General features: G+C 44.3%; 1 protein-coding gene and 1 long non-coding RNA gene across 2 annotated transcripts; one reads left to right on the top strand and one right to left on the bottom strand.

Moving 5' to 3' along the window:
* Positions 1 to 13336: 13336 nt before the first annotated feature.
* Positions 13337 to 35902, bottom strand: KLHL31 (kelch like family member 31). The gene is made up of 3 exons (XM_065912896.1): positions 35742 to 35902; positions 19642 to 20846; positions 13337 to 17940 (listed from the first exon to the last, which is right to left on the bottom strand). Exons 2-3 carry the CDS (start codon positions 20811 to 20813, stop codon positions 17208 to 17210), a joined length of 1905 nt encoding a protein of 634 aa, XP_065768968.1. The 5' UTR covers positions 20814 to 20846; positions 35742 to 35902; the 3' UTR covers positions 13337 to 17207.
* A 129-nt stretch (positions 35903 to 36031) lies between these two features.
* LOC136151045 (uncharacterized) lies at positions 36032 to 39233 on the top strand. The gene is made up of 3 exons (XR_010659998.1): positions 36032 to 36168; positions 36562 to 36716; positions 38831 to 39233. It is a non-coding gene; the product is annotated as an uncharacterized lncRNA (long non-coding RNA).
* The last annotated feature ends 32856 nt before the right edge of the window (positions 39234 to 72089 follow it).

Raw genomic sequence — 72089 nt, 5'->3', positions numbered from 1 at the left:
AATACTGTCTGAGGAACACAGTGATATCAGAACCTTAACTCTTTAACACAGTTTTCATATAGACGCTTAAGCACCAAACAATGACTAAAATATATTAGTTCAAAAACTTACTACCGGCACTATGCCAGGTGCTTCGATACACGTTATTGGCTTTGATGTCCGTGTTAACCCCATTTTGCAGATGAGGACTAAGACTTTAGGAAATTAAATGGTAGACCAAGCTTACAGATCTCATAAATGACAGAATTGGAATGTATGCTCATGTACCAGGTAAAGGGGCGCCAGAGAACCAATTTCCCTCCTCAGAGAGCTGAAGAGAACCTGACTGCTAGTATTTACTGGTTGGGCTTCCCAGGTGGCGCTAGTGGAAAAGAACCCACCTGCCATTGCAGGAGACATAAGAGAAGTGGGTTCGATCCCTGGGTTGAGACGACTCTCTGGAGGAGGGCATGGCAACCCACTCTAATATTCTTGCCTGAAGACCCCCATGGACATAGAAGCTTGGCAGCCTACAGTCCTTAGGGTCACAAAGAGCTGGATGTGACTGAAGCAGCTCAGCACATACCCATGCGTTCATTGGGTATTACATGTGTCATCAAGTGTGTGCCACTTGCATTATCCTATCATCATCATCATCCCCTTAACAACCCTGTAATGGCCAGGCCTTTGTTAGCATGGTCACCACAGCCTCCCCCTTACAGATACGGGGCCAGAGGCAGGAAGGTTAAGTAGCAAGGCGGAGGTTCAGACTCAGGCTGACTTCCTGGGGGCCTGGGTTCTTTCCCACTAGTCTAAGCTGATGAACCTGTTCCCGACATCTGGGATCAGGGACGAGAGGTATTTGGGCTGAACTTAGGGAGGAGAAGGGCCTCCCTGGTGGTTTAGATGGTAAAGAATCTGCCTGCAGTGCAGTAGATCTGATTCCATCCCTGGGTCAGGAAGATCTCCCTGGAGATGGGAATGGCAACCCACTCCAGTATTCTTGTCTGGAGAATTCCACGGACAGAGGAGCCTGGTGGGCTATAGTCCAAGGAGTCGCAAAGCGTTGGACACGACTGAGCGACTGACACTTAGGGAGGAGAGGAGTTTCCAGAGGTGGGAAAAGGGGGCGCTGTACCCAGATGGCTGGAGGGGCACAGAGCAGGGAGGGCCCCACAGCTGTGCAGGCCCCGGGGAAGAGGGCGGGAGCCGGGAGGGCAGGCAGCCTGTGCTTTCTCCTTTATGTTTTAAAGGCATGGGGCTTTTTATTGTTCCTTTTTTTCTCCAGCTAAATATTGAAGGGAATGAACTTTACTGTTGAGCATTTGTAATTGGAGTAAATATATCCCTGTCTGTCCTGAGTGGCTATTAAAATGGAGTGTTAGGAGGCATTGCTGTCTTTCCTCCTTGGTGTTCTGGGTACCCCGTGTACACAGGGGATGGTCTGATAGCAGGAGCTGGAGTCCAAGTCTGGATCCCACCCTGTGACTTCATCCTCCTCATTCTTCTGCGAGTCTGGGGCAGTCATATGTGTCCCAGCTTATCCTAGAAAGACATTAGGAGAGTCCAAGAGAGAACAGATGTGCAAGGCTTCAGAAGAAAGGTGCTGTGGCACTCAAAGGAAAGAAATCGTGTGTTACTCTGATGAGTCTGTTCTTTTAGAACATGGCAATCATTCACAGCAGCGACAGGAACTCCGTGTAGAAACGTCGTGACCTGAAGTGATCCGTCGGGTGCCCTAGTGTTTTCATATACATGATCTAATTTAATCTTTGCAACTGTCCTACGAGATACGCAGAATGGTTAATGTTAACTACCATTTTTACAGAAACCAAACCATTTGTTTAGCAGATGCTGGAGTTAGATATAAAACACCAGTTTTCCAACTCTCGATTTAGGCTTCTTTCCAGAGACGATAGATGAGGTCACAAGGGGATAACCCTTGTTAAATTTTTGGCTCATCGTTTTGGGGCCTTTTCTCTAGTTGGAGTGGGGGGGGGCTACTCTTCGCTGCGGGCTCCGAGCCTCTCGCTGTGGTGGCTTCTCCCGTTGCAGAGCACTGACTCTCGGGCACACGGAGTTCAGTAGCTGCGGCTCCCGGGCGCTAGAGCAGTTGGGGCACACGGACTCTGTTGCTCCGCAGCAGGTGGGAGCTTCCCAGAGCTGGATCAAACCCACGTCTCCTGCATTGGCAGGTGGATTCTTCACCATCTGAGCCACCAGGGAAGCCCTACAATGCTCTTTGAATGTAGTGCACGATCCACAGAAACACTAGATTTCTAAATCTTTTTTTTAAATCCAGTTGGAAGTTTGCCTCTTTTGCGTCGACCCCTGTAGAGAAGTGGCCTCTCCCACAGGATCCCATGAGGCGCTGCACACACCCTGGGGTTCTGTGCATTGCGTCATCCGGCAATTACTTGTTTACACTTCTGTCTCCCAGCCTCACTCCCACACCCCTCCTCCCCTGGGGACATCCAAGGACTAGCCATCTTGGGTCCAGCACCTAGCAGGTTGCTAGACATAACAGTTTAAGATGTATCTTTATTTTTTCACAAAGGGAAAATTTGTTTTGACTGCATAACATTTAAAGACATTTAAACAGTAAAGGATATATCCTAAACAAAGGTTAAAAATAAATGGAAAAATTAGAAACAAAGGTGAATGTCAAATCCCCTAAACTATGAGTTAGTGATTATAAAAATATTGCAAGAATAAGTTTAGCTGGGGGTAGTGGTGTCATTTGGGGGTGTGTGTGTGTGTGTGTGTGTGTGTGTGTGTGCGCGCATGCATACTCGTGTTGTTTTAAAAAACAATAAAAAATTTTGAGATATTAACCAAATATCATAGATTTCTAATAACAGCTCATAGGGTATAGAAATGATCTTTATGCTTTTGAATGTTTCCTTCTGGCCATGTTGAAGTTTAATGATGGCTTAAATGATCATGGACCTTTTATTTTAAGCAAAATATAATATTTATATGATTTATTATCTACAGGAAGTAACGTGTGCATAAGAATTACATAACAACCACTTATATTTGCAAAACAATACCTTAGAAATTGTAATTTTACCAGCAAATGTGGTATCAATGAAAAGAATAGTGGTTAAACTAAAAGCAGATAAATCAAGATGACTTTTAAAGAGAGAAAGCACAGGCAAATTTCCTGAGGCCGTGGAATCACAGGGGCCACTGAAAACGGAAGCAACCTGCACGTGACCCCGGGTTCCAGAGTCCTTAACTCTCCTCCTCCCTCGGGGACCTGATGCACTGGTCTTTTAAGACCTGTGCGCAGGGTTGCTTGTCAACTGGAAGAACATCAGCTCTCAACTTAGTTCCTCAGAACAACACACATTTACTCTAGCTCTGGCGGTTAGAGGTGTGGTTTTGCTCTCTGGTTTCTTTGCATCAAAGTATTGATGGGCAGGACTCTAATAGCGAGGCTCAGGCTAGGCTCATTCAGGTTGTTGGCAAAACTCAGTTCCTTGCAGCTGTAGGTCTGAGGTCCTGTTTCCTCGCCAGTTGTCAACTGGAGGCTGGCAGTAGCTTCTAGAGGCCTTTCTTCAGCCTTTTCACATGGACAACTGCAGCTTGGCAGTGCAGTGAATCCTACTCCCACTTGGAAATTCCCTGACTTCCTCTCTGACTCCAGCTGGAGGAATTTCTCTGGTTTTTCGAGGTCTCAAGTGACTACACTGGGTCCATCTGGTGAGTCCAGGATAGTCATCACCTCAAGATGCATAACCTTAATTACCTCTGTGAAGCCCCTTTGGCCACATGACATAAGATATACACAAGATCCAAACAGTGGGGTGTGGCCATTAATCAGCCCACTCTAGGGCTGCTTGGGGAAATTGGAAATTTACTTCGGCTGATTTTTGCCAGGTACGGCCATTCCCTTGTCTTAGCTCACTGAAGTTTCTTCCAGTTGTTGAAGCTGCCAGCCAGCTCTCTGAGTTTTTTTCTCATGGGAGATATATCCATCTAGCTTTCCAAGAAGGAAGTTGTAATTTTTTCTCCAGACCTTCAGCCAGACCTTCTTCTGGTTGGAGTTGTGTCTCCAATTCATGCTTCTGATGCTTTTCTACATTTTTGGAAGTTTTTCTTCTAAGAGATAAATTACCTCCTCAGCTGATTTTCTGCAAAGTTTCACTGTGTGTTCTTGACACAGTTCAGGCAGGATTTGAAGTTTCAGTTGAAGTTCTTGACTCTCATCTTTAGGCTGTGAATTTTTAGACATTAAGATACTTGCTCAGTTTGGAAACTTTTCATTTGAACTGTAAATTCTTCATCCATCTGATTTTAGTCAAATTATTTAAAATAATTCCTGTTCTTCTCTTTCAAGGAAACATTTAAGTAATCAGCATTGATAAGTTTCTTCAGATTGACTTCTGACTGACAGTACAAGCAACTGTGTTTGAATGACTTTTTTCATCTAATTCAAATGTAATCTTTCCTAAACTAAGCAGGCAGATGTATCATCTTCAGTATAGTGTCAGTTAGAGATGTGAACTGGCTCCTTTCATCACTTGAAACTATTTTGTTTTGTATGGTTTGAGTATTTTCCCCCCTTTCTTTAATTCCCACACTTTCCTCCATCTCATAACTTCTTGGATAAGCAGTTTAAAGCTTTCCAGAAGATGAGTGTTTTCATCCAAACCACTCATCATTTCTCTCTGAAGTTGTTCTACAATCTTCTGAGATGCCTTTAAGATATTTTTGGTGTGAGTTACTAGGCACTGGGGGATGTTGACACCTCTTCAACTGACTGTGTGTCTGTCCTTCAACGTGAGCCAATGTCACACCAAGAAATGAGAGGTTGGGGGGTCTCAATTTTCTTTTTCAGGAAGCCCTATTGTATCCTCAAGTGAAGAGATGGACATATTTGGATTTTTGTCATGTGCTTGTAACTTCAGAGGACCGACCTCCACTAGAGGTGACTCGGGCCTTCTTGAGTCTTGTAGGCAGTCTTATCTTCCCTCTGACTTTACCGTAGTATTAATCCCTGGCACAAAACCTTTTGCTTCACTCTTTTCCCCTTATAGCTCAGTTGGTAAAGAATCCACCTGCAATGCAGGAGACCCCAGTTCAATTCCTGGGTCAGAAAGATCCATTGGAGAAGGGATAGGCTACCCACTCCAGTATTCTTGGGCTTCCCTTGTGACTCAGCTGGTAAAGAATCTGCCTGCAATGTGGGAGACCTGGGTTCGATCCCTCGGTTGGGAAGCTCCCCTGGAGAAGGGAAAGACTGCCCACTCCAGTATTCTGGCCTGGAGAATTCCATGGACTGTATAGTCCATGGGGTTGCAAAGAGTCAGACATGACTGAGCAACTTTCACTTTTCCCTCCTTAAAGTAGATGGGCTCTTTAGTACAATGAGCAGATACCACACTCAGTGAGAAACTCAGAGAGAACTGAGCACCATTCCCAGCATTCTGACAACACAGGGAGACCTCCACCCAGCTGTTCCATGGCTGCTGGGAGGATATTTCTGTGGCAGTCAGCAGGCCCTGCATGGCTCCAAAGAACACTGCAGCTCTGTCGCTGGTTGCCAGTGTCCTGTGAGCCACAATTGATACTCTGCATGGAATCCTGCAGAGTTCTGACCCAAACAAGTGCCTGATGTCCAGGGCAGACCATCAGTGGGGCTGGATTCTATAAAACAGGGCTCTTGAACTTTGCAGTGCATGAGCGAAGAGAAAATGCACAAAGAGAAAGTGGAATTTTATAATGTGGTACGTTGGGGGAAAATGGAAAAGACTGACTGCAGCCTGAGAAGCACTGGCCTCTGTGGGTTCCATCTGGCAAACCCACAGCCAAATCCCTTCCACTACATCCCAACAGCAAAGAGGAACTGAAGAGTCTCTTGATGAAAGTGAAAGAAGAGAGTGAAAAAGCTGGCTTAAAACTCAACATTCAAAAAACCAAGATCATGGCATTCAGTCCCATCACTTCATGGCAAATAGATGGGGAAACAGTGGGAACAGTGACAGACTTTATTTTCTTGGGCTCCAAAATCACTGCAGATGGTGACTGCAGACATGAAATTAAAAGATGCTTGCTCCTTGCAAGAAAAGTTACGACCAACCTAGACAGCATATTAAAAAGCAGAGACATTACTTTGCTGACAAAGTCCCTATAGTCAAAGCTATGGTTTTTCCAGTAGTCATGTACGGATGTGAGAGTTGGACTATAAAGAAAGTTGAGCACCGAAGAATTGATACTGTTGAACTCTGGTGTTGGAGAAGACTCTAAGGACTTGAGAGTCATTTTAGACTGCAAGGAGATCAAACCAGTCCATCCTAAAGGAAATCAGTCCTGAATATTCATTGGAAGGACTGATGCTGAAACTGAAACTCCAGTACTTTGGCCATCTGATGCAAAGGACTGATACATTGGAAGAGATGCTGATGGGTCTTTTCCCATCTTGCTGGGCAAGATTGAAGGCCGGAGGAGAAGGGATGAGATGGTTGGATGGCATCACTGGCTCAAAGGATGTGAGTTTGAGCAAGGTCCGGGAGATGGTGATGGACAGGGAGACCTGGCATGCTGCAGTCCATGGGATCACAAAGAGTCAGACACAACTGAGCAACTGACCTGAACATCCCAACAGCACACTCGAGAGGCATCAAAGCAGGGCTGGGTCATCATTCGTTCCCTGCTCAGGAGCATGGCAGAGCATATGGTGGCACGTGCTCCATCCCTGGGGAAGCCCACCCCCCCCCATGTAAAGTCTCCTCCTGCAGCTTGGAGCCCAGGGCTGCCTGTGGTCACAGGGACCTCTCACCCCTGAGAACTCCCTCCTCATCTGTGTTTGGTCAACGTAGTCAGGGTCAGAGGACTGACAGACTTCACCAAAGGCACGGACTTGTTGACCTGGATTTCTACTGGAGGATGGGCTTCCCTGGTGGATCAGTGTAAAGAATCCTCCTGCCTATGGTTTGATCCCTGGGTCAGGAAACATCCCTGGAGGAAATGGCAACTATTCTTGCCTGGAAAATTCCATGGACAGAGAAGCCTGGCAGGCTACAGTCTATGGGGTCACAAAGAATTGGACGTGACTGAGCGACCGAGCGTGACTGAAGGAATTCATCAGAAATCAAAGGGAAGTGACGGTATCTCAATATTTCACGGACTTCTGGTGGAGCCAGTTTGTCCCTGTTCCATCCAATTCTTCTTGGATGGAGAAGCTCTCCTCCAGCGACCCTGCCACCTCCAGCACGTGCCTTCCGCCCTTGCCTGGGGGTACAGAATACTGTACCACCTTCAGAAGGGTGCCTCTGGGGAGAGCCCCTGAAGAGTGGACAGGTCCTTCTTTGAGCTGAACTTACCACCTTCTATTTAATGTCACATTTTAGTGTCTCTGGAAGATGTCCTAGTATCTCAGGTCAGAGCTGTGCTGTCCATCACCCAGAGTCCTGACTGGTCCTTGGTATCTTTATCCATGACGGAAATAAGGGAAAGCCATCAGTGAAGGCCTGTCGGGAGGTCTGAGGAGTTCGAGGGTTTGGGTTGCAGGCAACCTGCTCCCAGGAGCCCCTCTGTCTGGCTCACTCCTGAACCAGAACCAGAAGCAGTCCTCTAGGGGTCCGTGGGTGGCCTCCAACCCTCTCAGGTTTCTTCATGTGGCCAGGAACATGGTGGCCCACAAGACGTATTTAAAGAAATGAATGTTTCCTGTGAACTCATTCAGCGCCCATGTAATTTAAGGCATTGGAATCAGAGTGGTTGTTAAATCTCAGAACACAAATGTGATGAGACACAGATATGTCTCTATCTCTATAATCGCCATCTCCACCCCTGTTCCTAGCTCAGTCTGCGGCAGCTGGGGCTCCTGTAACAAAGCACCGTAAACCAGGAGGCTCAACAACATACATTCATTTCTCACCGTTCTGGAGGCGGGGAAGTCCTGAGAGCTAGTCGGGTCAGTCTGGATGAAGGCCCCCTTCCTGGTCCACAGGTGGCCATCTTCTCAAGGCGACCTCACAGGGGGAACAGGAGGGCTCACTCCCCCTCTTCTTGGGACACTAATCCCATTGCGGCGCTCCACCCTCATGACTTAATGATCTCCCTAAGGCCCATTTCCAAATACCATCACATTAGGGGTTCAACATAGGAATTTTGAGGGAACACAGTCCCCTGTTACACATAACATTGTAACTATATATATAAGTACATATATATGTATAAAGCTATATATAGGACTCATTTCTACATTTAGCTGATACTTATTTAGTGATAAATATAGATAGATCTAGCTATCTACAAAATTTAATAGGACATATTTTTATATTCATATATATACACCATTTGACAGAATAAATATAAACAAATATATTCTATTAAATTATATATAACTATATACTGTATATTTATATTCTATATAGTAAACACTAAATAAACACATCAGCTAATTGCTGAAATTAGTCCTAATCTGCTTTTAAAAGTTTGGCAATTTTAGAGAAAAAGTATGCAATTAAAAAAAATTTACTGGGGAAATAAATACAGAAATACTATCAACCTTCTAAGAAATTTAAAAGTAAATAGGCAGATGTGGACTAAGGTTTGGCTGGATGACTCCTTTTGCCTGTGATGTGTTCTCAGCAGTGGAATTCATGATGTCCCCTTAGTTTGGAGAGGTTCTTGTTGCCATGGTTGTGGCAACAGCCTTCATTATACTCACCTCTTCTTGGGGCAAGGGAGAGTGCTTTGAATGTAGTAGATGTGCAGTAATTGATTATTAAATAAATGAATGGGGCTTCCCTGGTGGTGCAGTGGATAAGAATCCACCTACCAGTGGAGAGGACACGTGTTCCATCCCTGGTCCAGGGAGATTCCCACATACCATGCAGACAGTAAGCCCATGCATCACAACTACTGAACCCTCCTGCTCCAACTACTGAAGCCCACGAGCTAAGAGCCTGTGCTCCTCGATGAAGAAGCCACCACAACGAGAAGCCTGTATAGCACAAAAAAGAGTAGCCGCACTCAGTAAAACCAGAGGAAGCCAGTGCAAAGCAGCAAAGACCCAGTGCAGCCAAAATCAACCAAATAAATAAACAGAAATCAAGCTGTTTAAAAATAGTAATAATAAAGGACCTTGTATGTGTGCTAAGTCGCTTCAGTTGTGTCTGACTCTGTGTGACCCTACGGACTATAGTCCGACAGTCTCTCCGTCCATGGGATTCTCCAGACAAGAATATTAGAATGGGTTGCCATGCCCTCCTCCAGGTGATCTTCCTGACCTGGGGATTGAACCTGCATCTCTTACATGTCCTGCACTGGCGGGTGGGTTCTTCTTTACCACTAGCGCCACCTGGGAAGTTCCATAAAGGACCTTCCCATTCTTTAAGAATAATTGGAATGGGAATCTAGCAAGCAGTGAGTTACAATGGGTTTGTTATTTCATCCACGTGTTCACTCATTTATTCAGTCAACAAAACATGCTGATCCCCTGCTGTGCACCAGCACAGACGCTGGATGTTCACGTCAGTGCTGAGACAGACGAGGTCCTCTCTCTGAAGGAACATAGTCCCAGAAGGGTGGCAGGACGTCAACAAGCCAGTGAGAAGGTACCCAGCGCTGGCAGCTGTGGTGTGGAGGTGAGAGTCCAGCGAGAGCTGCAGTCCCGGCGGTGGAGGCTGCGTGGCCGGAGCTGCAGGCACAGAAGAGCCTTGGAGAGGGACACCTGCTGGAGGACAGGCCAGAAGCACCGCGGCCACTCTCTCCCACCTCCGACCTCCCTGGGTCCTCCCCCTGGAGAAATACAACCTCAGCCGAAGAGTCTGAGACCGGGTGCTGCAGTCCCTGGGGGTCAGCCCCCCAGAGCACAGAGCAGGGCAGGGACAGAGCATGATCCGGGCCCAGCAGGGTCAGCCAGGAAGCTTCTCCCCGCATCTGAGCACCCTGAGGGCAGGCTCTAAGTTGGGTTTACCTTTCTCTTTTTTGTGTTCTCAGCAAACACAAAACTTGGCAAGAAACACATGCTTGCTAATTTAATTGTGTGCTGTGGGGTTGGCCCTGCCTGATCTAAATGTTCACTTCAGGCATCAGTCACCCCATGGGGGCTCTGGTTCTTCACTGTCCTTGGGGAAACACGGCATCTTGTTCACCATGTATCACAGCAGAGTGCCTGGTACTTGTAAACATTTGGTAAATGAGGATTCTTTTTGCATGCAGAATTTTCTTTGTTACCCATATGCAGAACTGTGATAGAATAAAACATTTCTCAGCTTCAAGCCTGTACTAAATGGAAAGGTTTCATAGCCGTTAGGGAAGAAGACTTGGACAGACTAATTATTTCAGTTTCCTTCCTCCTGTCTCCCTGAGGAATCCTCTCTTGTGATGGTGATGAAGAATTGATGAATTGAGGGGAGAAGGATAAATTAGGAATCTGGGATTAACAGATACACACTACTGTATGTAAAACAGATAAACAACAAGGACCCACTGTAGAACACAGGGAACTCTACTCACATCTTGTAACACTCTATGATGGAAAAGAATCTAAAAAAGAATATATATATATATATATATTCTTTTGTACATATTCATATATGTAAGTATAATTGAATCACTTTGCTGTACATCTGACACTAATGTAAAAAGAAAACAAAAGAATTGATGCATATTATTTCCTCTCTTAGACTACATAATGTGCTCTTTCCCCCAAATCATCATGCATTAGGAAGTTTCTTCTATGGCTGGAATGAGAGGAAGTTAGTCACAGACGTGGACTGTCCACATTGTCTTAGAAGAGGTATTTTAATAAAATCAAGAAGCTTTTAGAGCACTCTAGAAGTAGAGGAACAGGGAGACCTGGGGAGGAGAGGTGAGGGGGGCAATTCTAATATTAGACCAGTTTCCTTGAGTTCATTGGCACCAGATTTATGCAAGCACCTGAGGCTTACAGAACCCATTAAATGTATGCTGGAGACCCATAAGAGCCCTGAATTGAAAAAAGGCTGCAAGAGTTGTCTTGCGCTGGCTGCAAGATCTAAGGAGCGGGCTGAGTGCGAGACCTGTGAGCCCGGAAGCGGGTGGATGGAGCGCAAGCTGCAGTGTGAACACAGACAGAGTGGGGCTGGGAAGGCGGGCAGGGCTCTGGGAAGCTCCTTGCTCCCTGGACAGCTGGGGCGGGAGATGAGAGCTACGGCTTCCAAAGGGTAATCCTTCATCGTGTAGAGACAACGCTCTGGGAAAGCTTTTCTTTTTCCCTCCCGGGCTCACCTGAAGCCTTCTTTCCCCAGCTCCTATGCATCCAGGAGGGCCACATGCCTACTTCTGGCCGAAGTGATGTAGATGCAATTGACATAAATCACTTCCATCCCTGGCCCACCAAATATTCATTCTGCTCAGTGTCCCCCCCCATCTTGTTGAGGAGGAAAGATATCCCCAAGATGGAAAGAGAATTTCCGAATGTGGAGCCTCTGATGATAACCTAAATGTGAACGCAAAGCAAAGACGGTCAGAAAGGGGGAGTAAGTTCTCCGTTCGTATCACTGGACTCTTCTCTCCTCTGGGTACATGTTGCTGACTGGGATGGGGAGACAGTGGGAGAAATGTTTGTTACTATGATCAGAGCCGTGCTTCTTCCTTTTTGGCACATCATCCCTTCTGGGCTAAATGAATAACGGTAATTTACAAGGGTCTTCTTTTTGAAGACTGCGATCACTTCGAATACCAAGGCAAAGTCTGGATGGAAGATCAGTTATGAGTCAGCTTGACTTGCTTTATAAGGCTTTGCTCTGAAAGGGATAAGGAAAGAAACTGCATAGGATCTTTAGGCTAATCTGAGGGCACTGTTTCTTTCCAAAGGTTCAGGAAAAGTGTTTTCTCCTCTGCACCATTCCCTAAAGAGCAGATTTGGTCTGAAACTGGGTGGAAGGTTGGTGCCGGCATGAGGAATAATGCATGTTCCACCCAGGTCCATAAGCCGGCAAAAGGGCTGGGCAGGGAGTTCCCAGGGGCCACTGCTTGGATCTCTCTCTCTAAAGGCCTGTCCCCTTTCGTGAAATGGCCCTCCTACTGCTCTTCTCTGTACCGCTTTGAGGGGAGGGAAGCAGAGAGGAAGATCTGAGTATCTTTTCACCGCTTGTCTTTCTACCAAGTTTGCCAAGTACACGGTGTGCGAAATGGTCATTCCTTTGACACACAAAGGAGTAATTTCATGAAATAACTTCCTGTGTATTATGATTTGGATAGATGGTATATGAATGTTGGGGGAGAGGAGTCAGTGGTGGTGCTAACCTGCAGAAGAACTTGGAGTTCTGTGGGGGTTTAAAGAAAATGCAAGGAAACTCTGGGGCCCTTGGCTGGGAGGCTCACGATTGGGAATGTCACCTCTGTTTCTGTTTGGGGCCCAATCCCTGGTGGCTAGGTAGTAAAAAAAAATTCACCTGCAATGTGGGAGACAAAGGTTCCACCCCTGGGTTGGGAAGATGCCCTGGAGGGCATGGCAACCCACTCCAGTATCCTTGCCTGGGAAATTCCAGGGACAGAGGAGGCTGGTGGGCTACAGTCCATGGGGCTGCAAGAGTCTGACATGACTTAGCGACTAAACCACCACCACTAGTCTCTGGACCTGGTCATGAGACTTGGGGAAGCTTAAGAAAAAGTTATTTCTGTCATTTAGAATTTTCTAGAAATGACTGAGATGGCCTCAACTGAGTTTTAATATTTTACTACTAGGACTTCCCTGGTGGTCCAATGGTTAAGACTTTGCCTTCCAGCATAGGTGTATGGATTCCATCCTTGGTTGGGAGCTGAGATCCCAATGCCGGAGCCAAAAACCAAAACAAAAACCAGAAGCAATATTGTAAAAAAAAAAAAAAAAAATCAAGAAGGACTTTAAATGGTCCACGTGTAAAACAAAAAAAACTTTACTGCTAACTCAGATCAAAGGTTGAACAACTCGTGTTGGTAACGTGTCATTTGTTCATTTGGATGGTGAGGTGGAAGGGAAAGGCTGTGAGGCTGGTCTCGGCAGCAACACGATTTCATTTCCTAAGCGGTGATTTCGTTGCAAATGATGATGAATCTGAGTCTGTTCCGGGTTGGCTGTGGTCAGGGGGGGAATCAAGATGAGAAACCACACTTAATCTATGACTTACGCATGGTCAGGACTGACAGACAAATCTGGGCTTCTGTCTGAGTTACAAAGCAAAGCATTAGCAATGCTTTATCCCTTTTTATTTTTCACTAGTCTTCAGGTTATTGGAACAAATTTTTAAATGATTTGTTGCTTCCTTTTTTGTTGTGTTTCGTTGAGGTGAGTCATCGTGAAAACAAAATAAAGAAGAAAAAAGAAACCAGCACCCAACTATCACAGAAAGAACACTTCAAAGCTGCCCACATCTCATCACTGACAAAGCGCTTGTTGAATGCAGCTTTATTGATGGTGAGGAGATTATAAACAGGATATACCTTTTAGTTTGTTGTTCCTTATACAGTACAAGAATGTTTTAAGCAAACAAAGAAATTTTTGGCCAAAATTTGCTGAATAAACACAAAGACTTTTAAGGAGTATTCAAGACAAGTATTTTATTTCTGGTTCCCTGAGAGGGGCATTTAAATGATCTTGGCCCTCTCAATGTGCTGAAGGGTAAATTGTTAATGTTTTAGAATCTTTAGTTCTCAAAATTACCATGGAGGAGTGTTTAGGAAACTAGTCTGCAATGTTTAAAATATGAAAATACGTATTGAAAAATAATTCCTTTGAATTATTTTTGTGCTGGAGAATATACCCATCAGTGGCTGGGCTGGGAATTCTAGTTTATTCAGAGAAGACTCATTCAGAGTAGATGGCATAAACTCATTTCTTTGTAACTCTGGAAAAAAAATATTTAAATGAAGTGATATTAGTTTCTTTTATCTAATAACTTGGATGAATTTGGAAGATATTTGGCCAGGGTAACCAGCAAAAGATGGACCTCTTAACACTTACATATTTCCAGGCAAACCTCTAACTACACGCACATTTGTAAAATACACTTACTATAATGCTGCTCTGCCTTAAATCATAGAGCCAGTCAGTACATCCTCACATCCTTCTTACCTCAATTATACCTCCTCACTCATAACACTCCACTGCCTGGTTTAGAATTATAGTCATCTGCACCATCACTGACCTCCTATTCATAACCATTCTTACAACATAGGAAGCAAAAATAAAACCCATCCAACGCCGCTGAAAGCAACTAGCACATCAGGGATAACAATCTGGCACCAAAAGTCTAACTAAAAATGGACAGACTACAGTCTGGTATCCTGGAAACCTTCACATCAGATCTCTGGCCCATTCCAAAAAAGAGAGTTTGAATTTTATTATTTCAGCTGCTGGGTGGCCTGCTATTTCTCTGATACATTGAACTAATGCTTTTATTTCATCAGAGAACTCTGGTATTACAAAAATAACACGTCCTTGGCTTTCAGAAAAATAAAAAGAGGAACAGGGTTGGATCCTAAGGCCTGGAAGTGTGATTAATTATAAGTTTAAAACATAATGAAAATGAAGTAATTTTCCAGTTGGAAAACATGGAGACGTCGTCAAGTTTTCTAGGAATACCTGCTTCAGTAGTTGGGTTAAAGAGTGTGTTTCCCTTACATGTGGATGGTGACAGGCATCATTTTGATGCTATATACTTCCATGTCTTTCAATTGTCCATGCAGGATGTTTCAAGATGTAAAACTTTCACCAACCCTTATGTTCCATGCTCCCTACTAATTTGTTATGTCAGAAATTCTGGAATTCCAAATTTCTATCAGTTTTTTGCTTATTGACCTAACTGTTGAGGCAGATGAAACAACAGCAGTATACCCAGGAATCTGGTTAGTGAGGATATTTGTATGCTCTGAGTCTTCAGGCAACCAATGTAGAAAATACATTAAATGGCCATCTCAAACGATCTGTCCATTCTAACACACGCTGAATTCCAGAAAATCACTACCGAATTTTTGCATATTTTATCAAGCTCTGATGGATGAAAAATCTTCTACTTTCAGCATCTTTTCTCATTCTTCCATGATAAAATATTATAATTGATTGATTGTATTTCATTCAAATCTTAGGTTCCCCACTTCAAATGTTTCTAAGATCTCAGTGGGAGACACATCTCTTGGTGAGCCTCAAGAAATTATGTCTACTTATTGCCCACTTATGGCCTGTAACCCACAATACGTCACTTTTCTCTCTCAAAATTAACAATGTGCTATAGGTTTCTCAATTGTATAAGAATATATCATAGCAAACTAAACAATATTACAGTCACCCTCATGTTGGCTTTGGAAGTTGTGGCCAAAATAATTTATTACAAATTAAAAGTTAATTTTACCAGTAGTGCTGCAAGGAAAAAAGTCTATCTATACGTTGCATGTTGTGACTTAAGAGCTCAGTGATACAACCGACTCCATACACTGGCTTCTCACACAGCTTTATTTTTCAGCCTGGGACAGTGAAGAACCAAGGAGCAGGTCTGTTCTGTATTGCCCTGCATGGGGAGAGGAAACAGCCCAATGTTTTTATATTAATAATGTCTTATTCTCAACCTACAGTGTTTTAGCCTTTACCCAAGTGTTACCATTAAACACGCAGAGACTGAACTTTCTATCAGGGGCAGTGATATAAAATTGTTCCACAAAATGTACTTCATGAACCACTTTTCACAGTTCGAATAAAATATTTTAAATATAAATATTGTAACTCTAGCCATAACCTATCTACACAAGGTGGGAGAGGAGGGGGTTCATGGAAACCCAGTTATACTGTCATAGATACTCATGTTTCACCATTTAAATACTTTTATTTTTTTCAAAATCCATTTGCACGTAACCCATAATTGATAGGCCCTTCCTCTCCAAAACAAATGAACTATCAAAGAATAAAAGGATAAATTATAAAAAAGGAAAATATATATCATTTACTACCATCATTCCTTTGCTCCCAAACTTGGCAAACATAATAAAATAAAAAAGGGATATGCAGTGGATATAGTTTCATTTGTAAAGCTAATTTGCAACAGATGAAATTTTAAAAATATGTAATCAAATGGGCATATATTATTTTAACATTTCAATGGGAAATGAATGTGTTAGATTTTTAATTAAGAAATCAGGATTGATATGAAATGGCAAACAATAGGATTTACCAACAGGAAAATCCATTCATCCCACTTCTGCCAAATCCAGAAATTCTAAACATTTCCTTCATTCTCACTCATCTAAGAGTAGAAGAAATCAAATTATTGTTACTGGCTCCATAACCTTTGGGCTGTGTATACTTTAAGTTAATGATCCTTAAGGACAGACTTTTATTTGATGTTCTTCTGGGGGTCCTACATGAAGGTCAAGGTTGCCTTTAACCATCTTGGGGTAGTTTTTAGATTAGCAGTTATATCAGTAACATTAGTATTTGCAATCCCTTTAACAGGGAAGCAAAGTAAAGTGCAAATACTTCCAGGAGAAACAGAAAAATGATTTAAATTCACACTAGAAATGAAATGACTCATGTCAGTTTCTTCTCTGAGAGTAGGATTTTGTGGTAGGAAATACTCTGGAGGGCCTGAGGCATGGAGGAGGGAATCAACCTTAAGCCAAAGGCATCAACCTGGCAGCCCCGGATGGAGTCCCTGTTACCTTCCAGTCGGACTTTCATCTTAAGCTTTATTATTTTCCTCCTGAGATGCCTTTCGAAATCTTTTACTCAGGCACGCATAGGAAAAGAAATTGCATTGAAACATAGAAATAAATCTTGAGTCCTTATGAATCCAGATAGATTTCCATTTTAAAATAAAGTCTATAAAGAATATTTTTAATTTCCTAAAGAAAAAATAAGAGGACAATCAACTTCTGTAGGAGAGATCTCTTACTCACATAAGCTTCATGTGTTACTAAAAGGCGGAAGCACCATCTCCAAGGTGAGTGTAACCGCTCTAGTTTAAAAAGGATGCAGCGATGAAGTGCGCACCGCGAGTCCTGCCTGCCACCCAGTGGCCGCTGAAATCAACGGTTTCTTGACTCTCTTGGCTCTGGCTCTGTCTTTAGATTAAAAAAATAAATAAAATCGACAGAGAGATGGATGATGCCCCACCAGCAACTGCAAACCCCCAAGACGGGTGCCTCGATGGATCTGAAAAGACTGCCCCGTAGTAAATGCTAGATATTTTCCTTCCCTCTCCCCCAGCTCACGCGTCGCCGCGCCGGCCTCTCGCTTTCCCCGCGGCGCCCGGGGCTCAGATGCTGACCGGCGCCGAGGACACGGAGCTGGCGCGCGACTCGCGGGTCACGGGGTTGGGCATGGCCAGCGCGCAGCACGACACGCCCACGGTGGCCTCGGGCAGCTCGTCGTCCTCCGTCCACTCGTTGAGCTCGGGGTTGAAGCACTGGATGCACTTCTTGTACTTCCTCTCGCCCTCGTTCCAGCCGCCCAGCAGGTAGGCGCGGCCGTGCAGCACCGAGGCGCCCGCCGTGCTCACGCCCACCGGCAGCGGCGCCGCGTAGCTCCACTGGCCCGAGGCCGGGCAGAAGCTCTCCACGGTCAGCACGTCCACGCGCTCGCCGCGCGGCCCCAGCTGGCTGCCGCCCATCACGAACACGCGCTCGCCCAGCGCCACCGCGCAGTGCCAGCCGCGCGGCGTGCCCAGCGCCGGCCGCTCCTGCCACGCGTCGCGCGCCGGGTCGTAGGCGCACACGGAGCGCGAATAGGCGCCGCCGATGTAGCCGCCCGTCACCAGCACGCGGCCCTCGGCCACCGCGCTGGCGTGGCAGCAGCGCGCCACCTCCAGGGGCGCCTTGGGCAGCCACTGGTTGGCCGAGGGCACGTAGCACTCGAGCGAGGCCAGGCTGCCCTCGGCGTTGCGGCCGCCCGCTGCGTACAGGAGCCCGTTGAACACGCTCAGGCTGAAGTGCGTGCGCCGCTGGGTCATGCTGGCCAGGTGGAGCCACGTGTTGAAGCGGGGGTCGTACCTGGAAGTGGCAGAGCAAGCGTGACAGGCTGGCGGGAGGTACCCGGGGGCGGGGAGGGGGTAGGTGAGGGGGAGACCACCAGCCCGTCCGTGCCAGGAGCCCGGGGACCCAGAGCAGCCCCCTGCCGGGATGGAGGCTGCTGAGCCTCTCTGATCCAGTAACAGAGTGGGGCCCTCGGGAAAGGCAGGGCCGGCGAGGGTGACTCCCGCGTGTAAAACCGGCCGCAACCGCCCCGCTGAGATGACCTCCGTCCCCCTTTCCTCTGTATTCAAATATCCATCCTCCGGCAGGACTTCGGGGATGCCGGCGTGGAGGAGGGTGGGGCCGGAATGTGTGAAATCAGAGAAGGGAAAAGGAGACGTGGCCGCAGGAAAGCCAATTCCACATATCCTCAGACACCAGCCCCCCCGGAAGCTCATCCTCGCAGCTTAATCAAGAGAGGGGTTGACTAACTGGGTTTGTTTCTCTTTTTCTCACAAATCCCTTCTTGTTCACACACCTTTTCTGGCCACTGGCACCGAAAAGCTAGTCACTATCGTCTGTTTAGAATGATAACAGTAGAACTCATGTCTCAGCGCATCAACAAAGCTAAACTTTGGATGCTTCTCTAATTTCTAGCGCTTATTATTAATAATACGTCAGATATTTTTAGCATAGGTATACACTTTTTTCGGTGTTCAACGTTACAATTATTATACCATCAGCATTGAAGTCAATACCGCAAAAGGTCGAGTTATCAGCTGGAGGAAAAGAAGCAACCATAGGAGACTAATACTTTCCTATTTCCATAGTTCCAAGTATTGTAAACATAGAACTGACTCTGTTGTTCATTCATGTTTGTCTCATTTCACCTTCAAGTCAAGACTTAACCATGGCTATCAAGGCTAAAAATCATTAATTGTTTAATTTAAATGACACGTGCATATATTGTAAAGAATATTTTTTTGATTTACTAGATGAAGTTTCAACTCCTGTTCATTAGTTATGTTTGGCTTTGAACCACTACCACAATAGAAGCACTGCTTTCTGAACATTTCATGTGTATGTGGGTTTCATTTTTTATTATAAATATACAAAAATAACATGCATGTAAATTTCACTTTCTGCAGGATTCATTATGCTTTTGCTCTCTACATGCATCAAAGATGCTGATAGTATTTAGTCTTTAAAGAAATGTTTTAAATTAATTAAAATTAATTAGCTGTCACATTTTTAATAATCTCAACCTAGTTGCCAGTTATGAATCTGACAGTCATCAGTAACAAGCCAGTTATGAATCTGACAGTCATCAGTAACAATCCACTTAAAAGAAATTTTGCATCCTTTTAATCTTTCTTACTTTGCATCCAGTTTTTTTCAAAAAGGCAGGGTATCATGAGGAGCACTCTAATCAGAAATGAGAACATGTGAATTCCACTTACTAGCAGTATCACTTCTCTGAGTGTCAGATTTCTCACATATAAAATCAGAATCATCACACTCTTCCTGGCTTGCTTCACTGGCATATTCAGAAATTTTTAGTGCAGAATATACATGAGTGCATTCTATAAAATGTGAAAATTTATATATGTGTATTGTGGCATTATTATTGATTTACTGAGCCAGTGACCTAAGCTAATAGACATGATTAGCTTCCTTCCATGTCAGGGCAGTTCTCTCATGATATTGAACCATTTCTATTTCTAATAAAAGAATCAGTACCTGCAGAAATTGCTGACTGCATGCTTGGCTTGATTTCTTGCATCATTCTGGTCTTCCCCACCAGCCACGTAAAGAAATCCATCCATCACAGCCACACACTGATTAAAACTCTTGGCTGGCATCTCTGTAAGCTTGCTCCATCCGATTTCAGGGTCTCTATACAAGACGTCTCTACTAAGGGACTTCTCTGTAAGGCCTGGGCGGCCCCCCACAGTGACAAGCACACGGCACCCCCCTCGGATTCTTGTGCGTCTAGACTGTAACGTGTTCTGATGATAGGGAAGGAGGTGGTAGTTCATAGCATCTACAAGAAGCTTGTGACAGTCAGCATCTTGCATCATTCTCGGTACTGACTGAACATAATTGACCAGATCTTGTGCAGAGATGGTACCAAAGCGAATATTGCTCAAGAGATCGGCAGCATATTTCACTCTCTTTTGGTCAAATTCTAACCATTTCATTGCAATCTGGAATGCTACTATTTCAGAAGGCAACTGTAAATCATCATCTATAAGAAGTTCATTAATTTGCTCAAAGGTAAGTTTCATAAAATGATCTGTTTCTGCAAATTCAAGGAAGTTATCCCGGATAAATTTCTGGGCGGCTGCCTTTGCGTTTCTCAGGGAGTATGTTTCGGCAATGTTAGCAATGTACATGCAATTCTCAACGTTCATCTCTTGTATAAGAAAATCACTGCACATCTTGACAAGGGTGTGGATCTGAAGATAAACAGCAGCAGAAATGATGCTTCCTATGGTATACAGGGAGAGAGTGAGCTTTCCGGTGTAGGCATATGCAATGACCGTGGCCAGGCCCAGCGGTGCGATGTCATTGAGATCCACCCTTTGGGTTGAGGGGTCTTTTTTCAGGATGTTGTAAAAGTACTCACTGCATGAAGCCATCACTGACTTGTGAACGTCAAAGGATTTGGTTTTGGTGCCAATGACTAAGTCACAAAGGAAGCCCTCCTGCCTCATTTTACTCAAACCTTCCAAGAGGTTGGGGCCATAAGAAGCATCTGTCAGTTCAGAAGAAATGCAGCTAAGGCCATTGCCTCCTTCCAGGAGCCCATTCAGAGCGTTGAGCTTGTTGAGGGGACTGTCTTCCACAATGATGGTCATCTCATTGACGTCAGCTTTGTTCTTTCTGACGGTCTTCTTTTTGGGGGCCATGTTGGCAAACACACTGTCACAGGCAAGAACTTGCTGAAAAGAAAAGAAAAGACACGGTTTTAATTGTGCTTTGGACTTTGAAATACTATCCTGAGAAACTTTTCTCTCTCTTTTTTTATAAGATAGTAGTTTTTAAAAGGCACAATGTAGATTAAGTCTCAAAAAAAGATTTAAAGACATTGGGCTAGATCAACATCTTATTGACAGTTGACTTAAGCACCAATCATTGCAGACAATGCTAGAAAGATTTGTTATCAAATGAAACCTCTCAGTAGCTATATGGACAAATTTTATACAGGAGAAATGACCAAATATTCTCTGATCTAGCTGTACAATAATTATGGAATAAGTTAAACATCATTTCAAGCACTCAGTTTGCACTCAGGAAGAAGTAAATTATAACTATGCTTAGTCGCTCAGTCATGTCTGACTCTTTGCAACCCCACGGACTGTAGCCCGCCAGGCTCCTCTGTCCATGGGGATTCTCCAGGCAAGAATACTGGAGTGGGTTGCCATGTCCTCCTCCAGGGGATCTTCCCAACCCAGGGGGCCACCAAGGAAGCCCAAATTAGAACTATTCTGAAGTTTTTCTCAGTGAAATACTATAAACCTAAAACTCAGGAATTCATGTTAAATGTAGAATATATATTAGAATACACGTGGCTTATAATCAATGGATAAGGACTTGTAATGATGTTCAAGAGCTTCCTACTCTGCATAGTCACTAAAATAATTTCCAGATGAATTAAATATCTAAATGATGCATATATACACACAAACTTACAAGAACTAGAACAAAATAGTTTAAAAAAATCTTAGCATCAAAAAGATACTTAAGCATAACATAAAATTCAGAAGCATACAGGGAAAGACTGAACTCTTTGAATGTTAAAAAGTGAAAACTTACATCTATAAAACAACACCAATGTTTAAAAGACAAGCAACAGACTGTGAAAACAAATATTTGTAACATTTTTGACAGATGAAAGGTCAAAGTAAAGTTAACATGTATCTATTTTTATTTATTTTTACTTTTTGGCCACACCTCACAGCTTGTAGGATCTTAGTTCTCTGATCAGAGATTGAACCTCATCCCCAGCACCTAGTCCTAACCATTGGACCATCAGGGAATCCCCTAACATGGTATTTAAAGACCTCCTACAATTAAGAAGTAAAAGGTTAACAAAGGAATCTTTGTAATAGAAAGTGGTTGCTAAGGAACATCAATAAAAATGTTATATAAACAACAACAACAAAAGAAGTAAAAGGTAACCCAACTAGAAAATGGATGAAGACTATGACCAGGTAACTAGGTTGTTCACAGAAAATAAAACACAGAGTTAATATTTTTTTAAAAAGCTAAACTAACAGTAATCAGGGAACTATCAACTGAAATCCAGAGAGCTTTTTATTTTTTGTGGTCAAATTTTGCTTATCAAATGGTTAAAATATCTTAAAATACGCATAATATCAGATGTTGGTGTGGTATACTCCATACATTGTTGAGGGAAGATAATTGATACAGACTTTTGAATAATAATTTAGCAGCCTATCAAAAACAAAAAAAAAAATTTATGCTTTGACACTAAAGTTCTAAGTCTACTAATGCGCCTCTTAGAAATATATTTATATGGATGCTGACATGAAGGACAGTAACCATTTCATATTATCAACATCATAAATATTTGAACCAGCTTCTAAATCTATAGGGAGTGTAGGTTTAGCTGTATATTTAGAGCTGTTAACAGCTCTAATATTAAATGTAGACTTGAAATATATTAGAAAAGTGAAAGTGAAGTCGCTCAGTCATGTCTGACTTTTGGCGACCCCATGGTCTGTAGCCTCCCAGGCTCCTCCATCTGTGGGGTTCTCCAGGCAGGAATACTGCAGTGGGTTGCCATTTTCTTCTCCAGGGGATCTTCCTGACCCAGGGATCGAACCCAGGTCTCCTGCATTCCATGTAGACGCTTTACCCTCTGAGCCACCAGGGGAGCCCAAAATATATTAAGTTTACCAAATAAATACATAGATCTTAAAGTTCAGTTCAGTTCAGTCTCTCAGTCGTTCTGACTCTTTGTGACCCCATGAACCACAGCACACCAGGCCTCCCTGTCCATCACCAACTCCCAGAGTTTACCCAAACTCATGTCCATTGAGTCAGTGATGCTATCCAACCATCTCATCCTCTGTCGCTCCTTCTCCTCCTGCCCTCAATCTTTCCCAACATCGGGGTCTTTTCAAATGAGTCAGCTCTTCACATCAGGTGGCCAAAATATTGGAGTTTCAGCTTCAACATAAGTCCTTCCAATGAACACCCAGGACTGATTTCCTTTAGGATGGACTGGTTGAATCTCCTTGCAGTCCAAGGGACTCTCAAGAGTCTTCTCCAACACCACAGTTCAAAAGCATCAATTCTTCTGTGCTCAGCTTTCTTTATAGTCCAACTCTCACATCCATATATGACCACTGAAAAAATCATAGCCTTGACTAGACAGACCTTTGTTGACAAAGTAATGTCTCTGCTTTTTAATATGCTGTCTAGGTTGGTCATAACTTTCCTTTCAAGGAGTAAGCGTCTTTTAATTTCATGGCTGCAATCACCATCTGCAGTGATTTTGGAGCCCCCCAAAATAAAGTCTCTCACTGTTTCCACTGTTTACCCATCTATTTGCCATGAAGCAATGGGACCGGAGGCCATGATCTTAGTTTTCTGAATGTTGAGATTTAAGCCAACTTTTTCACTCTCCTATTTTCATCAAGAAGCTCTTTAGTTTTTCTTCACTTTCTGCCATAAGGGTGGTGTCATCTGCATATCTGAGGTTATTGATATTTCTCCCAGCAATCTTGATTCCAATTTGTGCTACCAAGGGAACATTTTATGCAAAGATGGGCTCAATAAAGGACAGAAACGGTAGGGACCTAACAGAAACAGAAGATATTAAGAAGAGGTGGCAAGAATACACAGAAGAACTATACAAAAAAGATCTCCATGATCCAGATAATCATGATGGTGTGATCACTCATCTAGAGCCAGACATCCTAGAATGTGAAGTCAAGTGGGCCTTAGGAAGCATCACTACGAACAAAGCTAGTGGAGGTGATGGAATTCCAGTTAAGCTATTTCAAATCCTAAAACATGATGCTGTGAAAGTGCTGCACTCAATATGTCAGCAAATTTGGGAAACTCAGCAGTGGCCACAGGACTGGAAAAGGTCAGTTTTCATTCCAATCCCAAAGGAAGGCAATGCCAAAGAATGCTCAAACTACTGCACAATTGCACTCATCTCACACACACACTAGTAAAGTGATGCTTAAAAATCTCCAAACCAGGCTTCAGCAATATGTGAACAGTGAACTTCCAGATGTTCAAGCTGGTTTTAGAAAAGGCAGAGGAACCAGAGATCAAATTGCCAACATCCAGTGGATCATCGAAAAAGCAAGAGAGTTCCAGAAAAACATCTATTTCTGCTTTATTGACTATGCCAAAGCCTTTGACTGTGTGGATCACAATAAACTGTGGAAAATTCTGAAAGAGATGGGAATACCAGACCACCTGACCTGCCTCTTGAGAAACCTGTATGCAGGTCAGGAAGCAGTTAGAACTGGACATGGAACAACAGACTGGTTCCAAATAGGAAAAGGAGTCCATCAAGGCTGTATATTGTCACCCTGCTTATTTAACTTCTAGTCAGAGTACATCATGAGAAACTCTGGGCTGGAGGAGCTCTTAAAGTATCACAGATTAAATTATTTTAGCCCTTCTCAAAATATTGGGCACAGTCATCAGAACATGCTAAACCTGGCTTTTTAGATGGATTTTATCTATAGCCATGGTAGCATTCACTTTCTTGTGAAATTAATGGCGTTTAAAATTTTTTATTTTTTACTGAAGTATAATTAATTTACAATGTCATATTAGCTTCAGGTATACAGCACAGGGGTTCAGAATGTGTATACTCTTTTTCCAGTTCTTTCCCCTTAAAGGTTATTACAAAAATGCTGCGTATAGTGCCCTGTGCTATGCAGTGGGTCCTCGTCGGTTATCTGTTTTGCATACAGCAGTGTGTGTGTGTTACTCCCAAACTCCTGATTTATCCCTTCCCTGCCCCACCATTTCTCCTTTTGGTAAGGGTAGTTTGTTTTCTGTCTGTGGGTCTATTTCTGTTTTATAAATTAGTGCATTTGCATTTTTTTAGGTTTCACGTATAAGCGATATCATGATATTAGTCTTTTTCTTACTTTATGATACTCTGTAGGTCCATCCGTTTTCTTTTTCATTTTTAAAATAACAAAGTCATGTGGATGGACCTAGAGAGTATTATACAGAGTGAAGTCAGAAAGAGAAAAATATTGTATATTAATGCGTTTATGTGGAATCTAGAAAAATGGTATAGGTGATCTTATTTGCAAAGCAGAGATAGAGACACATGGCCACCAAGGGGAAAAGGGGTGGTGGGGAGGGATTGGGAGATTGGGATTGACTCATATATGCCACTGATCCTGTGTGTAAGATAGATAACAGATAACAATTGAGAGCATACTGTTCTGCCCAGGGAACTCTACTTAAAGCGCCGTGCAGACTGAATGGGAAGGAAGTCTAAAAGGGTTGGATGTCCGTGTATGCCTGACTCACTTTGCTGTACAGTAGAAACCCAACATTGTGAAGCAACTATACTCCGATAGAATTAATTTAAAAAGAAAAAGTCATGTTTCCCACCAAAAATAATAAAATCAGCATGTGTAGTTCAACAGTTAACAGTTTGTTGTATATCATTCCAGATTGTATGTGCTTATGCATTATAGATATCTATAGATCTTTCAGGGCTTCTGTGTGACTCAGTGGCAAAGAATCCACATACCAATGCAGGAGATGCAGGAGATGTAGGCTTGACCCCTGAGTCGGGAAGATCCTCTGGAGGAGGAAATGGCAACCTACTCCAGTGTTCTTGCCTGGGAATTTCAGGGACAGAGGAGCCTGGCAGGATACAGTCCATGGGGTTGCAAAAGTTGAATACAACGGAGTGACTAAGCAACAACAATTTCCTTGATATAAACACACTTGTGGTTGGTTTTACATTGTCAACAACCAGTTTGCTAAATTCCTGAAAATATAAATTGGTTCTTATAAGCTCTAGCATATCACTGTGAGACAACTTATCTCAACTCTGTGCAACTGTGTGAACTATAGCCCGCCAGGCTCCTCTGTCCATGAGATTCTCCAGGCAAGAACACTGGGTGGGTGGCCATGCCCTCATTAGGGGATCTCCCTGACCCAGGAATCAAACCCGAGTCTCTTACGTCTCCTGCATTGGCAGGTGGGTTCTTTATCACCAGTACCACCGGGGGAAGCCCAAAACAAGTTTGTGCTATATTATTCAGCAATTTGCTTTCTTCACTTGGATGTACTCATGTACATCTTTCCATATCAGCACACACATACATTTATCTTATTCTCCCTAACAGCTGCAGAGACTCCCACAACAAGGATATATAAAACTTGTTCAATTATTCTCTTATTGATGGGCATTTAGGTGTTTAGCTATTTTACCATTTTTGAAGGGTGGTGTGTGTATTTTAAGTCTCACTGAGGGGTGACACTTAGCTTTGACTTCCCCTTGAATATTTTCAACTTAATTACTACTGGAATAGATGTTTTAAGAATTCTATAACCTTTCTATTGTGTTTGTTCTTGTTCTTTTCCATGTGGAAGGAGAGAAGCAAGTAGGGAAGAAACAGAATGTCTGTCTCTTTGCCGGGCCTTTTGTCTTCCTCATTAAGCTCTACTTGTCATGTTCACATTTACATTTGCTTGCAAGACTGGAACATGTTTGTCCTTCCTCTTTCTTCCTTGTGAGCAAAGCCACATGCATCCTTACCTGTGAAGTAGATTTTCAACCCACCATCATTTAAGTCTTCAAATGCATTTGACTTATGTGGTGAGTGACCCTTTATTGGATTTTTCTGGGGAAAATTTAAAAAATCTTGTTCAGCAAGCAGTTATCAGTGTGTGGGCGGCACTGTGCTAGGGGTGAGGGAGCAATACAATATGCAATTCATGGCAAATAGACAAGCAAGGACAAGAAATGATGGCAAGAGAGTAGGGAAGCGCAGCAGAGTACCTAAAAAAATAGCAAACAGCAGTTTCTACCACTAGGAGCACACATGTGTTTTTGGAAGAAGCCCTGTCTGCTTTTCCTGGAGAAATCCCTACGGGCAGTTGTTCACTCATATAGATGTAGGGCTTATAACGACGCATCAGTCTTTGTTTTGGAGGACATCAGGGAAATCAAATAATACACTTCTAAATAATCCATGAGTCAAAGAAGAAATCGCAAGGGAAATTGGATCTTATTTCAAACTGAATGATAATGAAAATATGATGTAAATACCAGCTTGCCTACTTACCTGAAGTGTGACTTTTCATAGATTACTAACTTCTCAGAACGGAGTACAGAATGAATGAAGCAGGGCAAAGGCTTATAGAGTTTTGCCAAGAGAACGCACTGGTCATAGCAAACACCCTCTTCCAACAACACAACAGAAGACTCTACACATGGACATCACCAGATGATCAACACTGAAATCAGATTGATTATATTCTTTGCAGCCAAAGATGGAGAAGCTCTATACAGTCAGCAAAAACAAGACCGGGAGCTGACTGTGGCTCAGATCATGAACTCCTTATTGCAAAATTCAGACTTAAATTGAAGAAAGTGGGGAAAACCACTAGACCATTCATGTATGACCTAAATCAAATCCCTTATGATTATACAGTGGAAGTGAGAAATGGATTCAAGGGACTAGATCTGATAGAGTGCCTGATGAACTATGGATGGAGGTTCGTGACATTATACAGGAGGCAGGGATAAAGACCATCCTCAAGAAAAAGAAATGCGAAAAAGCAAAATAGCTGTCTGATGAGGCCTTACAAATAGCTGTGAAAAGAAGAGAAGCGAAAAGCAAAGGAGAAAAGGTAAGTTATACCCATTTGAATGCAGAGTTCCAAAGAATAGCAAGGAGAGATAAGAAAGCTTTCCTCAGCCATCAATGCAAAGAAATAGAGGAAAACAACAGAATGGGAAAGACTAGAAATCTCTTCAAGAAAACTAGAGATACCAAGGGAACATTTCATGCAAGGATGGGCTCAATAAAGGAGATGCCAAAGAATGCTCAAACTACCACACAATTGCACTCAACTCACATGCTAGTAAAGTAATGCTCAAAATTCTCCAAGCCAGGCTTCAGCCATTCGTGAACCGTGAACTTCCAGATGCCAGATGTTCAAGCTGGTTTTAGAAAAGGCAGAGGAACCAGAGATCAAATTGCCAACATGCTGGATCATCAAAAAAGCAAGAGAGTTCCAGAAAAAACATCTATTTCTGCTTTATTGACTATGCCAAAGCCTTTGACTGTGTGGATCACAATAAACTGTGGAAAATTCTGAAAGAGATGGGAATACCAGACCACCTGACCTGCCTCTTGAGAAACCTGTATGCAGGTCAGGAAGCAACAGTTAGAACTGGACATGGAACAACAAGACTGGTTCCAAATAGGAAAAGGAGTACATCAAGGCTGTATATTGTCACCCTGCTTATTTAACTTCTATTCAGAGTACAACATGAGAAACGCTGGGCTGGATGAAGCACAAGCTGGAATCAAGATTACCGGGAGAAATATCAATAACCTCAGATATGCAGATGACACCACTGGCAGAAAGTGAAGAAGAACTGAAGAGCCTCTTGACGAAAGTGAAAGAGGAGAGTGAAAACGTTGGCTTAAAGCTCAACATTCAGAAAACTAAGATCATGGCCTCCAGTCCCATCACTTCATGGCAAATAGATGGGAAACAGTGGAAACAGTGGCTGACTTCATTTTGGGGGGCTCCAAAATCACTGCATATGGTGATTGCAGGCATGAAATTAACAGATGCTTACTCTGGAAAGAAAGTTATGACCAACCTAGACAGCATATTAAAAAGCAGAGACATTACTTTGTCAACAAAGGTCTGTCTAGTCAAGGCTATGGTTTTTCCAGTGGTCATGTATGGATGTGAGAGTTGGACTATAAAGAAAGCTGAGCGCAGAAGAATTGATGCTTTTGAACTGTGGTGTTGGAGAAGACTCTTGAGAGTCCCTTGGACTGCAAGGAGATCCAACCAGTCCATCCTAAAGGAAATCAGTCCTGGGTGTTCATTGGAAAGACTGATGTTGAAGCTGAAACTCCAATATTTTGGCCACCTCATGCAAAGAGCTGACTCATTTGAAAAGACCCTGATGCTGGGAAAGATTGAAGGCAGGAGGAGAAGGGGACGACAGATAGATGGTGAGATGGCATCACTGACTCAATGGACATGAGTTTGAGTAAACTCGGGGAGTTGGTGATGGACAGGGAGGCCTAGCGTGCTGCAGTCCATGGGGTCGCAAAGAGTCAGACACGACTCAGCGACTGAGCTGAACTGAACCTCTCGGAGTCTGCACGGACTTACCTCTAAGGGAAAGATAACAACAGTGCTTGCCTGTAGGGTGTCCATGGAAGCTTAGTGAGGAAGCATCTCTCCAGCAGTTAATAGGGTATCTCGCAAAAAGTCAATGTTCAAAAAATTTGAATTGTTGTCGTTAAAACCAACAGCCCCTGTTATTTGTGTTTAGAGGAATAAAGGAAGTAACCTGTTTAAACTTTGAGGTGAAGCCCATCAGAGAAAGCAGCCTCACTATGGAGAAGTAATCAGGAGATTAGGAGAAGATTTCTGGAAAAGTAGACATTTCTAAGGGATCTTTGAAGATGCCAGGGAGAGAATTGGAATTCATGCAATGACATAGGCTGAAGGACAGGTTATTTTTACATTGCTATGAATAAGAAGGGTAACCCTGGACGTTTAGGAAACCTGGGACACAGATCATGTAAACAAAAGAACTGAGTATGTGGGTGACTTCCCTGGTGGTCCCCTGGTTAAGACTACCCACTTCTGTTGCAGGGGGCACTGCTTCCATCCCTGGTTGGGGAACTAAGATCTCATATGCTGCATGGTGTGGCCAAAAGAAAAATTAAAAAGCAAAACAAAACAAGAAACCCCAAAGCAAACAAAAACACAGATTATATGGAACAGGTTGAATCTATGACCCTGGACTTTGGAATTCAGATGAAAAGAACTGTTTTGTTGGGGTGAAGTTAGGGTGGGAAAGTTTGCTGATAACAAGAATCTTGCTGGCTCCAGTACTGAAAGGTTTTTAAGAGGATTAGGTATGGGGGTGAGTGGAGGGGAGGGGGAACAAGGGCTTTAAAGCAGAGGAAATGCCCCTGTGGAAGCAGAGAGGGATGTGCAGACCAAGACGGCTGGAGTGATGGAGACAGGTGGGAGGTAACACCAGACCGACCCAGAAAGGATGCTGCGCCCCTGGAAGGGTTTGAACTTGAGAAGCTGGTACACGACTGGGAAGGATAAAGAGGCCTCCAGGAAGGAGAGGACACACTGAGGCCCTAGTGCACTCCGTCACGTTTCTGCCACGGCTTCCTGCTCTTGCTTCCCGTTGCCACCTTCTCTTTCCTCCGTAGTCTGGCCTTCCCGCTTCCTGCTGTCCTTGGCATTCCCTTGGAGACCTCTCAACCCTCTGTCTGAACCCTCCTGCCCTTGTCCCATTTCCCCAGGACCCTACAGGGTGAGACATCAGCTGGTCTGATAGATAATCCAGGCTAATCCATCAGTGGGCAGACCTGAAGAGGTACTCTTTCTCCCAGATATGTATGGTTTCTTGGTGGTTTTTGTTTTTTTTTAAATTAGTGTCCTCCTGTCAGTCACATACAAATTTCTAACAGAGTTGCCACCATGGAACATTTATTTTTTTTAAGTATTATTATGGTATATTATTATTTAAATAATATTTTAACATCATTTATTTAATCTTAATGTTGTTAATATTTTAAATACATATATATTTTTCAAATAAGAGAGGGCTTTTAGAGTCCTCAAAATCACTTTGTAAAGTCTTCTTTAGCTCTTAGACGCAGGGGACCGTTTAAGAGTTTTGAAATCAGAGCCTGAAGACCACTTCCTGGTAGCCTATTTCCCCAGATACGCTCATACGGTCAGTCTTTCTTTATGAGAGCTGCCATTGCATTCTGTTTCTAGGTCTGCACCTCGGAGATAAAGCTCTCCAGGCACCTGCCCAGGGGTGCTCGGTCGGGGCTGTGTTTCTTCAGTAGCACTGCAGACGCCTCGGAGGAGCCTGGGGCCCAGGCTCACTCCCTGGGAGCTGGGCCAGGTCTTGATGTTGTCCTCTCGTCTGCGGAGACGGTCACCGCCTCCTACACCCTGGGCAGTGCTTTTCCTCTGGCGTCTCCCAGGGGGACAGGGCCCTGACCACGGCGCTTCTCAGTTTAGGGCGGCTGCAGGGGGCTCCGGGCCTGCTGCAGGTTCAACCAGCTCGCTCCTGATGGGGGAGCAAGACCCAGAGGCTCTGTTCTCGGCAGGCACCCTGGGAAGCCTCCGATGACCCTCTGGGCCCCTCACACCAAGGCCTTTCTGACCTGACACGCTAGGGACAAACACCATACACTCTCATATTGCCACATGACTAACACACCCAGCATTTTTCTACCATCACATTTAAATGAAAAGCAAAGGCAGTCTTAAAGGAAAGAAGTTATAAGCAGGCAGCCTGGGTCATGAATGGAAGAAAAGGGGAACAGTTTAATTCACTTCCATTCACTCATCTGGTGGTGGTGCTGGGTTGCTCGGCTGATGGTGTGGGCTTATGGAGAGAGATTAGGAAAAGAAGGAATATTCACAGCAATGTACTACTCAGCCCCAAGGTCATATGTGAACATGTAGTCAAAACAATCTACACAGGAACCCTCACTGTATTTTTCAGTTAATGTGTGTAGGAGTGTTAGTTGCTCAGTAGTGTCTACTCTTTGCGACCCCATGGACTGGAGCCTGCCAGACCCCTCTGTCCATGGGATTCTCCAGTCAAGAACACTGGAGTGGGTAGCCATTTCCTTCTCCAGGAGATCTTTCCAATCCAGGGATCAAACCCATGTCTACTGCATTGGCAGGCAGATTCTTTACCATCTGACCCACCAGGGAAGCTAATATATGTGTGTGTGTGTATGAGTTTTTACAATTATACAAATGTTCATTATGCACCCCTGGGTCATACTGTAAATGATCACAAATGATGGCCACAGATGATACCAAAATGCGGCTGCATGGGAGAAGCAGAGGTTATGCCAGGGAGTTAGTTGCCTGTACACGCCCTTATATGATCCAGACTATAATCCAGGTGTTGAGTAATCAGTTTGGAAAGCCTTCCATTCTTATTATATCAACTCGAAGTTGGATGAGGGTTCTACTTGTTTTCAAAGCGTTTTTCTTTTTTAATGAGCTAGTGCTTTGTGGCCAGTGGCTCAGGGAAACCCCAGCTTGGTAGCCGGGTCCCACACCCCGGGGCGGGGGGTCTCTGACAGGGGTCACAGTCAGTCTGCATGGGGTCTGCATGGTCAGCCTAGCTGAGCGGCCTGCAGCTGGGACACTTGCAAGACTGTGTCTCTGTTTTTTTTTTCTGAAGCACGAAGGGCTGGATTCTCCCTCCCTGCTGTGGGGTTCTAATGAGTCGTCCCCTTGAGATGGAAGAACTTTTCCAGCACCCTGAGACCGTGAGTGGCCCTGCCATAGCAGGACACCCTGGACAGAGCAGGTCCAGCCCTGGCAGCTGAGGCTGTGTCATGGGAAGAGCAGCTAATCGGAAGCACTGCCAGGCCCCTTCTGTCCCTTCCCTTTTTGAGTAAGAGAGGTGCAGCGTGCAGAAGGCTGCAGAAGGCTCCCAACCAGCCATGCTTCCATCCTGTGGAGGGAACCCGGAGAATTCTTCTCTGATATTGAACCCCACAGCCTGCTTCCCCTTCTGCTACATCCACTGTCTCCCACAGCAACCTCCCGGGTGCCCTGAAGAGCTGCCCATTAGAAAGTGGGCAAAAGGCAACATAAGGCCACACTCTCCTCCCACTCCCCACCACTTCTCTCAGCACTTCTGCCATTTCTATGACAGCAGGATCATGTATTCAACATGTGATCAATGAGTGGGCAGTTACATGAGCTGTCAAATTTGCTATGATCTTTTGTCTTTGAAAATTTTAAGTATGTGAATTATTAACTCCTAAATATAAATCATCAAGCATGAATCTAGACTCTGTATTCAATGGAAACCATTACCTTTATTTCTACCTAAAATATTGATAATATTTATAGAACTAGCAAACGATGAGGACTACTGTGTTCTGTGCCTAGGTGAATACATGATTTTATTTTTATAAATTTAAGCATCATGAAAATTCCAAAAAGGCAGGTGATATTATGTTCACTTCACAAATGAAGAAATTAATATTCTTAGAGAGTTTTAAAAACATATCCAAATACACACTGGGTACATAATATGTAGTGGAGCAAAGATACAAACCCAGATTGAATCCTGACCCCCTGTATTACTTTTACATCCAGAGCAGCTTGTAATCTTTCATAGGTTAAAAAGTTAGCTCCTTCCAACATGAGCAGATAGAGACTAAATGAGGTGGAATTCGAGTTTATAATTTCAAAGGGTATATATGGAGAACATGAAATGGTTCTTTCTGGCAGCAAACACTGAAGCTGCCCTTCGCAATGTGAGACAGATTTGTTTAGAGACAGTCAGAGCCTGTGAGTTTCTTTATCTTATTAGGGGTAGCAAAGCTATGAAACTCTAGTAGTTTGGGTAAGCCAAAGGCAAAAATAGGTTCAAGGAGATCTTGCGTGAATTTGTTGACCAGAGAATCAAACACTTCCTTTTAAGTGTTAGGTTGAATACGAAGTTATCAACTTTTGCTTAAAGACAAATATTGCCAATTTCTTATGGATCAACTTAGCTAGAGAACTGTCTATTTATAAAGTGTTCAGACTCTATACCTAAAGCTACCTTCTGTTATCCAAACCTGAATACACGATGTAAGGACACTGTGCTAAGATTTTTGGTCTTGATTTTGTTGAAAATTTTAGTAAAATAGCTCTTTCTTGTTTCTAGTCTTTGGTGTATGTATGTTAAGGTTGTGAGAAGTGAGGTTGGAAATCTGGTTTGTAAGACTAATGATCTGGTCATCACAGAACCGAGAATTGGGTTTTGGTGTTAATGTTGCTATAACCATCTGAATGATCTGTGGCAAAACACTCAATTTTTTAGGATTTCAGTTTAATCATCTGTCAAATGAGGCGGTATATACCCTTCAGTTCTAAAATTTTACAGAGTTAATAATAAACAGCTGGCTTTTGATGTTAGAATTGTCAAAGTCTGGTCTGTATCACTTCTTCTCCCTGATCTCCCTTCAATATGGCCTTTTAGACCTGTAGTATCAGCTCATGATTAACTATGGGTAAACCAACAGAGATGGGGGATTCTTCATCCTGGGATCATGCATTTGGGTCTGAGTTGCCATCTTTAGCAAAGAAAAATAGAAGATTTCTAGATAAATTTGAAATTTAGAAAAACCACTAATCATCTTTTAGAATTTAAGTATCTCCCAGGCCATATTTGGGACAAACTTATACTAAAAACTAAAAACTTATACTAAAAACTAAATTCAAGGTACCTGGCTGTCCTGAATTATATCAGGCAACGCTTTTCTGGGTTTTCAGGAATCCAGGAATTGCATGAAAAATTCTGGACTATTACGAAAACATATTCTGCAGCTGTGTTTATGTGTTTTTTCTCTAAGTGGGCCCAGAGCTTTCATGGGTTTGGAAAAGAGTCCATAACCCCAAATATTGGGTTGACCAAAAAGTTCATTCGGGTTTTTCCATAACATCTTTTTGGCCAATCCAATAGATCCGGAACCACTGGACCAAAATGAGGCTGCCAAGAAATGCTAACGTAATTCTACCTACCCTTTTTTACTAGGGGCAGGTCCATGTGGCGGGATCACACTTGTCCCTCGTGGCCTGAAACAGATTTCAGATGGAAACTCCTAGAAGCGATTGCAGACTGGAACCCTCACTCACTTTCCTTCCACCCTCCACCCTGCCCCCTGGGAGGCCTCTGCCTGGTGCGGCCTGGGCAGCCGTGTGTGCCCAAGTGTCCCCGTCAGCCTCCTGCCAGGCCGAGCTGGGATCCCAGAGGGCCTTCTCGCCAAGGGGCGGCAGCTGCACCCGCCCGGCCCTAGCACATTCCAGCGACCGCGTGTGTCCGCCCGGCAGCTCCGGGAATAGAAACAGCCGGCCTCTGCCTCTTGCCATTTTAAGCGAAGTCCAGCTTTAGGGGGGTTTTCCATTTTACTGTTCCACTTCCAAAATGATTTCTAGCATACAACACACGTCAGTATTGCCACAAGTGCACATTTGGAACAAAAATTTGTTTTAAAGTTAAATTAAAAGCTTTTCTTTTTTTTTTCTTTCTTTTTTTTTTGCAGGAGACATGTTGTCAATAGGCTCTAAACTTTCCGGAAATTCAAAGAGCTGTCTGATTTGTTGGTACTGATTTCAACACAACGGATTATATTTTATCTAAATTTATCATATACTAAATGCTCCTGATATTCCTGATAAAAATGAAGATGAACTTTATAAACAAAACCTCAGAGGTTTATTTTCCCCTCCTTCCTCTCTAACACAGAAAAAGAAAAACCTACATTAGGCATTAGAGGCTTAAAATGATTGTTAGAAATGATCAGTCACTTTGCTTTTATAAGTCATCCCTAGCATGCCTTTCTATGAGTATACTTCCTCCTCATCTGTCATATTCCTTAGATTTCAATAAAATGTTTTCTGGCTCACAGCTTAAGGACTGGAGGACCTGACCGAAGGGAGACCCTTGTCGATAAAATCGCTACCACCGCGAACACACAGACACCCCACTTCTACCCTCTGCCATTCACCCCCCAGATTTGGAGACCGGGGCCCCAGCTCCTTACCCTCTTGTGTGAGGGGCGTCCCCGACTTGTGATGCTGAAGTTTCAGCTGCAAAGTCCTTTTGAGAAGCAATCTGCGGAGGGAGGGCGGAGAAAGACCCGGTGGGGAGCCAGCAGCAGCCACCTGCCGCTCCAGCAGCAGCGCTTAGAGTGACCCTTCCCCGCCCCGCGGCGCGGCGATGAGCCTGCGCTCCCTCTGGGGCTTCAATTTCAGGCCACCCCGGGGCAGGGGGCGGAGCCTCTGGTTGGTGGAGAGGGTTTGGGTTTCTTGATCTCCCCATTTATTGAAAAACAAAAAATAGTCAAGCCCCCATAACTGGGAGTGAAGAGAGACAATTAATTAATTATTTAATTGTCCGAAGCAGATTAGAGTGTGTGTGGACTTGGTCAGTGAAAGGGAAGGTCGTGGATAAAATGAGCTTCTGGAAAGGTAAATAGCCTGGTCAGCTCAGGTCCTTTGAGAAGACTGGGCTTATAAATAGACTGTTCTTTAGACAAGGAACTTCTGGTAGCTCGCACATGGCACCGTCATCTTTAGAGTCATCTCACAGATCCACGGGGTGAGGTTCACGACCAGCCCCGAATCTCCGGTGGTCCCCAGGGAGGCCTGAGATGAACAGGCACCCCAGCACACACAGAGCTTGGGGAAATACTCTGGCAATGCTTCCTCTGGGGGGAGAAACATAGAGGGTTATAACTGACCGCAAGCTTTAAATAGGCTCCGGGAGCGTGAAATGGATGCTAAAAAAGTTACCCTGATAGTAGGCTGCAATAATAGAAAAACAGATCATGGAATATAAATGTTCTAATTATTCTTGATTAGTCAGAACGTGCGTTCAGCATTGCTTTGCTGCCGTGGCTTGCTGAGAAATTCTTCTGTATCCTGAAGAAGGGAGTTGGAAGGATGCTGGGCGTGCTGGGACCATCTGCAGAAAAGAAGAATCAAGAGAGAGCTCAGGAGAAGTGGGAATCCTGGGTGTAAGTGTCCTGGGGGCTGTTGGGCAGCAAGGGGCCTCAATTTAAAATGTTGTGGTTTTAAGATATCAAAAGTTAAACCCAGTGGGTAGAACTTCCAACAAAAGACCAAAGTACTCAACTCTATTCCTGCTGTGATAAAAAATGAGCCCTATATCAGCGTTTATGATAATGATGATATAATGGCAAGAGCCTCTAAGAGGTAGGTGTTGGAGCCAACACTGTTTTTGAGGGTTCGATACTGTTCATTTCAGTTCTACTGGAACAACACTGAGATAATACTTTCAATAGACTATTATTTTAGGTAGAGGTATGAACCCAAGTGGAAGAAATCAATGGCAGAAATGGGAAATCTAAGACACTTTGATTTAAAAACATTTACAGAGTAACTACATGTGCCAGGATTCAACTTCTGCTGTGGTTTGCATGCTAGAAATGGAAGGCATAGAAGGTGGGTGAAAAAGGAGCCTGTATGTGGCTGAAAAAGGAGTCCTAGTGTATATTAGGACATTTAATCTTTATTTTTAAAGCAATGGGAGCCTATGTATTAAAGTCTATTATGACAAAAAGATGTTCATGATGAGATTCGCATGGGAAAGAATGCCAGAGCATTTGGGGACTTTAACCTTTGTAGACTTTAGAGGTTTAGAAAGAGAGAGAAAATATTAGGTGAGTTATCAGCAAAGACTGGGATAGAGTGGATGGTGCTGGTGATGGAACATAGGTTGGGATTGCCCGGCAGGGTGGAAGGCGCCATTGAGGTCAGTGGCAGTGACTGTGGGTCTGAGACCTGTCAGTCTGCATGTATGCTTTTCTTAAACCAATTTCAACTGCAGAGAAACCAGTGAGCAGGACTTAACTGGAGAAGGGGCATTGCAAGGTGGGCAGTCTATTTGTTTCCATTGCTGGTGCCCATCTCTCCTTCACCAACCCCTCCTCCAGACCCTGTACCACAAGCCATCTCAAATGTAAGCTTCAGGAGAGCAAGGAGCTTTATCTGATGAGTCCCAAGTGCCTGAAGCAGTGCTTGGCACATAATGGATGATGAATCATTGTTTATTAATTGACTAGGCAAATAAATGAATGAATAATTAAACACTGAATGAGTACAATGAGGTTAGGGGACAAGAGAGTGGAGGGTGCATGCCAAGAAGTATTATAATAGCAGGCCTGAATGAGTACAATGAAGTTAGGGAGCAAGAGAGTGGGGGTGTATGCCAAGAAGTATTATGATAGGCCACAAAACTGAGCTGAGTAAGGATGGATAGGAAATCCTAAGGGCGGGGAATTTTTCTTGTTAATTACTGCCATCCCAGAACCAAGAAGCTACATATAGTAGATACTCAATAAACTAGAGTTTATAAAAAACAAAAATACTGGACTTATGTGGTGGTCCAGTGGTTAAGACTCTGCACTTGCCCTGCAGCTGGTATGGGTTCAATCCCTGGTCAGGAAGCTAAGATCTCACCTCCCTCACAACGTGGTCAAAAAAAATCCACTACCATAAATAAATAAATGGTTACCTTAAAAAGTAATACTGACAACACAGTAAAATGCAAAGCTGGAAAGTATTGTGATATTTTGCTTTTTACTTATCCTATTTGTCTCTTATAGAAATTCATAGGGATTCTGTAGCTAAAACAAGTGTGTCTTTTAAAAAAAGCTTTTATAGCTGAAAGAACCATTGGACAAAAATGCATGGTCCCTAACGTATATGTGTCTGCTGTAGACTACAGCTCTGATCCTTTAGTCAGTTCTCAACTCTTAGTTTTAATAAGAAGTCATTTAGAATGCTGTTTCTCAAATTTTAGTGGACACAGGAATTCTGAGAACATTTTGAAACACTGATTCTGGTTAAGGGATGTCTGAAGTGAGGCCCAAGATTATGCCTTTCTAACTAGCTCACAGGTAATGCTGATGCCGCTCCAAGAGCCATGCTTTGAATAGCAAGGATTTGGAATGCTTGGTTACTCAACGTCTGAAAGGAAAGGGTTTGTTAAAAGTCAACAGAAACCATTTCATCAGAACCCAGTATTTCAGTATCATGTCTTCAGATCTACTGGAAAAAGTTCCTGACATTTGCTTGTTAAGTTGTAACAGCCTGGACTTCCCTGCAGGCTTAGTAGTAAAGAACCTGCCTGCCAATGCAGGAGACACAAGTTCGATCCCTGGTCCAGGAAGATACCACATGCCTTGAGGCAACCAAGCCTGTATCCCACAACAACTGTAACCCCAAACTACTGAAGCCCACCCGCCCTAGACCCTGTGCTCCGCAACGAGAGAAACCCCCACAGTGAGCAGCACAACTAGAGAGGAGCAAGTGGAGAAAACCGGCACAGCGATGGCGACCCGGTGCAGCCAAAAATAAACAGACAATAAGCAACGTGGGACAGCCCTCCTCCTAAGCCCAGCTTTGGATCACTGACACAACCACCTGTTTGAGAACCTTGCTGTCTCACTCCCCCCCGGCCTGTACCCCACCCTCCGTATCTGCAGCTAATTTTCACCACCATTGAATGGTGCACGGGCTCTCTCTATTAAAAAAACAACAACAACAAACAAGACTTTCCATTTAGTCTGTTTTTCCCTGCGGTTAAAGCCATATTTCCTTCCACGTCCTCACAGGCAAATTTCTCAGGCACGTTGTCTGTCTTCACCTGCTGCCTCTCTCCTGTTGCTTTCCATTTCCCCCTCAACTGTATCTAACCAAGCTTCCCTGTTTGCCCTCTACCAAGTGATTTGCCAAGGTTGTAAATAACCCTGGGTCACTGTTTTTTTTTGGACATTTGCCAGTGCTTGACCTTTCAGAATGATTCCACACAGCTGACCAATTGCTCCTACTAAAAATGCCCTTTTCCCATTGGCTTTTGTTTTTTTCAAATTGCTCTGGCTGTTTCTTCTCATTCTCTTTTCCTCATGGAAGGTCTTCTGCTCAACTCTTGAAGATTACAGCGCTTCAGGTCTGCCCTAGACTCCCTTTCAGCCTCAAAATTGTGTCTGGAAGACGAGCTCATGCATTCTTAGATAGCCACAGACATCTAAGAATATCTTTCCAAGACTGAAGTCATCCTTTCCCTCCAAGTAGATTCCTCTCACAATATTCTCTTTGGTAGTGAACCTCGTCCGGTTCCTTAAATGGTAAGTCTGGACTCATACATGACCTCTTCCTCACCAGCCCGCGCCCCCATCTCCACGTCTGGTTGATTGCCATGTCCCTGTGCTACATATTATAATTTCTTCTCACTGCTGCCATTCTGGTCCAGGCCTTCAGCAGCTCTCACCTGGATCATCGTGAAATCCCCCCAAATGACTTTACTGTGTCCACTCTTGCTTCCCTCCAATCCATCCTCTACACAGTTCAGTCAGTGATCTTTTCACATCTGATTGTTTAACTGCCACAGCTTTCCGTTTCCTTAGGAGACAGTCTCAACTCCTTCTTGGTTTGCAGCGCCTCTCAGGCATCTGGTCCCACAGTGTCCACCTCTGTGATCGCTTCATTCAAAACCCTCTTCAAGGGCCCCAAATATTCCATACTCATCTTCTGCCTTGGCTTTCCATACTGGCTGTTCCATCTGCCTGAGTGATCTCTTCCTCACCTTTGCCTAATGATCCCTAACTCATCCTTTGCCTCGTGGATTAAATATCACTTCCTCAAATAATCCTCTCTTGAACCTTCAGCTCAACTTCTGTGTTCCCACAGCAGCTTCAGTTTCCCTCCCGGAGCACGTGGCTGGGGATGGGTGGAGCCATGACATGGACCCACGTGGTCCAGCTCCAGAGGCCATGCTGCTGACCTTGACTTCGATGGACGTAGGTCTGTCTGATGTGTCTACGCTCTAATCCTAGTCACAACACCGTGTTTAGCACATACGTTACTTGGTTAATTAATTGATTACTTAATTCAGAAAATTGCTAAATGAATAGTTTGTGCTGGGGACGTTTACAAGTGCATTCTTAAGCCATATAGTGTCTATTTGGTCTCAAAGGCATCTTCTCATTTTATAGATTGTCTAGGTGTGGGATGGGCCGTACACTAATTGACTGAAAGTTATAGATGTATTTCAGTGTATAGAGCAGCATATATACACATTGTGTGAGTCACATATATAGCTTTAAATTTTCTGGGAGTTGCATTAAAAAGAGTAAAAAGGAACAGATGAAATTAGTTTTCACAATACACTTGATTGAACTCAGTATATGTATAATATGGGTTATCAATATAAAATTAGTGAGATGCTTTAAATTGTAAGTCCTAAGACTTCAAAACATGGTCTGTCTTTTACATTTTCAGCACATTTCAAGGGCTGAAATTTGGACCTGCCCCACTGCAAGTGCACAATAGCCAGTAGCATTCACCACAGGCGTATGGGTGGTGCAGGTGTGTGGGCAGCACAGGTGTAAACAAAATTTAAATGAAGATCCAGCCCGTGAGAGTCTGCAGAGTGTGTGTTATCCTCATTGCTCCTCCTGCTATGATCTCAAGACACACTCCAAATTATTCCAAATAAAAACTGAACTTTAGGGACAGAATTTATCTTAAAGTTGCTCTTTATTTTTTCAATCATTTTTTTCTACTCTGTTTACAGCATTTTATTCTTTTATTAAAAAATTTTAATTATAAAAGTATGACAGCACATTTATAGGAGACTTGGAAAATACGGAGCAAAGTTACATATAGTTCTATTATATATTACAATTATTTTTTAGTTAGATAAATGAAGATTTTTAGTTTTAGTGTTTTAATATCAAACACTCAAAAAATTAATAGAATGAATATACTGAAAAGTAGAAGGATATAGTAGACCTGAAAAGTTATGGACCAATTCAACACAAGTAAGATTTATACAATTTTCACACAACAGTAGGATACACATTCTATCCAAGTTCCCATAGACTATAAACCAGGAGACACTGAAACATATCCAGGGACATAAAAAAGGTGCAAAAATTTCATGGTCTGAAGTTATTAATATCATATAGGATCTGTTCTCTTATGAAATTACATTAGAAATCAATATCAAAAGATATTTGAAAATAATCCACATATTTTGAAGGACAATGTGACATTTACCAAGAGAAGTCTTTGACTTAGCCATTGAAAGCCTCAATAAAGCAAAAAGACTGGACAAGCACAGAAGGTGATTGCAGCAAAGGAAACATTTAAATGGGAAATTAGTATCAAAATGAGAAATTAACATCAAAGATACTTTAAAAACCCCATGTAATTGGAAGTTAAGTGTTTACTTTTAATTGATGTGTATGTATTTAAGAAGCCATAGCAAAGAATATTAGAAAATATTTGTAACAGAATAAAAATTAAAAGAATTTATCATAATTTGTTGCACGTAGCTGAAGTTGATCAGTGTAATTAAAGTTGCTGTTTACATGGAAACTGGAAAGTAAATCCTGACCTGTGTCTTGAATGGTAGCCTGAGAATGGAATTTAAGCTTGTGCCTTCTGACACTTGGGTTCCCTGGGATGCACACTTTCATCTCAGGCTGGAGACAGGAAAAGTTGAGAACAAAGCTGCCTGGGACTTCCCTGGTGGTCCAGGAATTAAGACTTTACCTTCCAATGCAGGGGGTGGAGGTTTGATCCTTGGCTGGGGAACTAAGATCCCACATATCTCACGACCAAGAAGAAAAAGAAAGCTCAAAAAATCAAAACATAAAATGGAAGCAATATTGTAACAAATTCAGTAAATACTTTAAAAATTGTCCACATAAAAAAGAATCTTAAAAAAAGAGAGAGAAATATCCAAGCTGCCAGTTTTGGGGCTCTGAGAAGGAGAGTCTGAGAAGATAGCCCTTTGTTGAGCAAAAGTCAAAGTTTCAGTTGTATCCGACTCTTCATGATCCCATGGACTGTAGTTCAACAGGCTCCTCTGTCCATGGACTTCTCCAGGCAAGAATACTGGAGTGAGTCTCCATTTCCTTCTCCAGGGGATCTTCCCCACCCAGGGATTGAATGAATCTCCTGCATTGCAGGCAGATTCTTTTACCATCTGAGCCATCAGGGAAGCCCTTGTTGGGCAAAAGCTACAGCAAGTCTTTGGTTGTGCAGAGTCATCAAGGAGCCAGAAAGGCTGGGAGAACAACAGGCCTGAAGGGTGAAGCAGGATGTGTTCCTTCCGGCTGCCAGACCTCTAACCCACCTTCTGATGGTTGCGTGCTTTCCCAGGCCGTAAGGTTGGGTACAAGGCAGAGTCGGTCTCCCACCCTAGAAATCAGAAAGCCAGATGCTTGCTTTGCCAGCCTTCTTTGCAGGGATGACTGCCGGGGTCCAGCCTCGGCAGGATCCAGGGGGTACCCTCAGGATGAACGGCGTTGGCGAGAGAGAGAGAGAGAGAGAAGACACGTGAGACCAGCCTTGATAGGGCCAAGTCTGTGTTTTACTTTTTGATAACAGATTTTATACCCTTTCTCAGAATGTTTTCAAGGTACAAGATGCTTACTCATGATTACACAGGATTAGTATTACATCATTTTGTTTTTAGGAAAAGCAAGATGTTTTTTGCTTTCTAATTCTATAGTAATTCTTAGCACATGATCTTCTGGCCTTGAGGCTATTAACATTTTATGCAGGTCAGGTGAATGTAAACCTATTTTCCGTTTTTATGGTGACCTTAACTGAAAGGTAGCAGTCTCATAGAGCAATAGTACAAAGTAGAATTATATCTTTGTTAATACAAAAATTAGTCCTTCTGCAAAAGTTATCAGTTGCGTTTATCTAAGAAGTTTACCCCATACAGACTGTACGACTTTGGTGAGGCAGCTTCTGCCTAGCACTCCTGGCTGATAATTAACAACCATCTCATTGTTACCACACTAGGGCTAAGTTCTTATTTCTCCAGATCTTTAACTATATTAACAATGGTTTCTATAGCACAACTTTAGCACATTAAAAGCAAAAACACAGCAAGCAAAACACAGCAAGCAAATCTCAACCCAATAACCACCTATAGAATAATTTTTCTTATGTTTTCTAATAGGACTCCTTTACCCCTTAAAAGGGCTCTATGTCTATTAGGGCTTTTATATAATCAGGTTCTTTATGCTATTTTATGATTAGGATATTATAAGCAATCATGCATATTAGTACCAAGGGCATAAATGTATTTGGCTAACAAACTACCAGCAAAGGAGTTTAAATTAAAACACTCCTTTCACCTTGGATAATCTCATAAAATACCACCACCTGGGAAACTTATTGATTAAAGTTCTAAATTGATTCTTATTCGGGAAGAGATCGGGGAAGGCCTTCTGCCTGTGTCACAGAAATTAGGGAGTAGTCCATTGAGGCAGGCATCAGAAAGACAGATATCATCTTTAAGGTGAGCGCTGGGGGCAGCTTTTCGAAATCCCTGAAAACCTGATCTGCCTTGTCTGTCGGGCTTTCTCCTCGTGACCTTGTCATGGGTGGGATCTCGTGAGCTGGCCTTTTCGAAACCCCTGAAAATCTGATCCACCTTGCCGGTCAGGTTTTCTCCCTCATGGCCTTGTCATGGGTAGGGTCTCGTGTGTTGGCTCCTGGCAGATGGCATGGATGAGTTCCAGGCATGGATCTGGCTGATCAGATGCCTGCGCCTCCGACTGGAAGTTGAGAGCTGATGGTGCCCAAGCAGCAGGCCCGAGAGGAGGCCCGCCTGGCAAAGGGGGCACCCTGGCTTGCAGGAGCGGCGCGGGCAGTGGGGCCAGTGGCTTCCTCACTGTCTGGGCCTTGAGACATTCAGTTGTGGCTTCCGCGGCCCTGTGGGGGCAGCTGTGGTGTCTGGAGCTTGTCTGGGCTGTGGTTCTATCTGCAGAAGCCCCGTTTTCTCCTTTCCTTTCCCTGGTCTGTTTCTCTGGTCATCTAGCACTGATTCCCTGAGCTGCATGGAATCCTTTTTTTTAAAAAAAAATTTTTTTTCTTTTTTTTTAATTAAAGTAATCACTGTGGACGGTGACTGCAGCCATGAAATCAGAAGATGACTGCTTCTTGGCAGTAGAGTGATGACAAATCTAGACAGTGTGTTGAAAAGTAGAGACATTACTCTGCCCACAAAGGTCTGTATAGCCAAGGCTGTAGTCTCCCCAGTGGCCTATGGTTGTGAGAACTGTACTATAAAGAAGGCCGAACATCAGAGAATCAATGCCTTCCAACTGTGGTCCTGGAGAAGATGCTGAGAGTCCCTTGGACAGCAAGGAGATAGAACCAGTCAATCTTAAGGGAAATCAACCCTGAATATTCCCTGGAAGGACTGATGCTGAAGCTGAAGCTCCAGTATTTTGGTCATCTGATGCAAACAGACGACTCTTTGGAAAAGTCCCTGATGTTGGGCAAGATTGAGAGCAGGAGGAGAAGAGGGTGTCAGAGGATGAGATGGCATCACCAGTGCGATGAACATGAGCGTGGGCAAACTCCGGGAGATGGTGATGGACAGGGAGGCCTGGCGTGCTGCAGTCCATGTGGTCGCAAAGAGTTGGACACGACTGGGTGCCTGAACAACATAGTTGATTCACAATATTGTGTTAGTTTCAGGTGCACCACACAATGATTCAGTTACACACTTATATACATGTATGTACACATATATGTCACATATATGTATGTATAGATATATGCACACATATGTTAATATATATACACAGATTCTTTTTCAGATTCTTTTCCCTTACAGATTATTGCATGATATTGAGCACAGTTCCCTGTGCTATACAGTAGGTCCTTGTTGGTTATCTATTTTACTTATAGCAACATGTATCTATTAATCCCAAACTCCTAATCTCTCCCTCCCCTCCTCACTTCCAGTAGACCCCTTTTCTCCTTAGTTACTCAGTTACCTAGCTCAGGAGCTCGTGAAATGAGGGGCACTGAGGAGCTGAGAGCAGACCCCCTGGCAGGCGGGAAGGCTGGGAGCTGGGGGCTGCAGGGAAAAGGCCCGGCAGGACTTTCTGAGGCCCAGCGGCCTAAGGCCCCATGTCAGCAAAGGTGCCTGAAGAACTGTGTTCAGCGGCTTGTGTTCTGTGGAGTGAGGACCCTCCATGGCGCAGGGGTGTCAGGAAAGCCTGCTCTCCCTAAACACTGGTGGGTGTTTCAAGTGGAGATCACTGAAGGGAGCCCTTGGTGGGCAGAGCTGACAGGAGAGCTAAGCAGAAGGACGTGATGGGGAGTGACAGACGCGGGCCTGAGGCCCTGGGCCCGCCCCTGAAATGCAGGTGAGGGCAGGGAACTCCCCAAAGGCTGTGACTTTGAGAGGTCACGCCAGTTCTATTTAAATACTAAAAAGGCTCAGAGACCTCAGTTGACATCCGGGTCACACCAGAGTTAATCCACTTGTCTTCACTGAGAAGGACACACAGTGACAGATCACAGGGAACAGCGAGGCTGTTTCCATCTTTGCTGCGGGAGGTGGAAACTGCCTGCAAGAGGAGCTGTCAGTGGCTCTGGAAACAAATGCGACACGCAGAGCCAGCAGAGGCCACGTGCCAAGAATTCCAGATAATAGACTCGAAATCTTGTCTTTTCAAGGGGACACAGAGTGGGGTGCTTTATTATTCAGACAGGTAGATTGGAAGCAGGAAGCCCCAAGTTCAGCCCAGCAGCATGGATGCCTTGAGTTCCCATCAAGCTCTGACTTCTGGAAAATAAGCAGGAGGTTCATCAATGTAGTCACAACTCTCATGGAGACTGCTGCTAACTCAGTGAATTCCCACTGCCCGTTCCAACAGCCTCTAGAAATGCTGGCTGTGCCGGGCTGCTCTGAATATATTTAAGAGCTTCTTGACGTAAGTGGACACTTGCGGTTCACATGCTCTGTTGTGACATTTTAAAGGTGGCAGCACTGTTTTGGAAAGTAGAAAGCATATTCATTGCAAGCACTTCTGAAAGTATGTTTGCAAAACCCAGAGTAAAGTTTCTCTGATTCTAAGTGGACAGCCACTGTGGGCTGTTTTTCAGTGTCAAATAGTGAAAGCAGTATTCATACGAGAGCTGAGGGCCAGCCCGCCTTTGGGGTGGCACTGTTGAAGAGTCTTTCTTCTAGAATGTAATGCCTGTTAATCAGACTACTTGCTTTCCTGGCAGCATTTGGCTTAATAAAAAGTAGGTACTGACTCCCGTGATATCACTTCACCGACAAAGGTCCCTATAGTCAAAGCTATGGTTTTACCAGTAGTCACGTACGGATGTGAGAGTTGGACCATCAAAAAGGTTAAGCGTCAAAGGATTGATGTTTTTAAAGTTTGGTGCTGGAGAAGACTCTTGAGAGCCCCTTGGACTGCAAGAAGGTCAAACAAGTCAATTTTAAAGGAAATCAACCCTGAATATTCATTGGAAGGACTGCTGCTGAATTTGAAGCTCCAATACTTTGGCCACCTGATGCAAAGAGCTGACAACTGGAAAAGACCCTGATGCTGGGAAAGATTGAAGGCAGGGGGAGAAGGGGACAACAGAAGACGAGATGGTTAGACGGCATCACCGACTCAATGGACGTGAGTTTGGGTAAACTCCAGGAGTTGGTGATGGATAGGGAGGCCTGGCGTGCTGTGGTCCATGGGGTCACAAAGAGTAGGACACAACTGAGCAACTGAACTGAACTGAACTCCACTTCATATAAACAAGCTCCATTCCAAGAATGAGTTTGAAAGGGCAATTTGTTCATAAGTCCAAAGAAGTTAGCCTAGGTACTAACACAATTGACTGTATAATGCTGGGTCATAATAGGTTTATAATACTTTTCACACAAATAATATATAAAAAACAAATACAAAAAAATAAAACATTTTTAATCTTGCAGTGCAGTACCTTGAAAATTACAGGAGTATAGTGCAATAGCTGGCACATGGGGCTGGCATCGAGTGAACAGTCAAGAGCTACTGACTGGAGATGGTAGCGCTGAGGGATCGTCAGCAATAAGAGATAAAGGGCAAGCCACAATGTCACTCACGCCTGACACTGATGGCACAGCTTCTAGTCCCTGGCTGGAACCAGATGCATGTTCTCGTCTTTGAAAGTTTGCAACTTGAAGGTTCATATGTATAGTTCTCTTGAAATGTGTATTTTGCTGGGGTCGGTCTGCTGTGGGGCCTGAGATTCTGCATGGCTAACAAACTGTCAGAGGAAAGGGATGCTATTGGTCTGCAGACCATGCTTTGAAATACCTCAGTTCTATTCCTGGCATCCTGACTTCCTTGCTCTGAGGTAGAACCCAGACGTTACCATTTTCTAAAAGCTTTCCAAGGCTCTTTTGTGAACAGAGTGGAAGTGATGAGTAGCTTGGGACCCCCAGTGAGGGCAGGAATTTTGAGAAGGGGACTGCGTTAGAGATGCTTAGCTCTGAATACTTCAGCTAAGAAAGTGTTCTAAAAGATGAGTGTAATATGACTTGAAATTATGGAAGCTTATAAAATAAGAGAATCCTTCATTCTTCACACAGTATAAAGAAAATTTTTTAAAAAATTAAGCTATCTCTGCATATGCAACAATTTTCTTTTTCTTTTTAAAGTTTTTTTAGGCATGCAGGATCTTAGTTCCTGACCAGGGATTGAACCCATGCCCCCCACAGTGGAATTGCAGAGTCCTAACCACTGGACTACCAGGGAAGTTCCTACAATGATGTTCTAACTCAGGGATGAGTCACGAGTCTCTTCCACCATCAGTACTTGCAGACATACTGCGTCCTTACTGACAACGATGTTGCATTCCACAGCATGGTTAAGCCATAATTCATCTCACCAACTCCTCATAGGGGGACATCCTGTTGACTCTAATTTTTCTGTTTTGCAGATAATGCTCTGAACACATATCCATGGACACACGTACACGATGTTCTGTAGGACAGATTTCTAGATGTGGAAGTGCTGGGTTATTTAAATAACGCTTCTCAAACTGTCCTCCAAATCACATCTTCTCCAAAAAGCTCACCAAATTACATTCCCACCATCTTATATAAAGATGCTTTTTTCCCAACCACTTTGCAACTGCAGGGCATTGTCAATCATTTTGAGATTAACCAATATAACATGTGAAAAGAGGCTCCATGGATGTTGTAGTTTGCCTGTCATGATGAAGGTGTGAGGATGAATTAGATTGAAGTACCTCTTCTTGGGATGGCCTGTCTATAGCTTTTGTCCCTTTAGCTATTTGACTGTTTGTATTCTTACACTAATCTTTTGTCTACTGTGCGTTATAAGTGTTTTCAATCTGTTCAACAGTGGTACACAGACATATTCCCTTTCTATACAGTGAGATCTATTAGTTTCCATCACTTCTGAGTTTTACTTCTTGTTTAAGAAAGACTTCCTTATCCCAAGAATATAAAATATATTCCTGGTTTCTCTATCTGCTGCTTGCATAGATTTGTCATTTATTAATCTATCTGATCATTAATCCTTGTGCAAAATATTTGCTTCACTTAGGACTTGAAGTTGAGTTGTTACTTTGTTTCTTTTATTTTCAAATTTCATTCTTAGCATCAGATAGGTCTTCATTATTCCTGGATTTGAATTATCTCCTTTATCATATAGTCAACTCCACAGATACATTCTGGTCCCTCCTTTTATCTCTTCCTCTTTTTATGTGACTATCCAAGCTGTCAAAATTTCTGCAGTTTTATAAAACTTCTAGAAAGTTTAGTCTTCATTTTTCTTCTTCTCCCCTTCCTCCTCCTCTTTCTTCTTTTAACAAATTTCTTCTTCACTTTTTTTAGATGTATTTAGAATCCCTATGTCAGGTTCTAAAGCAGTCTCATTGGAATTTTTATTGAAAGTGCATTTAAATCCACGAATGTGTGAAGAATTGACTTTTTTACAGTATTGAGTGCTCCAGACAGAAACAAGTTCTCTCTCCACTTATACATGTATATTATTCATACATATTTAAAATTTTTTTCAAATATAGATCTTATACATTTTTTGTTAAGCTTATTCCTGATATTGACAGATAGACTGATCTATTAATCATCATTTTAATTGATTACTAACAGTATCAATTGATTTAAATATCTGCTGTTGATTTAAATATCTGCTGTTGCTGTTAAGTAGCTAAGTCATGTCCGACTCTTTGCAACCCCATGGACTGTTGCCCACCAGGCTCCTCCATCCATGGGATTTTCCAAGCAAGAATACTGGAGTGGGTTGCCATTTCCTTCTCCAGGAGATTTAAATATATTCATCTCCTAATCATCAATCTCACTAGGCTCTTAAGGCCTCATAGTTTAATTCATTGTCTTTGTAGTTATTAAGCTTTGATTTTATAAAACCCATGTATTAGTTTCCTTTTTCAACTATGAACTAATAAGTATGCAACTGAGAAAATTAGAAATATAGAAGAGAAACTACCCCAGCAACCAAGGACAACTATTATTACTTTATTATTTTACTTGCATCAGTTTTCATCCCTTTTTTAAACATTTTTTTAAAAATTGAAATGTTGTAGGCTTACAGAGCTTCCCTGGTGACCCAGTGGTAAAGAATCCACCTGCCAATGCAGGAGACACAGGAGATGCAAGCTTCATCCCTGGAAAATTCCATGGACAGAAGAGTCTGGCGGGCTGTAGTCCACGGGGTTGCAAAGAGTTGAGCATGCACACACAATTGAGCATGCACACATGCACAGGTTGACAGTATCATATTAATTTCAGGTATACAATATAGTGATTCAATATCTTTATATAGTACAAAGTGATCATTACTATGAGTACAGTTACCCTCTGTCATCATACAAAGTTATGACAAAAGGAACTATATTCAATATCTTATAGGTTATTATAATAATTTATAATGAAAAATAATCTGAAAAATAATATATATGTATTACTGAATCACTTAGCTGTACCCCTGAAGCATTGTAAATCAGTTGTACTTCAATAAAAAAATTTTTTTAATTTTAAGATAGGAGGACAAGATATATGTGCATAGCTTCTTCTACACGATTGTAATAACACAGCATACTTAACTGGGTGTCCTTCTTAAATGAATAACGGCCTTCTATTTGCCAAACCCTTTTGCTGGAGGCATATTTGTCTGATAAGGAACCGTGTGCTTCTCACTTAGGGGCAGGAGCGCTAGTGTGACTTGTGCGCGGAGTTGCTGAGTTCAGGTCAGCCCCTCGGCCGGGCCTGCTGGCATCTGAACCACCCGCTCTGGTTCAGCATAACCAGGCCTTCTGGCCCTCGCCCCGCACATAGCTGCTAACCTCACTGCATAGCCAGCTGCCCCGTCTCAGGCCTCTGTGCAGTCACTTTCAGGGTTCAAGTGATGTGGAGGTGGCAGAGGCCTTACGATTCTACTTAAAAGGCTGACTAGGGACTTCCTTGGCGGTCCAGTGGCCAAGGCCCTATGCTCCCAATGCGGAGAGCCAGGTTTCAGCCACTGGTCAGGGAACTAAAGACCCAGCATGCCCCCAGCCCCCCCCCCCAAAAAAAAAACAATTAAAAAAAAAAGACTGACTAGACTGTGACATGATAGAGATTTCCCAAGAACATTTTCAGAAACTGTTTCCCACATGGCTCTTCCATGGTGGGTTGGGGGTCAGAGTTGCTGGTTCTTAAATGGGTGCTTCTCCCTCAACTGACCCAGTGGGAGGTGGCTGACTCCCGCTGCTGTGTGTGATGGTGTTTCTCCCCCTTCTCTGGGCCTTAGCAAAATTCTCTGCAACAGGAGAAAGTGTTTACCTGATACCCTATTACTCTGCTAGCCTCGCATCCTCTTGGGAGTATTGGAGGGTGACACCCGGGGTATTTGCGACCCGCTCAAGCCAAGACAAGGAGATGATCTTTCAGTGTAGCTGCATCACCCATGTGACCAGCGGGAGGAATGAACCAGGGCGGTGGGCATGGGCTTCAACCCCTGCTCACATGGAAATGAGCAGAAATGTCGGCACATGGCAGCTGAAGATATTCCAAGTCTAGACGAGCCTTTTGTCGTTTGGAAGGGAGCCAAGCTCGATGAGTGACTGCACCTGTTCATCCAAAGAATCTTAAAAAGATCATCTCGAGGGAGCAGAAATAGTCCTACACTTGACTAAGTCCAGGTTTCTGGACTGAATAAAATAATCGCTTTTTTTTTTTTTTTAGGTTTTGAGCCAGGATTGTTCAGGTATTGGTGAAGATTTCGTATTTTCCCCCCTTCATATCAATTAACAGGCTTCATTTTTCTTTTGCCTCAGGGATGAAGGTCTCACTTAAATCATTAGCATAACTCCATAGATTGGAACTTCACTGAGTGGTGATCTCAGAGATAGCTTTGAATATTTAAAAACCATGTGCAGAGCAGACCCAGACCGGTACCCACAAAAACGGTGATGAGGGTGCTCGGCTCGAAGGAGCAGATCAGACGGAGCTCAGCCCCAGCTCACAGACACCATAACAGATCTCACAAGAGGCCTTTCTCTTCAGCAAATGAGATCTGCGACGGAGAGAGCTGAGACACGCCGCAGTACAGGGCTTGACAACGGCAGGTGATCCCCAAGCCTTTCCCTGGCTATCTCCTCTGAATTTCTAGATTATTACAGATTGAGAACTCAAACTACTTGCTCACAGCTGGCATGAAGCTGAGGCATCTTCATTTGTTGCAAACAGCCTGCTGATGCTAAAAAAGGAACTCACTTCATCTGGGGCTTAGGTTGCTGCTTAAGCTGGCTCCGACCAGAGCTGTTAAAAACAACTGCGCTGAAATTAACCAAATAGCCACATTACTTTAAGAGAAACACGTTGTAGGCTGTCAATAAATCTGTGCTGAAGAGAAGTGCAAAGTTTTCTGAACTGATGTTTACAGGCGAGCAGGGAGAGATAAGGATGGCATTGGAAGGGCTGTCGGATTTCATGCATGTGATTGGAGGGTGTGCATTACAACACCAACATCCGTTCCAGTCCTCAGTCCCCAAACCCAAGGGTAGTTCTGGATTCCTGCTCCCACCTCCCCCTTCACAGTCTCTCAGCAAGTCCTGCCAGGTCCAAAATGCAACCAGACTCACCTGCTTTCTCCATCGCCACTGCCCCTGACCAGCCCAGGAGTCTGCCCTGGCTTCCTTTCCATCCCACTTACAGCCACACCAAGGGCCCACAGCACTTCTCTGCTTACCACCCCGCACTGCTCCCCCTCCTTAGAGCCCACAGCTCCTTCAAGATCTGAGTCCTGCGTCCCTCTTTCCCGCATCTTCTCGCACCTCCTACCCTGAGCAAGTGCAGCACACTGCAGCCCAGATACACTAACAGCTTTCTCTGATGGGACTTCCCTGGTTGCTCAGACAGTAAAGAAACTGCCTGCAATGCAGGAGATCCAGGTTTAATCGCTGGGTCAGGAAGATCCCCTGAGACGGAAATGGCGACCCAGGGGACGACAGAGGATGAGACAGTTGGATGGCATCACCGACTTGATGGACGGGAGCTTGAGCAAACTCTGGAAGTTGGTGATGGACAGGGAAGCCTGGCGTGCTGCAGTCCATCGGGTCTCAAAGAGTCAGATAGGACTGAGCGACTGAATAACAACAAGTATTCTTGCCCGGAGAATCCTGGGGACAGAGAAGCCAGGTGGGCTACAGTCCATGGGGTCATACAGAGTCGGACACAACTGAGTAACTCACACTTTCACTTTTTTCAATGCACCTCATGGTCTTTGCATTGCTATTCCCTCTTCATGGACTGTTACTTGCATGGCTCACAGCTCAAACATCTTCTTAGAGATGCCGCCCCACTGCAACGGCCTCAGTCACTGCTCAGTCCCTCTATGGAGCGACCAGGCTTTATTCCCTTTATAGCTTGATTACAAACTGACCTCTGCTTGTTTGCTAACCAGCTCCTTAATAGAGGCAGTGACTGTATTTGTCTTACTCACTGCAGTGTGCCCAGAGCCTACTCATTCTCAGCTAATAACGGTTGAGCCAGTGAAAAGGATGCCATGTTTCCTGGCCATTTGCTTCTGTTTGGACTGTGCCCTCCTCTTCCCCGCAAATCGCAGAAGTATAATGTGTAACAGTTGACAGGAAACTGAGGCCAACAACTTCCCTCCTCCCCTGTTGGGCTGGGGAACTGGAGGCTGCGGTTCTGAGGTGAACAGCTCACCTGGGGCAGAGTCTGGAATAAAACCAGGTCTCAGGACTCTGTCTGGCACCCTCCCTACACCCCGGATGGGGCTGGGCTCCAAAACAATTGGATTTTGTGGCTGAGTGAACAGTAACAAGGAATATGCGATGAAAGGAGGAAGGAGAGCCTGCGAAGAGAAGATGATAAGACCTCTTAAAACGGCAGGGATAGGGAACAAGGTCCTGGAATAATAAGTAAAGGGAAGTTTTCCCTGGTGGCTTAGCGGTGAAGAATCCATCTGTCAATGCCAGAGACGCAGGTTTGTTCCCTGGTCCCGGAAGAGCCCACAGGCCTTGGGACAGCTAAGCCCGGGAGCCGCACCTACTGAAGCCCATGTGGCCTAGAGACCGTGCTCCGCAGCGAGAGAAGCCTCTGCGATGATGAGCCTGAGCGTGACAGATACAGGGGAGCCCCTGCTCACCAAACTATAGAAAGCCTGCGTGCAGCAGCGAAGAACCGGCACAGCCAAGACAAACAGTAAAGGGAAGCACATGTGCGCGGGGAGCATTCATTGTCAAGGGCAGTGGAGCTCGAGGTACAATCTGCCGGTTTGTATAAGGGCTTCCAGGGCAGCAACGTGTGAGAAGGAGGCTGCCCTGTGAGACAATGATGAGGACCCAAGCAGGTAGAAGGCAGACTCTCGAGCCCCGGCAGACATTCACAGGCACCATTCAAATGCTCTTGTGGACAAATGGAAACTTTTTATGTGGCTGGATGCAGCCCAGGAGAAGTCAGTCTGAATCCTTTGACACAAAACCTCTGAATCTGGTTGGGTCTTCTTCTTGTTCAGTCGCTCAGTCGTGTCCAACTCTTTGTGACCCCATGGACCGCAGCACACCAGGCCTCCCTGTCTTTTACCATCTCCTGGAGCTTGCTCAAACTCTTGTCCATCGAGTCAGTGATGCCATCCAACCATTTCATCCTCTGTTGTTCCCTTCTCCTCCTGCCTTCAATCTTTCCCAGCATCAGGGTCTTTTCCAGTGAGTCAGTTCTTAGCATCAGGTGGTCAAAGTACTGGAGTTTCAGATTCAGCATCAGTCCTTCCAGTGAGCATTCAGGACTGATTTCCTTTAGGATGGACTGGTTGGATCTCCTTGCAGTCCAAGGGACTCTCAGGAGTCTTCTCCAACACCACGGTTTGAAGCCATCCATTCTTCAACACTCAGTCTTTTTGATTGTCCAGCTCTCACATCCATACATCACTACTGGAAAAACCATAGCATTGACCAGATGGACCTTTGTAGGCAAAGTAATGTTTCTGCTTTTTAACATGCTATCTAGGTTGGTCACAGCTTTTCTTCCAAGGAGGAAGCATCTTTTAATTTCATGGCTGCAATCACCATCTGCAGTGATCTTGGGGCCCAAGAAAATAAAGTCTGTCACTCTTTCCATTGTTTCCCCATCTATCTGCCATGAAGTGATGGGACCAGATGCCATGACCTTAGTTTTCTGAATGTTGAGTTTTAAGCCAGCTTTTTCACTCTCCTCTTTCACCTTCATCAAGAGGCTCTTTAATTCCTCTTCCCTTTCTGCCATAAGGGTGGTGTCATCTGCATATCTGTGGTTATTGATATTTCTCCTTGCAATCTTGATACCAGCCTGTGCTTCTTCCAGCCCAGCGTTTCTCATGATGTAGTCTGCATATAAGTTAAATAAGCCGGGTGACAATATATAGCCTTGACGTACTCCTCTCCCAACTATGAACTGGCCTGTTGGGCCTTGTGTTGTTCCAAATATACAATGAACTTGAACTCTGGTCAGTGCTGAGCAGAAGATTGCCTCTGATGGGAGAAGTGGCAAAAAGCTATGGGGTTGCTTGTGAACCTCTGTCATCTTCTCTTTCTCCAAAGCCGTGTCAGGGTTTGCCTGCTCGGGGAGGGAGTGAGTCAGGAGCAGACAGAGCTGGCCTGTGGCTGGCACGGGGCATCTACACACACCTGTCCACACACACGTCCTTCCTCTTCTTTACATGCACTCCAGGCTACAGCGGGCTGTGTCTGGGAACTAAAGACAGTCGTGTGCTCTGGTCCCTGGGTGGGATCCCAGAATTTGCTATTGAGTTAGGAAGGAAACCCAGGATTGGGTTGGAAAGCAAGGGTGATGAGAAAAGTCAGGGCATTAATATTAACAATGGATGTAGTCAGAGGAATTGGAAGGGTGGCAAGTAATTAAAGGGAGAACTCTTTAAATGAAAGGGGGGAAGGTCACTCAAGGTTGTATCAATCAGTCTATTTTGGTGACTATTCTTTAACTTATCCTCCATACATAATAGGCTGTGTGTGTGGTGGTGGGGCATGTTCCAGATAAAAATAAATACCAACCAACAACAAATAAAACATTTTCAAGGAACCTACTGAAGTCATACCTAATTTTTTTTGTGGGTCTCTGACCCCAAAAGAAACTTTCTGAAAAAATATCAATACGAGATCCTAAGTCTTGGCTTATTTTTGCAGGAAATTGTTCCGATTACAATAGAAGTTCCTCTAACGCACTGCACTGGTTGACTATGATCACTGCTGTTCATTACATTTCAGTTCACACAGGATGAAAGTCTTCAGTAACTTGGGCAGAAAGGAAGGAAGAGTAACAATAGCTTTAAGGCAGGAGGGCCACTCCCAAGAATTCTTCCTCTTCTTCCCCAGCCCCTTAAATAAGGCACATGCTGGCTTGGTGGTCTTTATTCCTGACTTTCGCGGCTTGACCGCGTGGATAAGAGCGCAGGCTCCAGAACCCAGGGAGGAGCGTGTCCACCTGAAGGGCTGCCTGTGCAGGTCAGGAGGTCTGTCCACACGGGGCAGTGAGGTCTGGGATCAGGGCTCAAGTGGAGGGAAGAGGGGATGTGATGTAGAAGAGTGTGTCTCAGGTATGAGCATCCAAGTAGAGCGAGGCGGGGATACAGGGCAGGCTGTCAGGGCTCAGGCAGAGGAGGGAGCTCCCCGCTCCGGGGTCCTGACCCGGGGGAACAGGATGCAGGGGAGGGCACACGTGTCTGGGAGGGGGTGGTAGCAGCCATATGGGCTTGATTACAAGGAGGGAATTGATTCGATAAGTAAACATATCAGGAATGATGGGTGCCCAGTCTTTCACCATCAGCAAGAGAAACTATAAAGATGGAAAGGGGGAAAGCAGAAGCAACCCTGTGGGGTGTGATTAGAACTGGCATTGATGCTGTACATTCTGTGTGTGTGTGTTCTCTTTGCTGAGAACCTGGGAGCAGGTTCAACTCTAAATTCTAAGTACCATTTCCTACTAAAAGGAACTGGAGATCATTGAAGACTGGCTGATTTCAGAGCGAGGGCAAGGAAAACATACCCCCGAATGACTGTGTTTTTGTATTCACCTTTTTTGGAGGTCTTCCACCACTGGAGTAGTTTCGTTCTACAACAGTCTGAGTTTTATGTGTTCTCTGCACCTCCAGCCTAGCACATAGTAGGTTCTCAGCATAAATATTTGCTGAACGAATTTCACTTTCATCTTTTGAACACCTGTTTTGAAAACACAGAAAACTTCAGAAAAATTTTACCTTAAATTGTAAATGAACACTCCTCTGCTAAGTGTTTTGTTTATTTACTTATTTTATTGAAGTTCAGTTGATTTACAATGCTATGTTAGCTTCTGGTGCATAGCAAAGTGATTCTGTTACACACACGCAGACACACATATATATTCTTTTTCAGATTCTTTGCTCTTATAGGTTATCACGAGATATTGCAGATAGTTCCATGTGCTGTACTGTAGAGCCTCGTTGCTTATTTTATGTACAATAGTGTGTATGTGCCAATCCCAACTCCTAATTTATCCCTTATCCCTTCCTCCCTTTCACCTTTGGTAACCATAATTTTGCTTTCTATGTCTGGGAGTCTATTTTTGTTTTCTAAGTAAGTTCATTTGTATCATTTTTTTTAGATTTCACATGTAAGTGATATCATGTGATATCTGTTTGCCTTACTTCACTTAGTATGGTCATCTCTAGGTCCATTCATGTTGCTGCAAATGGCATTATCTCATTCATTATTTCATTATGGCTGAGTAATGTTCCACTGTATGTTTATATACCACATCTTTGTCCATTCACCTGTTGAGGGATATGTAGGTTGCTTCCATGTCTTGACGATTGTAAACAGTTATGCTAAACGGTTTAATAAGAATTTTATTTTCAACCAATTCATAACCTAGAGTATGACCCAGACATCGGATTAGAACACTTATTGAATATTCAGAGGGAAGAGGAAAATTACAAAAGTCAAGATTTTTGTTTCTTTTTAAAAGAGTGATAAAATTTTCCAAATTTTAAATTTCAGTGGAAAGTTAAAGAATACTTTAAAATATCTTTTGCTCAATTATCAGTCTGGGCCAAGAGACTTCCATGGAATTTTTCACAGGCTCAAGTCTTGCCTGCTATAGGGGAGACTTGCTTTTAAAGGCAACTGTCACCTAACATCGCAAGTCTACCAGGAGAACAAGGCTGGACGGTGACGGAGTCTCAGGTGGAAACACACCTGCTCTTTCCTACCTTCCCTTCTAGGGCTAATAGCGCCCGCGTATCTGTACCCCAGGACATAAATCAATGGACTGTGATCGGTCCCCCAACTCCTTTATGCCTCCCACAAAGACACCCAATGAACCTATCATCAAATCATTCTTAACCTGCCAAACATCTCCCCTCTCATTGGGGTCAGCTTCGCAACCCTTGCGGTGGCGCGGGGCCCGGCTCTCAGCGCGGTGTGTTCAGGGGTTTGAGAGAGGCTCTGTCAGAGGCTCTGAGGCTGCTGTCTAACGCGTCTTAACCAGGTTGATTCTGGGGTTTTGCGACGAAGTCGAAGGGGAGGAGGGAGCAGGCTCCCCGGGCTTCGGAGCACGCGTTCTCAGAGGTGCCGCCCTCCCGCCCGGAGCTTCTCCCCACCTGCACCCCGCTCTGCAGCCCTTCCCCCGCTGCCCAGGTCTCGGGGCGCGGGGCCAGATCTGTGGGCCCTGGGCCATCGGTGCCGGGCAGGGGGTGGCGCTCAGGCCGCCGACCCCTGCGAGGCTGGGGTCCGTGGGGGCTGCGAGCTCCCGCGCCTCCCGCAGGGGCAGCGCCTGGGGCCCGGCCGACGGCTCCCGGGAGGCCGGCCGGCCTCTGCGGCGCTGGACAGGGAGGCGCCGGGGGTGAGCCCCCGACCGCACCCGGCGGGGGCGGCAGCGCCTGGAGACTGAGCGTAGCCCTGCCGTCACCCCGCGCCCGCACCTGAGAGGACCCCCCTGCTCCTCCCTCCGACCTTCCCGCAGGCGCCCCCCGGGATGAGCCGCGAAATTCAAAAGAGTTGAAAACTCTGACATTTGTATTTAACACTGGCCTTGCACAATACAAGGATGAGGGGTAACATTCAACGCAGGAATGTAGAATTTAATTTTTCTTTAATGGAAAAAGCACTAAATGGCAAGTAAAAAATATCCCAAATTGAGAGGGATTTGGGCGGGGGTCGGGGTGCCGTGAAAGGAGACGCTTGTCCCTTTGAGGGCACTTCTTGGCACCCTCTCTTGAGCGAAGGGCCCCGCCTTCCCCTTTGGCACTGAGCCCCGCGCTCCCGGCCCTCTGGCCCCAACTCAGCCTCTCTGTCTCCCGTCCCAAGGGTAACGCTTGGTTCTGGCCCTAACCTATCCCAGGCATCATTTCAACAGCCTCTTCTCGCCTCTTAGAGCCCAGTCTGATGCCAGTCCACCCCAATACCTTCTCCAGTTTGCAAATGCAAGCTTTACCACCCTCCGGAGTCTCAGCTCGGGTAACCTTGCCAATAATGCCTTCTAAGTTTGCTCCAGAGTTAGACACTTGCCCCTTCTCTTTCCTGAACTGAACTTCGTATATTTCTATTGTAGCACATGTATTACATCATATTATAAAAACTGTTTTGCATTTCTTTCTGAGTCAATAGCAGCTTGAAGGCAAGTTCTATTTATTTCTTAATATTCTTTATTTAGGCAAATATTTTTGTCGGGTATCTAGCATGCCCTAGGCACTCTTAAGCTAAGACTTCAATGGTTAACAACAAAAAATACCTACGTTCAAGGAGCTGCTATTTAGGCGTAGAGATAGAGAATCGCATAGCAGATTACATTTCAACAGAGAGGGGTGCTTTCAGGGGAGCTTCAAGGGGTCTGATGTAGTTAAGGAAACAGAGATGGCATTCCTGAGAGCAGATTAAGCTGAAGCGTGAGTAGGAGTCCCCCAGGCAGAACTGGGAGAGAGGTTTCAGGAAGAGAAAGCAGGGCCTGCAGAGACTGCAGCTGGAGGTCAGGGCATGAAGATCTAGAAGGTGAAATGAGCCCAGAGGGGTAGGTGGGGCTGAGTTTTGTGCAACACAAACCCAAGAAGTGAAGAAAACTAGATTAAGCAAAATCTGGACATACTTTGCAGCGGTAAAGTTCAAAAGCATGTATAAATACCAGCCTCCAGTTTTTCCAGTAGTCATGTACAGATGTGAGAGATAAAGAAGACCCAGTGCCAGAGAATGGATGCTTTTAAATCATGGCTAGAGATTCGATACATAAAGAATTGATACATAAAGAAGACTGAGTGCCAGAGAATTGGTGCTTTTAAATCATGGTGCTAGAGACGACTATTGAGAGTCCCATGACTGCAAGGAGCTCAAGCCAGTCAATCATAAAGGAAATCAGTCCTGAATATTCATCAGAAGAACAGATGCTGAAGCTGAAACTTCAATACTTTGACTACCTGATGCGAAGAGCTTACTCATTGGAAAAGACTCTGATGCTGGAAAAGATTGAAGGCAAAAGGAGGAGGGGTTGGCAGAGGATGAGATGGTTAGACAGCATCACTGACTCAATGGGCATGAATTTGAGCAAACTCCAGGAGATAGTGGAGGACAGAGGAGTCTGGTGTGCTGCAGTCCATGGGGTCACAGAGTCGGACATGACTTAGTGACTGAACACCACCAACAACAAATACCAGCCTGGGTGGGAGTGTGGGAAATCAGGGCCTTTGTATTAGGTTGGGGATAACTTGCTGGATCCCAATTTAGTCAAGTGTATCATAAGCCCCTTAATATCCTTTGACACAACAGTTCTACTTTCAGGAACTTATCATAAATAATTAAATGAGGATACTAAGATAGTGTTATTTATACTTTGTAGAAAAGAGGATTTCATACTTGGGAGGTTGTTACTTCTTTTGGTATTCATGAAGGAATTCATGAAGTTTTCTTTTTGAGTATGTGAATCAATTTATTTATCTGAATAGATGTTTTTTTTTCTGCTTATGTCCCTAACAAAGTAAAAACTAAACATTATTAGTTTAGTCATTATCTTAGTTGATTCAGAATATGAGAAAGCCATTTGTTAAGAATGAAGAGAGTTTTTTCTTTTAAAAACAATTCGAACCACGTGTCTTCGTGGTGGATCTTGCTATTTAAGGCGCTGCTTGGGAGTCACAAATCACTGCCTGTCCATGGCAACTGTTGTAAGTAATGTGATTTTGCAACACGGCAGCTTGGACGCTGGGCTGCTGACTCCTGCAAGTGATATGGGTCGGTTTTCTTGCCTCATATAGCGTGGTGCTCCTGGCAGGTGGATTACATGCCTTCAAGTCTACAAACAATGATTTTTTAGAGTGATTTAAATGTGGTTGCACATGTTTTAGAATGTCATCAAGAACTAGAACTACCAGTGATCAACCTAGAATTGATAGGACCATGTTAATATTCAGCATCTTGGGTCTCATCAGGGCTTTAGTAAACGGTGAATAAGCGTGAAATCAACTTTGGGATCAAAGAACATGAATTCTGCTGCTTCCAGCTGTTACCTCACCGGGAAACAAGAGATAAATGAACTTCTCTGAACCACTCTCCTTGTCTACAATTGGAGCTAACAGTAGTATCACCCCATCAGGTGACGTAGGGGATTAAATGAGCTAATACAGATAAAGAACTAAGAGCCACACCTGACTCAGGGTAAACCCCAAACAACATCAACCATCTCGATCCACAATAGAGAGATGCCGTGAGAGATGACATTTTCCAAGTTAAAAGAATTTATGAATTCACTGGGAGAAAAATGCTATTATGGGAAAAAAGGGAGACACGTCTGAGTGTAGCCTTAAAATTCCTGCTTCAAGAAACCCAATCTCTCCTTTGTTGCCAACCAAACAGTTGCAGAACTGCTAGTCTCCAGAGGAAAGGCAGATGTGGGAGACTTGGGGAGGAGAAGAGACTGAGATTGCCCTGGTGGGGGGACGGGGGGAGCTGTAGGTAAATTTGAAGAGAGCCACCTTTGACTGGACATAGAGAATGAATGGTTACCTTGGAAGAAATCGTCTCTAGATAGTCACGGGCTACATGACTTTGCAGTCCGCATAAATCTCCAGAATCCTAAAAAGTCTTCTTTTCTATTTGAAGAAAAGTGTCTTTTCCTCATGGTTACTTGACATCTTTCAAAGGGACAGTTTGTAGAGGTTCAGTGTACAGACCCTTAAGTCAGAAAAGTCTGAATTTGTATCTTTTTCCTGCCACTTTCTTAGCTGTGTGATCTTTGGCATGTTAATCACCCTCTCTGGGCCATGTATGATATTAATTACATCTACTACAGTGAGTTGCTGTGAAAACCGCAATAAGTTCTACAAAGTGTTTCAATACTAACTAGCACTTGCATCTGTGCTCAGTCGCTCAGTTGGGTCTGACTCTTTGCAATGCCATGGACAGTAGCCCTCTAGGCTCCTCTGTCTGTGGAATTTTCCAGGGAAGAATACTGGAGTGGGTTGCTATTTCCTATTCCAGGGGATCTTCTCAACCTACAGATCGAAACTGCATCTCTGGCATCTTCTACATTAGCAGGCGGATTTTTTTTTTTTTTTTTTTTTTTTTTTTTTTACCACTGCGCCACCTGGGACTAGCACTTACCAAAATACTATTATTATGTGTATTGTTATTTCTTTTTTCATCTTCTGGTCCCTGGAGTTCTGATTGTTTTTTATAGACACTCAGCCCCTTTCTGGGTTCTCTTTTTTCCTTAGGAAACCTGGGCCTGATCCCATTTTACAGGAACATCTCCACCACTTTGGATTCTCTGCCTTCTGGAAACACAGTGGGTCGCTAAATGGAGTGGGTGCTAGGAGAGCTCGGCTGAAAGTCCAGGTTGTCAGCGGGGCATCACGGTTAATACAGGATGTCGAGGCCACTGCTGATTGAGAACAGCAGCTTTGGAGTCAGATGGCGGGTTCCAGGCCTGACTCTGATCTGTGACCATCTCCAAGGCCTTAGGCAACAGAGTCCCTGTCTATGCCTCAGTTTGCTCACCTGTCAAATGGGGCTGCAGCCCTGGCTGTGAAGGCGCCCGGCCGGTGCCCCGCCAGGGGGCGCTCTTCCCCACCTCCGCTCTGTGCCCGGCGGATCCCAAGCCCCCGTGGGAAGCACCCAGAGGTTGGCTGGCACATCCACGTCAAGTCAGGCGTGGGCAAATGCAGCTCTCAGGAAGCTGCTGGGCCCTGAAAGTCCTGCCCGTGGAGCGAGTGTGCGATTGTCGCATGTAATTCTTCCTGACCTGGCAGGAATCTCACTCTTACCTCTTCTTCCTGTCAAAATCCCCTCAAGCTGAGCTGATGAGTGCAGATTACTCGCTCCGTTCCAGAGCGCGTCCATGCAATTCCCTACCTTTGTGCCTCTGCCGATCCCTCTCAGGTCCTGACTGTGCAGGACTCAATTCCTGTTCTGGCTCAAATGCCTTCAAGACATGCCACACCCCCGCCCCCCAAACACAGGAACAAGTCTCCTGCAGGAGCCTCCGCACCCCTGTGTGTGGATCTTTGGACACTTCCTCACTTCCCGCCTGCATTATAACTGCATGTTCTATTTCTCATGTTGTTTGGAAAGTTCCGTGCTGAATTGTCCAGTGTTGGACTCATCCGATGCCCCCACAATTACCTGCCCACGGAGGCGGCTCAACAAAGACTTCATGAAGGCGGCGTGGTGCGTTGGTGGACGGGTGATGTCCAGGCGCTGGTTGTAAGGATGATACCAGTTGATGGATTTGCTTGTAAGCAGCTCTTCTGGAGGTGTTTAGCCATCTGAGTAAGGATTGGGCCTCTTGCAAAGCGCTGCTCAGCTGGGGGGAGGGATGAGGAGTAAATTCACCTCTAATCTTGCTTTTGGACCACTGCTACTTATAGTTCATGATGACACCCTGTCTAAAAAGTTCACTGGGGTAACCCTGCATGGATGGTGATGTTCCAGAACAGATGGTGGGTGCTTGGGTTAGGTGGGGTGTTAGGAAGGGAGAGGGCGAAATTCTCACACTCTGCCTGCCTGCCAGGAAAAAGAGGAAGCATCTTCCACGCTGGTGTCTTTGATTCCCCTCTCACATTAGGACACACAGGAGGAATTATGTTTGTGACTTACTGAGAAGCACAGTCACGTTGTATGAACCTGCACTGGGTGTCCTGGCACTGCCCTGTGCTTTGGGGGACCCCAAGGACTGGAGGCAGGGTCTCTGCCCGGAATGTATTGTTCAAATTTCCATGGGAAGCAAGATAGAACTGTACCATCCACAGCAAGGAGGCACACGGGTTGGTTCATGATCGGACAATTTTCGGCCCCAAAATCATTCATGAGTTGAAAGTAGTTTGATGTAATTTGAGATCACATTACATGAGCCAGATTTGCCGGCCTGAGTTCCTCTCCGGGAAGAAATAAGGTTCCTTTAAGGCAACCCAGGGGTAAAAATAGCTTGCCGTGGACTTTGAGTTACCCCCTTAGGAAGCAGACTTGGATGCTCCCTGCCCTTTTGGACCCCATGCCTGCCCTGTACTTGTCTTCCTCATCTCAGAAGCTTGTACTTGTACTTGTACTTCATCTCAGAAGCTTGAATGGACCCAGCTGGTGGTGGCCACTGGAGGGAGGCGTGAGACTGCCCTCGGGGTCCTGGGGAGTGGGGTGGGCTGCTGGCGGAGCGGGGAGCGGTTTGGGTGACCCCACGCCCAGCAGGTGGAGCTGGGCTCTCCTTTCCTCTGCGTGTCCATTTAACCCGTGCTGTTTCAGATTAGTTTACAAAGCCTGTGACTCAGAAATGAAAGTAAAGGCAATTTCACATTTTTAATGTCACTTAATCCACTGGTCACTGCTTGATTCTTGCCCTCCTTGTCTGTTTTCCAGCAGCTTGCTGCTTTAGGAGGTTGGGAAGATGAGCTCAAATCCTTTAGAGTACTCAGCAGTTCTACTTCTTTGAATCTTTATCCAGGATTCCCAAGGATTAACAGAATCCTTAGGCAAGTTATTAGCACATCAGTGCCTTGGTTTCCTCATCTGTAAAATGAGAGGTTGTGTGAGATAATACCCATAAAATACTTAGAGTAGTGCCTGACACATGGCAAGCACTCAATGAATGTTGGGCTTCCCTTGTGGCTCAGCTGGTAAAGAATCTGCCTGCAATGCAGGATACCTGGGTTCAATCCCTGGATTGGGAAGATTCCCTGGAGAAGGGAAAGGCCACCCACTCCAGTGTTCTGGCCTGGAGAATTCCATGGACTGTATAGTCAATGGGTCACAGAGAGTCAGACAAGACTGAGCGATTTTCACTTTCAATAAATGTTAGCAGCTATCCTTCTTTGTGCTCCTATAACACTTAGATTCTTTCACGGGGCAATTATTATTACCTCATGCCATATCTATTTGATGTCTCTCTATATCTTCTGTCATATTGATAGCATAAGCATACTTTGTCACCAATATAAAGCCTTATATGTAATATGCTCTGTGTAAATACTGATTGAATAAAAATAAAGTACTTCGCAGGCTGAAAGTGCAGCGCATCATGCAAAAATATTGTGTTACGTATAAGATTCATCATTTAGTACTGTGTCTCAGCCTATTGATGCCTTGAGAGCAGAAACTACATTCTAATTTTTCCTGATTACAACCTAGCATGTGGCATAAATGCATTCCTCACTTTGATTAAGCCTTTAATACTATGCGAAGATGGATCCTAAGAGAGCAATTTGTGATAGTAACTGTTAAAATGAACGCTCTTCCTTATTTTATACCTACATGTTTACTGTGAGTGTCCCTCAATGTAGCGCTAACTGGTCCGGAAGAGAGGACCCTGCCCAGAGCCGTATTCAGAGCAGCTTGGGGACAGTCTTGGTGTTCTTGAACTTGTGGAAGTTTTTTCGGTCACAGATGAACGGACATCAACTCTTGCAGCTGCTCCAGTGGCTCTGTCCAAAGGAAAGCCACTCTCAAAATAGAATCAATGGGAACAAATGGTCTGCCTGATAGACTATTTTGAGGAGGAGGTTGGAGAATCCAGATTTGAAATAATGTTATCAAGGAGGATGAGAAGGATGTAGAATTTGGAGAAGTTTGGGGGTGTGATTTTTTTAAAAAAAAGGTCAGTTGGCCAAGTTCATGGATATGCACCACCCTAAGAGACCAAACGTACACAGTTTCAATATTGGATACAACCCAATGTTTAAAGTCTTACATGTTTCCTACAAAAAGCAAAGTCCTCTGTATCTTAGGGACACAATTTCAAATTTTTAGAGTAAAACTCTGGCCTTTAAAATGGTGTTGGGACCACAGGCATCCACCTTAGAGAACATTTAACTCCTTCACTGCTGGGACTCCTAGTAGCACAAAAGATAGACCTAGCTTCATCCAGATTGCCACCCTGGACTCCATCCACGAGCTCACAGCCCAAAGCCTGGCTCAGACTTTCCCCTCCCCATGGGATCCTAATTTTTCCTTCCCTCTCAGTAAGTTGGAGATGATCCAAATGAGGGGTCAGCAAATCAAACAGCAGCACCAGATCCAGTTGTGTGGACTGGTGTCCTACGTGGGCACCCAGAGTACTGTGTCCAGAACCATTGTTAAGTTTTCTGTGCGTGTTCTTACATGCTTTTAATAATGATAAATAATTATAGATGTAATCATAATGTTTATACAGTTACGCCCTTTGCCTTTTCACATATAAGTATTTTCACCCATAATACGTTCATTACCTCTTTTTAAAAATGATTTTGTCTATTTGTTTATGGCTGTCTGGGGTCTTCTTGCTGCACGGGATTTCTCTAGTTGCGGCGAGCAGGGGCCACTTTTCATTTTGGTGCTGGCCTCTCCTGCAGTGGCTTCTCTTGTTGTGGAGACAGGCCCTAGGTGCCTGGGTGTCAGGAGTTCTGGCACACAGGTTCAGTACTCAAAGCTCGAGTGTGGAACTGAGACGCTGATGCTGAGTGACCCAAATGTTTGTACAGATAAACCCTGGCAAAATAGGTTTGTCCTTCCCCCGCTCCTGCCACCCGAGGGGCAGTTCTGGAAAAACAAGGGAGAGGTTGGCCAAAGGAGGGTGCCAAGTTGCCAAAGGGCCTGAGAGAGATCAAGAGACTTTGCCGGGGAAGATCTGAGAGAAAGTCCATTAACAATAATATGTAGTTAGTAATAGCTAGTACCCCCACAGGATCATTACCATGGCCCGGAGTCTAAGAACTCTGCAAATACTAACTTGTTCTGGCCTCACAACAAACCTAGGAGGTGGGGGCTATGAGTATCCCAATTAATAAGAGAGAGAAAAAAAGAGAGAGAGAGAGAGAAAGGATGGAGAGAGGGAAGAGAGAAAAGCAAAGGGAAGGGAAGGGAAGGAAAGGTAGAGTGTATCTGTTAACCCCCAATTCTAATTTATCCCTCCCCTGCCCTTTCTGCTTTTGTAATGATAAGTTTTTTGCCCATGTCTATGAGTCTATTTCTGTTTTTTGAAAATAAGTTCATTTTAGATTCCACATGTAAGTGATATCATATGATATTTGTCTTTCTCTTTCTGATTTACTTCACTTAATATGATAATCTCTAGCTCCATCATCCATCCATGTTCCTGCAAATGGCATCATTTCATTCTCTCTAGTAGAAAGAATGACTGAGTAGTTTTCCATTGTATTTATGGACCATTTTTCTTTATCCATTCATCTGTCGATGGACATTTAGGTTGTTTATGCCCTGGGTATTGTGAACAGTGCTGCTATGAACACATCCTTTGAATTATGGTTTTGTTCAGATATATGCCCAGAACTGGGATTGCAGGTCATGTATTAGCCCTGTTTTTAGGTTTTCTTCCTTCCTTTTTATTGCTGAACTGCATTCCATGGTATGAATATACCCGTTTCTTTAACTATTCACCTGTTGAAAGAAATCTGGTTTCTTTCCAATTTTGAGCTATTTCAAAGAAAACTGCTGTAAATCTTCTTTTACAGTTTTTTTTTGTGAATGTAAGTTCTCACTACCTGCTCCCCCCCGTAACAGTTGCCCAGGAATTCAAGTGCTGGATCATTTACTAGTTGATGTTGACTTTTCAAAAAAAAAAAAAAAAAGTCAAAATATTTTCAGAGTGGCATAACCATTTTTTCCTTCCCATCAACTGTTCACACTAATCTAGTTTCTCTCCCTCCTTGCCAGCATTTGGTGTTGTCTTCATTTTTCATTTTAGCCATTTTGATATATGTTTAGTGATGTCTTGTGGTTTTGTTTTTTAATTGAAGGATAATTGCTTTACAGAATTTTGTGGTTTTTTATCATATATCAACAAGAATCAGCCATGGGTACACCCATGTCCTCTCCCTCCCGAACCCCACCCCCCATCTCCCTCCTCATCCCACCCTCCTAGATTGTTACAGAGCCCCTGTTTGAGTTCCCTGAGTCATAGAGCAGATTCCCACTGGCTATCTATTTTACTTATGCTATTGTAAGTTTCCATGTTACTTTCTCCATACATCTCACCCTCTCCCTCCTCCCCTGTTTTTTTTTTTTTTTTTTTTTTTTAAGGAAACTCCATATTGTTCTCCACAGTGGCTGTACCAGCTTACATTCGGAGTGGGCTTCATTTTGATTCCAGTGGTGGTGTTGGAGCCTGGAGGCTTTACCGAAACCTTCTAGCACTTTCTGCTATTACATCAACTGACCCATGTGAGGGAGTGTTTCATTGGATTCTGCTCTTAGCTTCTGCTTGATTCAGTGAAAAATCCAGGAAAAGGTATCTTGTGTGAAGTTTCTTGAGTTTGTGGGTAATGTGATGCTGTAATGTATGTGTGATATATGAGATTAGATTTGAAATGCTTCAAAGGTCTTACCTTTTTTAGGGAAGGACTGTTGGCCCTTGATGCCGGGGATTTCTTGCCCTTTTTTCCCCTTGTTTTTCAGTTCTCCTTATCATCTTGGCTTTGACTGTGTGGTTATTTTAAGGCCATTGTTGTGACTAAGCTTCTCCGTGAACTTGACCCAGCACCTTCCAGTCCCAGAGACCTCCCAAGGGACAGGGGAGTGACAAAAGGGACGGATAAGCTGGAAAGAGAGCATGAGAAGGCCAGGTGTCAGAAATGCCACCCCACTAAAACCATCCACTTGGTGGTAAATTCCAGCAAACATAACTGTCCAGGTGTTGCTGAATTTCCAAGATATTAAGGCAATCCCTAAGGAAAAAAAAAATCTTAAAAAGAAACCAGAAACCATTATGGGAAAAAGGGCAGTCCTGGGAACCCACACAGAGAGGCTCTGTTGTGTGTGCTTCTTACACACGAGTCATCACAGACCATGGCTATAAACAGAAATGTCAGCATTTGGAAATGTGGAAGTCTCTTTGACTCAGACAAAGTTTCCGCCCCTAGGATGTGAATAATTTGTGCCACAAATAACAGTAGCTTCCTCTGACACTGTGGTGGAGGAATTCCATGAAGAAGGGAAATGCATTTATTGCCATGTCTCACCCGGTTTGGTCATTTGTCCTGTCTTAGAAGGCCTAACTGCAAGTCCACCATGCGAAACAAAGTACATGAGACAAAGAACCAGAGCATCACCTCTGGCCCCATCTTATTTTGCACACACCCTCCCCTGCATCTCCACAAGCAGCCTGTGAAAATCCGGGGTCCTTGTTCTATACCCCTCCCTCATCCTCCTCCGTCAGGCTACTTTCATCTTTTCTGTGTAAGATGTAATAATCTATGTTATGCTCTGTTGACTTAATATTTCTTATTTGTTTGGTATGTTATGTGGTTCCAATTGTTGATATTTTTATGAGAAACAGTAATTTGTTCCCAGATTAGAGTTGCATTGATTGAGTTGCCTGCCACTTTTTCTCACTCCATAAGCCATGTTGATTTTAATGTACGATATCACAGAATGAGAGGTATTTATTTTTGGGGTTACATCATCAATGGATGTAAGACAGTTGGACCAGAAAGAAGGCTGAACCCTGAAGAATCAATGCTTTCAAACTGTGATGTGGGAGAAGACTCTTGAGAATCCCTTGAACAGCAGATCAAACCAGTCCATCCTAAAGAAAATCAACCCTGAATATTCATTGGGAGACTGATGCTGAAGCTGAAACTCCAATATTTTGGGCCCCTGATGCGAAGAGAAGATTGGTTGGAAAAGCTCCTGATGCTGGGAAAGATTGAAGGCAGGAGAAGGGAGCAACAGAGGATGAGATGGTTGGATGGCATCACTGACTCGATGGACACGAGTTTGAGCAAGCTCCGGGAGCTAGTAACGGACAGGAAGGTCTGGCGTTCTGCAGTCCATGGGGTCGTAAATAGTCTGACACGATTTAGCGACTGAACAACAGTAAAGAATTGGTGAATACACTGGGCTGACAGCTGCGGCAATACCCCGCTCCCTCCTGCGGGCTCCGGCGCTTCGCCGCTTCTCTGCCCCGCCCTCTAGTGGCGCAGGGCTGTCGGCGCAGGGCTGCTCCGCTCCGCACGAGGCTGCCAGGGACCAGTTTTCTAGTCTTCTTTCTCAACTTTTCCCTTCCAGCCCTGAGAGTTCTTGCTCGAGTTCTTGTTTCTTGCCAGAAGAGGGTCAGCTTTAATGGACAACAGCTGTCTTGGGCCCTACTTTGAGTAAAGGTGCTTAAAAAACGTAGGACATCCGGCTGCAAAGAACATGCCCATTTGCAGTAACCAGGATGGGATCCAGGCCCCTCGATTCAGCCTCCGATTCAGCACGGTGGGGCCCGATGGCGGGCTGTCGAGGAGCCGTAGCCAGGCCGGGGTGCCCCTCTTCACCACCCGGATGTCATTCCCTGCTGCCAGGGGGGACGTAGCCTTTCTGCTCTATTCAGGTTCTCAACCGGTTGGGAGGGTGGGCCCATCTGCATGCAAAGGACAGTGAGCATTACTCCGCCCACCAACTCCAACGCTTCTCTTTCCCAGAAACACCCTAACAGACACCCGGAAACTCCCTCACAGACACCCGGAAATACCCTCACAGACACCCGGAAGTAATGTTTAACCAGCCTATATGAGGAAACAGCAACCCACTCCAGGGTTCTGGACTGGAGAATCCCAAGGACAGAGGAGCGTGGCGAGCTGCAGTCCACGAGGTCGCAAGAAGCGGACACGACTGAGTTGACTAAACTGTGAGCATCTTACCGCGCAGTCAGGCTGCCAAGTAAATTAATCATCACAGGGAAAAATTATTTCAGTGACGAAGTAACAGGACAAAATTAAGTACTGTGTTAGCGTGATAAAGAGAGGAAGTGAATGGTGGCTAAAGGAAAACTTGTCAGTCTCGAACATGGTCTACGATGAAGAGTTCTCAGTTACTAACGATTACTACTGGTACTTTGTAAACCCAGTAGGGCAGCAAACCAGAGACCCCAAGAAGCCAAGAGGGCGCTTCGGAGATGGGGCGTCTCAGTTGGTGTCTCAGAGGTGAGCCCCCAGGAAAGGGCAGGGAGGGCCCCGGAACAACCTGAAGGAAGCGCCAAAGAGGGCCCAAAGGGAGCAGTTGTCGGATGCCCATCTGAGGGGGATTCTGGAAATTAAAAGGTGACTCGTAAGAACGATAAAGTAAGTATTTTGCCACACTTTCTCCTCTCCGTGTATTAGTTTTTATGTTTATATTACTTTCTATGTGAAAACAGATTTTACCTACAAACCATTTTAGGTGTTGAAGGTGCAAGTAAAAGTTACATAGAAACTTTAATGCATCCCTGGTGCTCTAGAGAAGAAAGGGGGATGGCCCCCGTCCTGAATTGGAATTTTGTTTTCTCTACGAAATCTCATCCATGCATGTAACTCGAGGTCACGCTGACCTCACATTAGAATCATCTGGAGACGCTTCAGAAAGTTAAATTGGAATGGGGGAGAGGCAGCGGGTTTTTCAGACCTTCCCCAAGTGATTTGAAGGTACTGGTGGCCACAATAGGAACACTGTATGAGCACTTAGTGCTCCGGCACCTCGGGGGAAGGGTGGGGATTAGGTGGATATTTCAGAGAATTGGAGACATGTTCCCACATGGATCCTCTGAGGAAACCTCTCCAGTACCAGCCAGCAGCCCTTTCATCCCC

This window comes from Muntiacus reevesi, chromosome 20 (genome assembly GCF_963930625.1).
Source record: "Muntiacus reevesi chromosome 20, mMunRee1.1, whole genome shotgun sequence".
Lineage (NCBI taxonomy): Eukaryota > Metazoa > Chordata > Mammalia > Artiodactyla > Cervidae > Muntiacus > Muntiacus reevesi.
The sequence above is the reverse complement of the archived record's forward strand: the minus strand, read 5'-3'. Positions and strand labels throughout refer to the sequence as shown.

Excerpts from the sequence above, each read along its gene's own strand:
- KLHL31 (XM_065912896.1), bottom strand. The coding sequence starts at position 20,813 with ATGGCCCCCAAAAAGAAGACCGTCAGAAAGAACAAAGCTGACGTCAAT. Across the intron at positions 17,941-19,641 it reads GCAGTCAGCAATTTCTGCAG|GTACGACCCCCGCTTCAACA; the intron begins GTACTGATTCTT and ends TGCCACTTCCAG.